The sequence below is a fragment of the Heteronotia binoei genome, chromosome 15, assembly GCF_032191835.1.
Source record: "Heteronotia binoei isolate CCM8104 ecotype False Entrance Well chromosome 15, APGP_CSIRO_Hbin_v1, whole genome shotgun sequence".
NCBI classification, from domain to species: Eukaryota; Metazoa; Chordata; class Lepidosauria; order Squamata; family Gekkonidae; genus Heteronotia; species Heteronotia binoei.
Window position 1 is genome coordinate 64,305,056 of NC_083237.1, and position 71,667 is coordinate 64,376,722.

The 71,667-nt window shown below is 49.0% G+C and overlaps 1 protein-coding gene across 1 annotated transcript; it reads right to left on the minus strand.

Moving 5' to 3' along the window:
• Positions 1-4,121: 4,121 nt before the first annotated feature.
• ACBD4 (acyl-CoA binding domain containing 4) lies at positions 4,122-42,617 on the minus strand. Its single transcript, XM_060255905.1, is given in 11 exon segments — positions 4,122-4,236; positions 8,455-8,476; positions 9,259-9,261; positions 12,692-12,899; positions 20,301-20,433; positions 25,034-25,134; positions 38,875-38,907; positions 38,910-38,994; positions 39,927-40,011; positions 41,111-41,234; positions 42,531-42,617. Coding segments are annotated over 11 exon segments (990 nt in total). The 5' UTR covers positions 42,613-42,617; the 3' UTR covers position 4,122.
• Between the last annotated feature and the right edge of the window lie 29,050 nt (positions 42,618-71,667).

Consider the following 71,667-nt stretch of genomic DNA (forward strand, 5'->3'; position numbering starts at 1 on the left):
CCTTATGCTGTTGTTGCAGTTGCTGCCAAAGCGGGTTTTTTTAAAAAAACAACAACTGCACAACCAATCAGAAGCCTTGTTCAGCAAAAGTACTACCCGGTTCCACTCACTTTCTAAAAACACTAAAAGGTGTTTCTAAAAGGTACCAGCCAGCACCCATGGGTACCACATTCTGCAGAGCTACATATTTCCAGGTTTCTGTGCAAGAACATGTCAGCTGCAGTATCATAAGAACATAAGAGAACATAGAGAAGCCATGTTGGATCAGGCCAATGGCCCATCCAGTCTAACACTCTGTGTCACATAAGAACATAAGAGAAGCCATGTTGGATCAGGCCAGTGGCCCCTCCAGTCCAACACTCTGTGTCACATAAGAACATAAGAGAAGCCATGTTGGATCAGGCCAGTGGCCCCTCCAGTCCAACACTCTGTGTCACATAAGAACATAAGAGAAGCCATGTTGGATCAGGCCATTGGCCCATTCATTCCAACACTCTGTGCCACAGAAGAACATAAGAGAAGCCATGTTGGATCAGGCCAATGGCCCATCCAGTCCAACACTCTGTATCACATAAGAACATAAGAGAAGTCATGTTGGATCAGGCCAGTGGCCCCTCCAGTCCAACACTCTGTGTCACATAAGAACATAAGAGAAGCCATGTTGGATCAGGCCATTGGCCCATTCATTCCAACACTCTGTGTCACATAAGAACATAAGAGAAGCCATGTTGGATCAGGCCATTGGCCCATTCATTCCAACACTCTGTGTCACAGAAGAACATAAGAGAAGCCATGTTGGATCAGGCCAATGGCCCATCCAGTCCAACACCCTGTGTCACATAAGAACATAAGAGAAGCCATGTTGGATCAGGCCAATGGCCCATCCAGTCTAACACGCTGTGTCACACAGTGGCCAAGAAAGCCAAATGCCATTAGGAGGTCCACCAGAGGGGCCAGGACACTAGAAGCCCTCCAACTGTTGCCCCTCCCAAACACCAAGAAGACAGCATCACTGCCCCAGACAGAGTTCCAGGCAATATGCTGTGGCTAATAGCCACTGATGGACCTCTGCTAAATATGCTTGTCCAATCCCCTTTTGAAGCTGTCTGTGCTTGCAGCCATCGCCACCACCTATGGCAGTGAATTCCACGTGTTAACCACCCTTTGGGCGAAGTACTTCCTTTAATCAGTTCTAACCCGACTGCTCAGCAATTTCATGGAGTGCCCATGAGTTCTTGTATTGAGAGAGAGAAAACTTCTTCTTTCTCCACCTTCTCCATCCCATGCATAATCTTGTAAACCTCTATCATGTCACCGCACACTCAACGTTTCTCCAAGTTAAAGAGCCAATGGACTGGGATTGCTCAGACTCCCCATGAGGCCTGGTTCACACATGACAAGGTGCAGGCATTTACAAGCCACACCCAGAAACTCACGGGGAGGAGATGTTAGCACAAACCTGACACAGCCAACAGTGGTCAAGTAGAGCAGAAATATTTAATCAGTAGATTAACCGACGATTTCGTTGGTTTTTTCAAGGCCATTTTTAATCTGAGTACGAAGAGCACATTTCTTTTATGAATCTACTTTGGTTCTGTATTTCAGGGTAATAGTGAAGAGAAAACATTTCAAAAAACCCAAACTGTCTATCCAGGACCATACCTGATAGTTTTCCTTCAGTAATAATAATTAATAATGTTTTGCTGTTTGTGTCTTTTTGACCAACAGTCTTTATAATTACAGCTATATATACACACTTAGTAAAGTGCACATGTAGTTAGATTTCATTGATTGATTAGCTGGCCACAAACAATCGGACATAGCTATCTGCTATGCTTTGATTGTGGGCTTCCAGAGGGCATCTGGCTGACCAGTCTCAGAAACAGAATACTGGGTCCTGTAGTTTGACCCAGCAAAGCAGAACACCCCACCCGTTGTGCTAAGAGCAGAGATTTGAGGCGACGGAGGGAGGGAGGCCTCTGCTCTTGCACAGACTCCTCCCTCTACCAAATTATGTGCAGAGGAATGCACAATATGGGTGACTCCTGAGAACTGAGGGTCAAACTCCAGCTTCAAGGACGGGCTGTGAGGGAGCGAGAGGGTGGTCACCTCAATGGTCATGTTATGTGGATCATCTTGTGGACACAGGCTCTGAACTCTGCCAAATTTCCATTCTGAGTTTGTAGCCGGTTGTGAAGGGGTGGCTAGACAAATGGCATACGAGGGCACAACAGTGCCAGGCCAGAAGTCTCTTTGCCACCTTTCACAATCCCAGGAAGGCCTTGAGGAACAAGCCAAACTTAGGAGAAGTAGAAGCTGTCATTTTCTTTATAAGCATTTTGCCATTTCCCCTGGGCAGACTGGCAGATTCACCTGAGACCAACAGAACCAGTCAGCGACCCTCTTCGAGAGGGCTGGGAAACAGGAGGAAAGACAACTTCCTCCCGGCTTCGTTCCTGCTTGGTTTCCCCCCGTTGGTTCTGGCCCCGTACCACTTCAGTTTATCCTCTGATTTGTAACTCGTTTTTGTGCCTTTAGTTTTTCTGGTTCTTTTGAAACCACTTTTCCCCTAGTCTTTTTTCTGGCAGCCAATTCTGAGTTGTTTTGCCTCACGTGTAATGTCCCTGCTGGTTTTCCCACCAACCACCAGCTCATTTGTCAAGATTTGTACCATCGTCATCGCCAGACCACTCCCCTCTCCTCCCCCTGCTCTGAAAAATCAGTGGTTTCAGTTTTCGTGTTTTTAAAAAATGGCCCTAAAATATCGATAAATCATTATAGTGTTGTAATGACAAGTTTAAGTAGGTTGCCTGAATCCCCAAATTGCATTGTTTACAATAAGGGGCTAGTTCCTTCCCTTACAGCGATAAGCCTTTTCCCTTATATTGCTTCAAGGGAGAGAGCTAGAGACTTAACTTCTCTTTTAATACGAACGCTGGAAATGCAGAGAACATGTTTAAACTATCCTTACCGTTTTGTACTGATGTATCACTATTTCAGGGTTTTAAAAAAAAGATCGAGGAGGCGGTGTGCTGTGACGCCACCAATTACAAGAGCCCTCTTCCTTGAAAATCCATTGTGGGAGAAAATAAACTGACTCCACGATAGGGTTGCCAATTCCCAGTTGGGGGCAGGAGATCCCCCAGTTTGGAGGCCCTCTCCCTGCTTCAGGGTCATCAGAATGTGGTGGTGGTGGGGGGGAATGTCTGCTGGGGATTCCATTACTTTCTACGGAGACCAAGTTCCATAGGATATAATGGAAAATTGATCTGTGGATATCTGGGGCTCTGGGGAGCTGTCTTTTGAGGTAAAGGCACCAGATTTTCAGCATAGCATCTAGTGCCTCTCCCCAAAATACGCTCCATGTTTCAAGAAGATTGGACCAGGGGGTCCGATTCCATGCGCCCCCAAAGAAGGTGCCCCTGTCCATTATTCCAAAAGGAGGGAAGGCATTTAAAAGGAGTTTAAATGTGATGGCCAGAACTTCCTTTGGAGTTCAACTCTACTTGTCACAACCTTTCTCATGGTTCCACCTCCAATGTCTCCTGGCTCCACCCCCAAAGACCCCAGATACCGTATTTCTTGAATTGGACTTGGCAACCTTGCTCCATGACTGTAAAAATCCATAAGAAGGGCAGAGGCGGAGCAATTGTGCCCAAACCCATTTCAATTATGCTTGCCAGATTCTCCCCATCACTGCTGGGGGAGCGGGGGGTTGCTTGTAGCTCAATTGCCAAGAAAATAAGAAGTCAAGCGTAGGAAGAAGGTCCAGGAGAGGCGTGCCTGCCCTGTTGCGAAGGTAAGTGCTACATTTTGCCATGCACTTCCGTCCTGAGACTGTCAGGATGACCCGCACCCCTTGAGCCTGGATTGCCCCCCTCCCCATTAATTCTGATGGCAACTGCTCCTCCCCAAGCAGTCTTTGGGAAGTCTCTCCCCCACTCGAGCATTGCAGCCGTGAGGCCCGGCCCAGAGTAACGCCTGCCATCCTTGGCAGGTAGCAGCCCTGGCAAGAGTCCTGTGTTGACGCTTCCAAACCGTCCGGTCTTTGCTGCCAAGGCTGTGGTTTTTTAAAGGCAGCATCAGGAAAAAACAAAACAAAAAACGAGGACGGGCAGCCGTTCACCTCTTCCAGCTCTGCAGACGCCAGAGGAGCCACTGGACGACAAGAGGCCAGGCCAGCAGGAAAAACAAGATAGGAGGAGTCGGGGGCGCGGGCGAGCGGCGGGGCGGTTCCTGCGGGGAGCAAAAGACACAAATCGGGGAGGTGAGAAAATAAACAGGCCGCGAAGGATGAGGAGGTGCTGGAAGACGCAGAAGGGCGCCCCCTGCTGACCCCTGCCAAACCAGCCAGCTGCTGCAACCGGCGCACATCGATTTGCTTTATTCGTTACCGACATTTCCCTGCCAGTCCTTTTCCCTCCAAGCTTCCCTGCCGATCAAACCGGGGAGAGGACGAGTTGATAGAGATCAAAGACTAGTCGCGCGGACTTTCAACAAATGCTTTTTGACAGATGCTCAGGGATGCCCTTGTTTGTTTGGTCTTTTGCTACGGCTTCTTCTGTTTTGGGGACTGAAGCCTAGCATTCAAAGTCAGGTCCAAAGCCAAGCTCTGGCTTAAATTAAGACGGTCCTGCATCAACCCATGTTAGCACCTGCAGCCCACCTCTCACCTGTTCAGGTGCCAGGCTGCACCGCTGTAGGGGCTGCGTTTGGAGCGCCAGCCACGGCATTTTCCTGTGAACGCATGGAGCTGCCTTGTACTGAATCGGGCCCTCGGTCCATCAAAGTCAGCACTGTCTACTCGGACCGACCGGCAGCTGCTCTCCAAGGTTTCAGGCAGAGGTTCTCCACATCACCTTCTGCCGAGCCCTTTTAAACTGGAGATGCAGGGGATTGAACCTGGTACCTTCTGAAGGTGTTATCTTACCTATCCTACCTTGACCATTCCAGAGAGCATTTCTGTTTAGCATCAGCATTTGAATATGATAAAGATTTTTCTTAAAAGCTCGTAGAAGAGTGTGAAACGTCAGATAGAGTACTGCCAAGTCGCGTCTTTACTTCTTATGCCTTGCTGTACCAAGGGAACAACTGTTGGAGCGCAGGTCTCCATGGAAGACTTCAAATACTGGATTACAAACTTTTAGGAGCTTGGTTCTCCATACAAAAATTTTCTATTGGAACTTCTGCCTGCACCTTGCATCTGAGAAATATTGGACATTTATTTGTTTGTGAGTGGTTTGGGGTGAAGGTGTATGTTCCTTCTGTATTTGTATTGTATATATATTATACAACAAATCTTTTGAATTTCTGGAATATTTATGAATGAATATTATTTGTACATAAGTCTGAGGCTGGTTTTCACAGAGGTACTATACCTTTTCCCCTGCCCCACCTGGGGATTGGCAACCATACATGGCACCCGCGGGCATCACAATGGGTAGTGGCCAGTTTGGTGTAGTGGTTACGTGTGTGGACTCTTATCTGGGAGAACCGGGTTTGATTCCCCACTCCTCCACTTGCACCCGCTAGCATGGCCTTGGGTCAGCCCATAGCTCTGGCAGAGGTTGTCCTTGAAAGGGGCAGCTGCTGTGAGAGCCCTCTCCAGCCCCACCCACCTCACAGGGTATCTGTTGTGGGGAGGAAGGTAAAGGAGATTGTGAGCCGCTCTGAGACTCTTCGGAGTGGAGGGCGGGATATAAATCCTATATCTTCATCTACCTCACAGGGTGTCTGTTGTGGGGGAGGAAGGGAAAGGAGATTGTGAGCCGCTCTGAGACTCTTCGGAATGGAGGGCGGGATATAAATCCAATATCTCCATCTACCTCACAGGGTGTCTGTTGTGGGGGAGGAGGGGAAAGGAGATTGTGAGCCGCTCTGAGACTCTTCGAGTGGAGGGCGGGATATAAATCCAATATCTTCATCTACCTCACAGGGTGTCTGTTGTGGGGGAGGAAGGAAAGGAGATTGTGAGCCGCTCTGAGACTCTTCGAGTGGAGGGCGGGATATACATCCAATATCTTCATCTACCTCACAGGGTGTCTGTTATGAGGGAGGAAGGTAAAGGAGATTGTGAGCCGCTCTCAGACTCTTCGAAGTGGAGGGCGGGATATAAATCCAATATCTTCATCTACCTCACAGGGTGTCTGTTGTGGGGGAGGAAGGGAAAGGAGATTGTGAGCCGCTCTGAGACTCTTTGGAGTGGAGGGGCGGGATATTAATCCAATGTCTTCATCTACCTCACAGGGTGTCTGTTGTGGGGGAGAAGGTAAAGGAGATTGTGAGCCGCTCTGAGACTCTTCGGAGTGGAGGGCGGGATATAAATCCAATATCTTCATCTACCTCACAGGGTGTCTGTTGTGGGGGAGGAAGGGAAAGGAGATTGTGAGCCGCTCTGAGACTCTTCGGAGTGGAGGGCGGGATATAAATCCAATATCCTCCTCCTTCTTCTTCTAATTTTGGAATTTGCAATCTTGGGGGAGAGAAAGGCTGTAAGTAGTCAGACATATAGGTTTGACTTCAGGAAAGCAAAATTTTGATAAAGTTACGCTGGGTAGAATCCCATGGCTAGAAATGCCTAAGGAGAAGGGAGTTCAAGAAGGGTGGGAGTTTCTTAAAAGCAAAATGTTGAAGGTGCAACCACAAACTATTTCTATAAGAAGGAAAATGGGAGAAGTCTAAAGAAGCCAACGTTACTCTATAAGCAGCTTTCTAAAGACTTGAGAAATTAAAAAAAAAAGACTCATTTAGGAAATGGAAGGAGGGCCTTATAACCAAGGATGAATATAAACAAATAACCAGAGTCTGTAGAGAAGGCGTTATGAATGCTAAAACTCAGTATGAGCTTAGGCTGGCCAAAGATGCTAAACAACAACAAAAAAGGGTTTTTTTCTTATGTTCAAAATAAGAAAAGGATATGATAGCCCAACGTGGGGACAGAAAAGTGAAATTGTAACAGGCATTGAAGAGAGGGTAGAATTGTGCAATCCCTACTTTTCCCCATCTTCTCTTGTGAGGAAAATGGTACTCAACTTGTCAAAAACACATGATGAAGGGAGTTGCAGCCTAGGATTGGCACTGAGGTAGTACATAAAACACCTAGTTTCTTTAAATGAAACTAACTCCTCAGGGCCAGATGAACTGCATCCACGGGTACTAAAAGAACTTGTGGACGAAATTTCTGAGCCTCTGTCCATTATTTTTGAGAATTCTTTGAGAACAGGAGAGGTGCCGGAAGATTGGAGCTAAGCAAATGTTGTCCCCATCTTCAAGAAGGGAGAAAAGGAGGATCTGGGTAACTATGGACCTGTCAGCTTGATGCCTATACCTGAAAAAGTTTTAGAACAAATAATCAAGCAGTCAGCCCTAGCATTTAGAAAGGATGACTCTGATTATTAAGAGAGCCAGCATGGGTTTCTCAAGAACAAGTCATATCAGACTAACCCTATCTCTTTTTTTTTTGAGAAAGTTACTACCTTACTGGATCAGGGGAATTCTGTGGATTTCAGTAAGTCTTTTGATGAGGTTTCACATAATATTTTTGTTGACATGTTGGTAAAATCTGGTTTGGATCCTGTTACTGGGCACAAAAAATATTAAGAATAAGGTTTCAACATACTCCAGAACTATATTTGTTGAATGTGTGTAAAGGGAATCTATCCAGACAAGAGAAAAAACTGTTGCTGTATATAATAACTGTCGCGAGAATTCTGTACGCGAAATACTGGAAAGTCTCTAAACTGCCAGCCAGGGAAGAGTTTTTACAAAAGCTATCTGACGCAGCTGAGATGGATATATTAACTGTAAGATTAAGAGGAGGTAATATACAAGATTGTAGGAAGACATGGGATTATCTATATGTATGGATAAAAAGGATGGGACTTACTATGAGGAAATCGGAATTGTGCTATGGTGAAGCCTTTTAAGCTCCTTGGTGGTGGGGTGGGTGGCGGTATGTTTGTGTTCATGTATAATATAGTAGTGTATATGTACCGTAATCGTTAAATAAAGGATTTGTTTAAAGTGAAGGAAAAAAAAAAAAGCATTTGGAACTTGGACCCCGAGAGATGCCATTAGAATGAGGGATTCATTTCCATTCCACACTGAACCATCTTGGCAGTCATAATCCCTTTTGGACGAAAGATGATTTAGTCTGGACCAGGTCATCTCTTCGTCATGGATGTTCAGAGCCATTACTGGGTGCTGGACGGAGGTGGTGGTGGACAGGGCTTTGTTTTGTAGAAAAAGCCCAGCAGGCCTCATTTGCATATTAGGCCACACCCCCTGACACCAAGCCAGCCGGAACTGCATTCCTGCTCAAAAAAAGCCCTGGTTATAGATATGGCTGGTAAAAGCTGTCTCTGACATCAGAGATGGGAATTCAAGACAGCCCCTGCTGCATTTATTCCTGCTTCTGGGTGTCCCTGGGTCTTCGCTGTGTTTTTGGCAACGTACGTGCATCTTTGCGAATCGAACGCTGACTGAGTCATCCGTCTCACCCCTCTGTCAGGCACATTTTTCATTGCCAAGTACTACATGTACATTTAAGCAATCCAGTGTTAATCTATGCCTTATGGGAGGAGATTTTAAAAACGCTGCAGAAGAGCTCTTGCAGGGGCTGGCTGCAGGTATTTTCCTGGTACCCCTCAACTCACAGGCCTGGGGGCCAGGTCCAGTCGAAGAGGTGATGCTAATGCTGGGAGAAACCTGAGCCCTTCCTTTGCAGCAGCCCCCTCCTCCTCTAAGAACATAAGAACATAAGAGAAGCCATGTTAGATCAGGCCAATGGCCCATCCAGTCCAACATTCTGTGTCACACAGCGGCCAAATATATATATATATATACACACACACACACACACACACACACACACTGTGGCTAATAGCCACTGATGGACCTCTGCTCCATATTTTTATCTAACCCCTTCTTGAAGGTGACTATGCTTGTGGACGCCACCACCTCCTGTGGCAGTGAATTCCACATGTTAATCACCCTTTGGGTGAAGAAGTACTTCCTTTTATCCGTTTTAACCTGTCTGCTCAGCAATTTCATCGAATGCCCACGAGTTCTTGTATTGTGAGAAAGGGAGAAAAGTACTTCTTTCTCTACTTTCTCCATCCATGCATTATCTTGTAAACTTCTATCATGTCACCCCTCAGTCGACGTTTCTCCAACTTAAAGAGCCCCTAAGCGTTTCAACCTTTCTTCATAGGGAAGGTGTTCCAGCCCTTTAATCATTTTAGTTGCCCTTTTCTGAACTTTCTCCAATGCTATAATATCCTTTTTGAGGTGCGGCGACCAGAACTGCACACAGTACTCCAAATGAGACCGCACCATCGATTTATACAGAGGCATTATGATACTGGCTGATTTGTTTTCAATTCCCTTCCTAATAATTCCCAGCATGGCGTTGGCCTTTTTTATTGCAAACGCACACTGTCTTGACATTTTCAGTGAATTATCTACCATGACCCCAAGATCTCTCTCTTGGTCTGTCTCTGCCAGTTCACACCCCATCAACTTGTATTTGTAGCTGGATTCTTGGCCCCAATGTGCATTACTTTGCACTTGGCCACATTGAACCGCATCTGCCACGTTGACGCCCACTCACCCAGCCTCAACAGATCCCTTTGGAGTTCCTCACAATCCTCTCTGGTTCTCACCACCCTGAACAATTTAGTGTCTGCTGCCCCAGGCCGGCCGGCCGGCCGTCACTAGCCAGCCTGATGAGGAGGCAGGAGCCAATCTGGGCTACGATCAGGCCTCTTTCGCAGCACACTATCAGAGCCCGTTTTCCTCCACATCCACCTGGAAGAGCAAGGGACGTGCAGTAAGGGCACAACAGCTGTCCACCAGTGGGAGGTGCGGGGGGAAGAGTTGATAGTTCCAAGTTGGGGAACTGCCAGTGATTTGGGGGCAGAGCCAGGGGAAGACAGGACCTCAGTGGGGTACAATGCCAGAGAGCCCACGTTCCAAAGCAGCCATTTTCTCCAAGGAAACTGATGCCTACAGTTTGGAGATAAGCTGTAATTCTGGGGGATCGCCAGGGCCCACCTGGAGTTGGTCTCCTGTTCATTGGGACTCCTTTGATGGAACTGTGAAACTTTTGGGGAACTGTTATTGCTATTTAGTCTTCTATTGAACATGGATATATATATGGATATATGAAGCTGCCTTATACTGAATCAGACCCTCGGTCCATCAAAGTCAGTATTGTCTTCTCAGACTGGCAGCGGCTCTCCAGGGTCTCAAGCGGAGGTTTTTCACACCTATTTGCCTGGACCCTTTTTGGAGATGCCGGGGATTGATCCTGGGACCTTCTGCTTACCAAGCAGATGCTCTACCACTGAGCCACCGTCCCTTCCCTGACCAGCAGTGGCTTTCCAGGGTCTCCAGCTGAGGTTTTTCACACTTACTTGCCTGGACCCTTTTTAGTTGGCAATGCCAGAGATTGAACCTGGGACCTTCTGCTTCCCAAGCAGATGCTCTACCCACTGAGCCACTGTCCCTTCCCTGACAGCAGTGGCTCTCCAGGGTCTCCAGCTGAGGTTTTTCACACCTACTTGCCTGGACCCTTTTAGTTGGAGATGCCGGGATTGAACCTGGGACCTTCTGCTTCCCAAGTAGATGCTCCACCACTGAGCCACAGCCCATTCATGGCTCTCCAGCTGAGGTTTTTCACGCCTACTTGCCTGGACCCTTTTAGTTGGAGATGCCAGGGATTGAACCTGGGACCTTCTGCTTACCAAGCAGATGCTTACCACTGAGCCACCGTCCCTCCCTCCCCTCATATTGGTATGATTTTGTTTCAATACATTCTTTGTTATTTGGTCACTATAACTTCGGTCGTGCTGTCTTTACCCACCCAGAGGCTGGCATCACTAGATGTCTACATAACTTTTAGACAATGCACACACATATAATACATAATTTTAAATAAAATACATGCATAGGCCACACATCAGGGCAGCCTTGCGGAGCAAGTGGTGCAAATAGAGAGCAAGTAAAGTAATAATCAGACTGTTTGCTGCCACTGTAGTCTCGCTCTTCTTAGGAGTCTTTCACCTCTTCCACGTAATAGAATCCAGCCCTATGTTAGCAAATACAACCAAAATGGTGGCGTTTGAGTTTATGGGAGGGACGGTGGCTCAGCGGTAGAACGCCTGCTTGGTAAGCAGAAGGTCCCAGGTTCAATCCCCGGCATCTCCAACTAAAAAGGTCCAGGCAAGTAGGCGTGAAAAACCTCACCTTGAGACCCTGGAGAGCTGCTACCAGTCTGAATAGACAATACTGACTTTGATGGACCAAGAGAAGGCAGCTTCAGATGTTCAGTAGAAAGCAGTTTCAGATGTTCATATGTAAAGTTCATATTTCTGGTACCTTGTCTTACATTTTAGAGGGAGGGACGGTGGCTCAGTGATAGAGCATCTGCTTGGTAAGCAGAAGGTCCCAGGTTCAATCCCCGGCATCTCCAACTAAAAAGGGTCCTGGCAAGTAGGCGTGAAAAACCTCAGCTGGAGACCCTGGAGAGCCGCTGCCAGTCTGAGTAGACAAGACTGACTTTGATGGACCGAGGGTCTGATTCAATATAAGGCAACTTCAGATATTCATATGTGCTCCGTCCTCCCTGGGTTACTCTTCGCCTCAGAGAGAAAACGAGAAACTTGAGGTCCGATCAAGGGAGAAACTGGTGGTTGTATGAATGGAACATGAAGCATCTTCATGATTTGATCCCTAGAGCCACAATGTTTTCTGGTTCTGCTTTTGATAATGCAGAACTTTCCCACAAGTTAAAAGATTCCTGTATTTAGAGAGCTGTCCATGCTTCCACTACAGGGGTATTTTTGCTTTCCCAAATCTGCAATCCCATTGCCAGAGAATCTTAAGATGTTTATGCCGAAGAAGCAAACATCGAAGAGGAACTAACGATTGCCAGTTTTATTGATCAGTTCCTTTTGCCATTCGCTTTCTACAATCCTGTAGGGGCAGCATCTCCCATTACACTCTCCATTAATCTGGTGTTTTCCTTTTTCAACTGTCACTTGGAGAGCTTTTATAGTTGAAAAGTGATAAACAGATGTGTAGAACAAATAAGAACAAGAAGACTGCAGATTTATACTCCGCCCTTCTTTCTGAATCAGAGAGGCTTACAATCTTCTCCCCCACAACAGACACCCTGTGAGGTGGGTGGGGCTGAGAGAGCGCCGACAGAAGCGGCCCTTTCAAGGACAACCTCTGCCAGAGCTATGGCTGACCCAAGGCCATTCCAGCAGCTGCAAGTGGAGGAGTGGGGAATCCAACCCGGTTCTCCCAGATAAGAGAGCTCTGGCTGACTCAAGGCCATTCCAGCAGCTGCAAGTGGAGGAGCGGGGAATCAAACCAGGTTCTCCCAGATAAGAGAGCTCTGGCTGACTCAAGGCCATTCCAGCAGCTGCAAGTGGAGGAGCGGGGAATCAAACCAGGTTCTCCCAGATAAGAGAGCTATGGCTGACTCAAGGCCATTCCAGCAGGTGCAAGTGGAGGAGCGGGGAATCAAACCAGGTTCTCCCAGATAAGAGAGCTCTGGCTGACTCAAGGCCATTCCAGCAGGTGCAAGTGGAGTAGTGGGGAATCAAACCTGGTTCTCCCAGATAAGAGGCCACACGCTTAACCACTACCCCCAAACTGGCTCTCCCGCCTCCCCCAGCCTGGCTTCAGCAGTGAAGGACATACTTGCAAAGCAGCCAAGGATTCCAGGCGGCTGAGTCTCCTCATCACTTCCTTCATGTCCTCCTGCAGGGCTCGGATGGTGCCCCTCAGCTGCGCATCCACTTCCTGCTGGACTGAGGGCCTGGCTGTGGTCTCTTCAGTGGCCGGGGGGCTACGGGCCAAATCCCTCTCAACAGGGGCAGTCCGCAGATCTATGACACAACAAAAAGCCAGCATAATGTGGCGGTCGAAATGTTGGACTCGGATCTAGGAAATGCAGGTTCGTATTCCCACTAGTGTAATAGAAGCTGGCTGGATGACCTTGGGCCACCAGCCACACACTCTCAGCCCACAAGGTTGTTGAGGTAAAATGGGAGGAGAGGAGAAGAATGGAGGCCAGGAGTGGCCAAACTGTGGCATGGGAGCCGCATGTGGCTCTTTCACACATATTGTGTGGCTCTTGAAGCTCCCACCACCCCGTCAGCCAATTTGGAGAAGGTATTTCTCTCTTTAAATCACTTCTCCAAGCCAAACCAGTTTGGAGAATGCTTTTAAAGTTAAAGGTGCTTTTTTTCCACCTCTCCCTCCTTCCCCCATCTATTTTCCTTCCTTCCGCTCTCAAACATCTGATGTTCATGTCTTGCAACTCTCAAACATCTGACATTTATTCTATGCAGCTCTTACGTTAAGCAAGTTTGGCCAGAGTTCCATGAAGAGGTGAACTGGGGGTGCTTCAGTGCCAGAGCCCCATGCCCATAGGGAGACCAACTTGAGACAACTCAGGTGTCACCTGGGTGGCAACCTTTGTCTCATGATAACTCTCTGCTTCTATGTGTTTGGAAGCGGTGCTCAGATTCACAATCTGGATCACCATTATTCCCTGATCATTCCCAAAGGAAACATCATAAGAACATAAGAGAAGCCCTGTTGGATCAGGCCAGTAGTCCATCCAGTCCAACACTCTGTGTCACATAAGAACATAAGAGAAGCCATGTTGGATCAGGCCAGTGGCCCATCCAGTCCAACACTCTGTGTCACATAAGAACATAAGAGAAGCCATGTTGGATCAGGCCAGTGGCCCCATCCAGTCCAACACTCTGTGTCACAGAAGAACATAAGAGAAGCCATGTTGGATCAGGCCAGTGGCCCATCCAGTCCAACACTCTGTGTCACATAAGAACATAAGAGAAGCCATGTTGGATCAGGCCAGTGGCCCATCCAGTCCAACACTCTGTGTCACAGAAGAACATAAGAGAAGCCCTGTTGGATCAGGCCAATGGCCCATCCAGTCCAACACTCTGTGTCACATAAGAACATAAGAGAAGCCATGTTGGATCAGGCCAGTGGCCCATCCAGTCCAACACTCTGTGTCACATAAGAACATAAGAGAAGCCACGTTGGATCAGGCCAGTGGCCCATCAGTCCAACACTCTGTGTCACATAAGAACATAAGAGGAGCCATGTTGGATCAGGCCAATGGCCCATCCAGTCCAACACTCTGTGTCACAGAAGAACATAAGAGAAGCCATGTTGGATCAGGCCAGTGGCCCACCCAGTCCAACACTCTGTGTCACATAAGAGAAGCCATGTTGGATCAGGCCAGTGGCCCATCCAGTCCAACACTCTGTATCACACAGTGGCCAAAAATTTATACATATATATACACACTGTGGCTAATAGCCACTGATGGATCTCTGCTCCATATTTTTATCTAACCCCCTCTTGAAGCTGGCTATGCTTGTAGCCGCCACCACCTCGTGTGGCAGTGAATTCCACATGTTAATCACCCTTTGGGTGAAGAATTACCTCCTTTTATCCATTCTAACCCGACTGCTCAGCAATTTCATTGAATGCCCACGAGTTCTTGTATTGTGAGAAAGGGAGAAAAGTGCTTCTTTCTCTACCTTCTCCATCCCATGCATTATCTTGTAAACCTCTATCATGTCACCCCGCAGTCGACGTTTCTCCAAGCTAAAGAGCCTCAAGTGTTTTAACCTTTCTTCATAGGGAAAGTGTTCCAAACCTGTAATCATTCTAGTTGCCCTTTCTGCATTTTTTCCAGCGCTATAATATCCTTTTTGAGGTGCGGCGACCAGAATTGCACACAGTATTCCAAATGAGACCGCACCATCGATTTATACAGGGGCATTATGATACTGGCTGAGTTGTTTTCAATTCCCTTCAACTAGGGTCCCTGCCCAGGCGAAAGCACTACGACAACGAACAAGAAAGTGGTGGTGGTGGTGGTAGGAGCAGCTGAGAGACTGGGAGACAGATGGATGGTAGGAGAGAGGAAGAGCCTAAAACCGGCAGCATCAGCTTCACCAAGTTAGTTATTCATTAACCTCTCTCAAGGCCAGGAAGTTCTGAATAGATCAGAAGATGATTCCAACACAAAAGAGCATTCCTGCTGATTGTATGTGTGTGTGTGGGGGGGAGAGGAGGACAGAGAACTCACAGTCATTCACCCTGTGCCTTCTCAGCCAAAGTGTGTCCCTCAGTGCTAGCCCAGCTCCATGATGGGTCTGACCACCCTGCAGTTTTCCTCAGGCAGAGATGCTGCAGACAGCAAAGCCACCAGACTCTTGACCTTTTTGGCTGCTACAGACAGACTAACACGGCTACCCGTTCTCAGCAAGTTAGACAGTGTTGTTTGGGTCTGGGTGGCTTTGAGCAGCCTCAGGGGGGTCTTGCAGCTTCGGTGGGGGAGGGAGGTGACATGTGCCAAGAAGAAATTGGATTTATACCCCACCCTATACTCTGAATCTCAGCGTCTCAAAGCAGTCACAATCTCCCCCCCACAACAGACACCCAGTGAAGTGGGTGGTGCTGAGAGGGCTGTCACAGCAGCTGCCCTTTCAAGGACAATCTCTGCCAGAGCTATGGCTGACCCAAGGCCATGTTAGCAGCTGCAAGTGGAGAAATGGGGAATCAAACCCGGTTCTCCCCAGAGAAGAGTCCACACACTTAACCACTACACCAGACTGGCTCTGTATTAGAGCTATGGCTGACTCAAGGCCATTCCAGCAGCTGCAAGTGGAGAAGTGGGGAATCAAACCCGGTTCTCCCAGATAAGAGTCCGCACACTTAACCACTACACCAGACTGGCTCTCTATTAGAGCTATGGCTGACCCAAGGCCATTCCAGCAGCTGCAAGTGGAGGAGGGGGAATCAAACCTGGCTCTCCCAGAGAAGAGTCCAAGCCCTTAACCACTACACCAGACTGGCTCTCTATTAGAGCTATGGCTGACCCAAGGCCATTCCAGAAGCTGCAAGTGGAGGAGTGGGGAACCAAACCCGGTTCTCCCAGAGAAGAGTCCGCACACTTAACCACTACACCAGACTGGCTCTCTATTAGAGATATGGCTGACCCAAGGCCATTCCAGCAGCTGCAAGTGGAGGAGTAGGGAATCAAACCCGGTTCTCCCAGAGAAGAGTCTGCATACTTAACCACTACACCAGACTGGCTCTCTATTAGAGCTATGGCTGACCCAAGGCCATTCCAGCAGCTGCAAGGGGAGGAGTGGGGAAACAAACCCTGTTCTCCCAGGTAAGAGAGCTCTGGCTGACCCAAGGCCATTCCAGCAGCTGCAAGTGGAGGAGTAGGGAATCAAACCCGGTTCTCCCAGATAAGAGAGCTCTGGCTGACCCAAGGCCTTTCCAGCAGCTGCAAGGGGAGGAGTGGGGAATCAAACCTGGTTCTCCCAGATAAGAGAGCTCTGGCTGACCCAAGGCCATTCCAGCAGCTGCAAGGGGAGGAGTGGGGAATCAAACCTGGTTCTCCCAGATAAGAGAGCTCTGGCTGACCCAAGGCCATTCCAGAAGCTGCAAGTGGAGGAGTGGGGAACCAAACCCGGTTCTCCCAGAGAAGAGTCCGCACACTTAACCACTACACCAGACTGGCTCTCTCATGAATGCAATGTACACAAAAGCTTATACCTTGCATAAACTTCGTTGGCCCCTCAGGTGCCAATGGACTCAAACTTTCTTCAGCTCATCTCCAGACTACAGATATCAATTTATCTGAAGAAAAGGGATGCTTTGGATGAGGGATTCTGTGGCATATTCCATTGAGGCCTATTTTCGCCCCAGGCTCCATCTTCTAATCTCCAGAAATTTCCCAACCTGGATGTGGCCAGGGGGCACCTGACACCCTAGATGCCTGAGGTGAAACATTCTGGTTAGAATGAGGTGGTAGAATCCTGTACAACTTCAGGCTGTCCTAGATAAAAAAATCCCCCCCACCCACGGAAAAAAACTAGCTCCTCAGGAATATTTCAGTCCGGCCTGTTCCCTGTCATGCTTGTTTTCCTCCTGAAGGGATATTTAATACAAGAGGGAGAAAGGGAGGGAGAGGGATGGCAGGGTGGAATAACAGCCCAGATCTCATCAGCACTGTACCACCTCATTCTGCTCTGTGCGCGAAACAACCTCATTACACAGTCTGAGGCGATATATTTTGGATTATACCATTTCAGACAATGAGAGGAATTATACTTTTGAATGATCCCACAGGACGGTAGATATTCCTCGGATGTGTAAAATTATCACACCAAGGAGAGGGCTACGCTGAACCATTTTTCTCCGGCGCGTTAGTTTTATACGACATGCAGGGACAATTGTTTTTAAGACGAGATTCTTTTCTAAAAAAAGAAGTCCCCCCACCCTAGTCTGAAGTGGTTCCATCTCATGCTGTGGAGACCGATTCTGAGCCTAGCCCAGTGCTCCAGTTCCAGTCCTCTGTCAGCCTTTTCCTCAAGTGCCCACGATGCAAAACCAAACAAATCACAAACCAAAGAAAGGAAGGAAGGACGAAATCAATGAACTGCGGCTTCTGCAAGTCCCACCAGCCAGCTCCTGGAGCCACTGAAATGAACAGGCTTTCCAGAACTCCAAAACCTCCCTCATCCCCCCCCCCCCGGTGGCTTCCAGAGATCTCCCACCATTACAATTGATCTCCAGGCAACCAAGATCAACTTATCAATTAATGGTTGCTTCAGAGGGCGTTCTATCCTGCTGAGGTCTCTCCTTCCCCAAACCTTACCTTCTCCAAGTTCCACCCCCAAATCTCTTGGAGGGCGTTCTATCCCACTGAGGTCTCTCCTTCCCCAAACCTTACCTTCTCCAAGTTCCACCCCCAAATCTCTTGGAGGGCGTTCTATCCTGCTGAGGTCTCTCCTTCCCCAAACCTTACCTTCTCCAAGTTCCACCCCCAAATCTCTTGGAGGGCGTTCTATCCCACTGAGGTCTCTCCTTCCCCAAACCTTACCTTCTCCAAGTTCCACCCCCAAATCTCTTGGAGGGCGTTCTATCCCACTGAGGTCTCTCCTTCCCCAAACCTTACCTTCTCCAAGTTCCACCCCCAAATCTCTTGGAGGGCGTTCTATCCTGCTGAGGTCTCTCCTTCCCCAAACCTTACCTTCTCCAAGTTCCACCCCCAAATCTCTTGGAGGGCGTTCTATCCCACTGAGGTCTCTCCTTCCCCAAACCTTACCTTCTCCAAGTTCCACCCCCAAATCTCTTGGAGGGCGTTCTATCCCGCTGAGGTCTCTCCTTCCCCAAACCTTACCTTCTCCAAGTTCCACCCCCAAATCTCTAGGTATTTCCCAACCCACACCCGCACCCCCCTGATGTAGCCGATCCTCCAAGAGCTTACAGGGCTCTTAGTACAGGGTCCAGAGATAGAATTCTAGCAGGGGTTCCTTTGCATATTAGGCCACACACCCCTGATGTAGCCAATCCTCCAAGAGCTCACAGGGCTCTTAGTACAGGGTCCAGAGATAGAATTCTAGCAGGGGTTCCTTTGCATATTAGGCCACACACCCCTGATGGAGCCAATCCTCCAAGAGCTTACAGGGCTCTTCGTACAGGGTCCAGAGATAGAATTCTAGCAGGGGTTCCTTTGCATATTAGGCCACACACCCCTGATGGAGCCAATCCTCCAAGAGCTTACAGGGCTCTTCGTACAGGGTCCAGAGATAGAATTCTAGCAGGGGTTCCTTTGCATATTAGGCCACACACCCCTGATGTAGCCAATCCCCCAAGAGCTTACAAGGCTCTTAGTACAGGGTCCAGAGATAGAATTCTAGCAGGGGCTCCTTTGCATATTAGGCCACACACCCCTGATGGAGCCAATCCCCCAAGAGCTTACAGGGCTCTTAGTACAGAGTCCAGAGAGAGAATTCTAGCAGGGGTTCCTTTGCATATTAGGCCACACACCCCTGATGTAGCCAATCCCCCAAGAGCTTACAGGGCTCTTAGTACAGAGTCCAGAGAGAGAATTCTAGCAGGGGTTCCTTTGCATATTAGGCCACACACCCCTGATGTAGCCAATCCCCCAAGAGCTTACAGGGCTCTTAGTACAGGGTCCAGAGATAGAATTCTAGCAGGGGTTCCTTCGCATATTAGGCCACACACCCCCTGATGTAGCCAATCCTCCAAGAGCTTACAGGGTCCAGAGATAGAATTCTAGCAGGGGTTCCTTTGGATATTAGGCCACACACCCCTGATGTAGCCAATCCCCCAAGAGCTTACAGGGCTCTTAGTACAGGGTCCAGAGATAGAATTCTAGCAGGGGTTCCTTCGCATATTAGGCCACACACCCCCTGATGTAGCCAATCCCCCAAGAGCTTACAGGGCTCTTAGTACAGGGTCCAGAGATAGAATTCTAGCAGGGGTTCCTTTGCATATTAGGCCACACACCCCTGATGTAGCCAATCCTCCAGGAGCTTACAGGGCTCTTAGTACAGGGTCCAGAGATAGAATTCTAGCAGGGGTTCCTTTGCATATTAGGCCACACACCCCTGATGTAGCCAATCCTCCAAGAGCTTACAGGGCTCTTAGTACAGGGTCCAGAGATAGAATTCTAGCAGGGGTTCCTTTGCATATTAGGCCACACCTCCCTGATGTAGCCAATCCCCCAAGAGCTTACAGGGCTCTTAGTACAGGGTCCAGAGATAGAATTCTAGCAGGGGTTCCTTCGCATATTAGGCCACACACCCCCTGATGTAGCCAATCCCCCAAGAGCTTACAAGGCTCTTAGTACAGGGTCCAGAGATAGAATTCTAGCAGGGGTTCCTTTGCATATTAGGCCACACACCCCTGATGTAGCCAATCCTCCAGGAGCTTACAGGGCTCTTAGTACAGGGTCCAGAGATAGAATTCTAGCAGGGGTTCCTTTGCATATTAGGCCACACACCCCTGATGTAGCCAATCCTCCAAGAGCTTACAGGGCTCTTAGTACAGGGTCCAGAGATAGAATTCTAGCAGGGGTTCCTTTGCATCTTAGGCCACCCACCCCTGATGTAGCCAATCCTCCAAGAGCTCACAGGGCTCTTAGTACAGAGTCTACTGGAAGCTCCAGGAGGATTAGCTACATCAGGGGTGTGTGGCCTAATATGCAAAGGAGTTCCTGCTACAAAAAAAGCCCTTCTTGTCACACTGTTATTCCAAAAACCAATGGAATTAACTGCACCCAGACTAACTTCCCCCTGAAAATGGAACGTGCCCTTTCCTTGCCAATCCTGTGTGTTCCAGAGCTGAACACCTGTCTCTCCCCCTGCGGGGCTCCTTTTTGGAGAGAAGGCTAATTCAGATCTGGGTTACATGCCCACCACTTCTGCTCAGCTCATCTTCTCTGCTTGAGACTGGCCCGTGCATGGGAGGTTGGTGCTCACTTGTCTCTCCCGCTCGAATCTTGTGAAGACTGTTCATGGGGGAGCTTTCCTCTGTCGACAGACTCCTGACCTGTGAAAAAAGAGAGGGCGCTACTCAACAACTGGCGTACATCAGCTTCATTCCACCTTTAACACTTGGGGCTTCCCCAAAAGTGTCCTGGGAATTTTAATTCAGGAGATTTTAATGCAGGAGATGTATTGAGCATATGAACATGTGAAGCTGCCTTCTCCTGAATCAGACCCTGGGTCCATCAAAGTCAGTATTGTCTTCTCAGACCGGCAGCGGCTCTCCAGGGTCTCAAGCTGAGGTTTTTCACACCTATTTGCCTGGACCCTTTTTTTGGAGATGCCAGGGATTGAACCTGGGACCTTCTGCTTCCCAAGCAGATGCTCTACCACTGAGCCACCGTCCCTCCCCTTGATTGATGGTTGTGTGACAGATTCCTTGCTTCCCCTTCAGGGAACTATAGCATGGAGCATATGGAGCAGAGGTCCATCAGTGGCTATTAGCTACAGCATATAGTTGGAATTCTCTGTCTGGGGCAGTGATGCTCTGTATTCATGGTGCTTGAGGGGGGGACACAGCGGAAGGTCTTCTAGTGTCCTGGCCCCACTGGTGGACCTCCTGATGGCACTTGGTTTTTTTGCCACTGTATGACACAGAGTGTTGGACTGGCTGGGCCATTGGCATGATCCAACACGGCTTCTCTTATGTCCTTACGTTCCCAGGAATCTCTAGAAAGAGGACATCTTTTGGGAACAGTTTAAGGGTCACACAGCTGTATCTCGCTATTAGCACATATGCAGGTTTCTCCTTTCCAGGTTTTCCCCAGCTTTGCTACCCTCTTTTCTGAAAGCAGGGAGTGTTCCGTCACGATGACAAGGTGCTTATTTCTGAACCTCTCTCACCCATCTGGGCACTGTTTTACTGCTGTCTGCCCTTGCGCCTGATATCCCCCCCCACCCCCACTCGGAAGCTTCTTGCCACTTAAGAAGACGACGACTGGAGATTTATACCCCACCCTTCTCTCTGAATCAGAGACTCAGAGTGGCTTGCAATCTCCTATATCTTCTCCCCTCCCAACAGACACCCTGTGAGGTGGTTGGGGATGAGAGAACTGTCTTTTTCAACTGTCACTTGGAGAGCTTTTATAGTTGAAAAGTGATGAACAGATGTGTAGAACAAATAAGAAGAACAAGAAGACTGCAGATTTATACTCCGCCCTTCTTTCTGCATCAGAGAGGCTTACAATCTTCACCCCCCCACAACAGACACCCTGTGAGGTGGGTGGGGCTGAGAGAGCTCTCCCAGAAGCTGCCCTTTCAAGGACAACTCCTGCAAGAGCTATGGCTGACCTAAGGCCATTCCAGCAGCTGCAAGTGGAGAAGTGGGGAATCAAACCCGGTTCTCCCAGATAAGAGTCCACACACTTAACCACAACATCAAACTGGCTCTTAGAAAACACATTAGTTGCTTCAATGTTAGGGTAGTATAGAAACTACCTTTTTTTTTTCCAAAGCTAGCAAAAAGCTCCCCAGGGATGGAGAATGGCTTGAGGGGCAGGGAGGAGATGACCACAGAAGCTATGGAGAAAACCTCCCTGGGACTACTCCATTGCCACAGTGAGTGACTGCTCAGTGAGGGAATTGTTATCATGTGTGGAGGCGGACTCCATTTGTATAGATAGGAGTGAGTGTGGATCCCCAGTGGGTTCCTAGTATCTTTGCATTACTGGCGCGCGCGCGCGTGTGTAGAGATGCACCTGGAGAGAGTGCAAGTGTGATGAGGGCCAGTTCAAGGTATCATCGCCCTAAACAAAGGATGTCCTGACCAGGACAGTCCGATCTTGGAAGCAGTGCAGGGTCGACTCTGGTTAGTATTTGCATGTGGAGAGCCAGTTTGGTGTAGTGGTTAAGTGCATGAACTCTAATCTGGAAGAACCGGGTTTGATTCCCCACTCCTCCACTTGCACCTGCTGGAATGGCCTTGGGTCAGCCATAGCTCTGGCAGAGGTTGTCCTTTAAAGGGCAGCTGCTGTGAGAGCCCTCTCCAGCCCCACCCACCTCACAGGGTGTCTGTTGTGGGGGAGGAAGGGAAAGGAGATTGTGAGCCGCTCTGAGACTCTTCGAAGTGGAGGGCGGGATAGAAATCCAATATCTTCATCTACCTCACAGGGTGTCTGTTGTGGGGGAGGAAGGGAAAGGAGATTGTGAGCCGCTCTGAGACTCTTCTGAGTGGAGGGCAGGATATAAATCCAGTATCTTCATCTACCTCACAGGGTGTCTGTTGTGGGGGAAGAAGGGAAAGGAGATTGTGAGCCGCTCTGAGACTCTTCAGAGTGGAGGGCGGGATATAAATCCAATATCTTCTTCTTCTTCTCCTTGGAATACCAGCAGCTGGGAGGTGGAGGCACGCAACAGCAAGCCATCTCTGAATGTCTCTTCCCTTAAAAAAAACCTACTGTGTGCCCACCAATCAGCTGTCAATCGCCAGGTTCTTTTTTTGTGTCTTTGCAATTTGTGTGTGCATGTGAGTGTGAGTGTGCACCTAGACGTCACGGTGACCTCTAGTGAGTGACCGCTACTGGCGGCCTGGAGGATATTCAGGGAGGTGGTTGAATGAAGCCTGCCCCTGCCTTCCAGCTCCTGATATTGTGAGGTCTCTCATCCAAGTACTTGCCAGAATCAACCCTGTGTAGCTTCTGGATTGGGCTTGCCTGGGCTATCCCTCCAGACCATAGCAGAAGAAGAAGAAGATATTGGATTTATATCCCGCCCTCCGCTCCGAAGAGTCTCAGAGCGGCTCACAATCTCCTTTCCCTTCCTCCCCCACAACAGACACCCTGTGAGGTAGATGAAGATATTGGATTTATATCCCGCCCTCCACTCCGAAGAGTCTCAGAGCGGCTCACAATCTCCTTTCCCTTCCTCCCCCACAACAGACACCCTGTGAGGTAGATGAAGATACTGGATTTATATCCTGCCCTCCACTCCGAAGAGTCTCAGAGCGGCTCACAATCTCCTTTCCCTTCCTCCCCCACAACAGACACCTGTGAGGTGGGTGGGGCTGGAGAGGGCTCTCCCAGCAGCTGCCCTTTCAAGGACAACTCCTGCCAGAGCTATGGCTGACCCAAGGCCATTCCAGCAGGTGCAAGTGGAGGAGTGGGGAATCAAACCCGGTTCTCCCAGATAAGAGTCCGCACACTTAACCACTACACCAAACTGGCTCTCCAGTTGCAGCACTTTCCATCACCAAAGAAAGGACCACCATCCCCTTCTGGGCCCCTCCCTGATGTGGAGGGCTTGACTTGGTCCTAGCTGGAAGTGGCACAAGCTGAGAAGCCAGTTGCTTCCTGTGCCATTGCTAGCTGGCAATAAATACAGCCACTGCAGAGCATCAATGCGCTCAGCTGGCAAATCACCCCTGAACATTATACTTCTACAATCTGAAGTGTTCACATGGTCTTTGAATTCTGCAGTCTTGGTCTTATTGCATTATTCATTTGATGTCTTATGCAGTATGACTGCATTTAAAAAAAAAAAATCTGTAATTCTCCTGGAGTCTTAGCAAGATAAGTGAGTTATGAATAAACTAGAATAATAGAATCATAGAGTTGGAAAGGACCCCCCAGGGTCATCTAGTCCAACCCTTGCACAATGCAGGAAACTCACAAACACCTCCCCCTAAATTCACAGGATAGATGGCCATCTAGCCTCTGTTTAAAAACCTCCAAAGAAGGAGAGCCCACCACCTCCCGAGGAGGAAGCCTGTTCCACTGAGGAACTGCTCTAAATTCATAGATGCCTCCCCCTAAATTCACAGGATCTTCAATGCTGTCAGATGGCCATCTAGCCTCTGTTTAAAAACCTCCACGGAAGGAGAGCCCACCACCTCCCAAGGAAGCTTGTTCCACTGAGGAACCACTCTAACAGTCAGGAAGTTCTTTCTAGTGTTGAGCCAGAAACTCTTCTGATTTAATTTCAATCCGTTGGTTCTGGTCCTACCATCTGGGGCCACAGATATCATTTGAGGGTTGTCAAAAGGGCCACCAGGAACGGTTTTCTTGCTTCTTGGCAGGGCCAACAATGACCCCTCAGTCCACATGCTCCAAAAGCATGCTAAAAGCCTTTCCCTGCGCGTTCCCCAGACAATACTACAGTCAGGATTTCAAAACCTACTTTTGATCCCCGGCCTTAAGGAGGCCAGGATGAAGACAACCAGAACCAGGGCCTTCTCTGCTGCAGCCCCATGCTGGTGGAATGAGCTTCCTGAGAAGGTTAGGGTCCTGCAGGACCTTTCTCAATTCTGCAGGGCCTGCAAGTTTCCCTTATTAAGCCCAGGGCTTTTTTTTGTAGCAGGAACTCTTTTGCCTATTAGGCCACACCCCCTGATGTAGCCAATCCTCCAAGAGCTTACAGGGCTTTTCGTACAGGGCCTACTGCAAGCTCCAGGAGGACTGGCTACATCAGGAGTATGGGGCCTAATATGCAAAGGAGTTCCTGCTACAAAAATAAAGCCCTGATTAACGCCTAACGACTCTACTCATTGGGGGGGACGGCAGGGTTTCATTCAGCTCCCTTCTTCCCAAGAGGTGCGCTGGCCCTTTTGGTAGGTGAGTTTTGAAGCCTGCAGGATCTCTTGCTCCAGCCCCGTCTCACAAGATCCTCACCTGATCTGGCTCCACTTGTTCCAGGCTGTCACAGAACACCTCGCTCTCTGAATCGCTGGCCCCCTGAGTGCTCTTGAGGCTTTCCTCCACACGGTCTGGGCCTGCAACAGAAGCAGCTTCAGCTCAGAAACGGAGAACGAGAGAAGGCTGAGGAGATTCAAATGGCTATGTGGGCATAAACCATCGTTATCTAGTAACATCTGAAAACCAAAACACGGGAAACTTTAGCCTCGCCCTTCTGCTGCAGGAGTCTCTGCTCCTTATTCCTAATAATTTGCTCCAGGATGAAAAGCGAGGCCCAGAAAGCCAAGCTGTGTAGAATGATATCTGTGGTTAAGAATGACATCTTAATCCAATACGCGTTAAAGCAGAACAAAAGAGAAGTGCTTCATTCCATACTTATTGAACCACATCTCCAGATACCTTTTCATGTGACACATACTTTTGCTTCAGGGGCTTTCTCTTATGACTGTCAATAAGGGCTTTTTCCATGGTGGGTCCAGTCCTCTGGAACAGCCTACTGGAGTGGGTGTGGAAGGTGCAATCCCGCAGTCATGGATTGCAGATTTAAGTTTGGCTTTCCACAATTCTGGGCTGCAAACATAGAGTTGGAAGGGACCTCCAGAGTCATCTAGTCCAACCCCCTTGCACAATGCAGGAACTTCACAAATACCTCCCCCTAAATTCACAGGATCTTCATTGCTGTCCAATGGCCGTCTAGCCTCTGTTTAAAAACCTCCATAGAAGGAAAGCCCAACACCTCCCAAGGAAGCCTGTTCCACTGAGGAACTGCTCTGTCAGAAAGTTCTTCCTGATGTTGAGCTGGAAACTCTTTTAATTTCAACCCGTTGGTTCTGGTCCAACCTTCTAGGGCAACAGAAAACAATTCTGCACCATCCTGTATACAGTGCCGGCCCTAGGGAGAGTGGTGCACCGGGCAGGCTCCCAGCATGGGGGGTTGGGCTGTCAATTCGGATAAAGGTTTACCAAATATTTACCGAATAGAGCCATTTCAGTAAATATTCGGAAATAGGTATTCCGGATAGGCATCAGCCTATTTTTGAATTCCAAATACCTGATTTCCGAATATTTACGGTACTATTCGGTAAAGCTATTCCTTCCCTTTAAAACAATAAGGAAAGGCAAAAGGCAGTCTGCGATTGCCTTTCCCTGGCCTTTTCCCGCCTCTGGCTGAGGTGAGGGGGAGGGGGGAGGGAGGCCTCTGACCAATCAGAGGCATGCATTTCTGCAAAGTGCAACTTTGTGGCTTTGCAGGACCCTGCAGGTATTTATTTACCATCTCTTGCCCCCTGGACTCCATTGCTGTTCCTGTTGCCACAGAGAGTAAGAACATAAGAGAAGCCATGTTGGATCAGGCCAATGGCCCATCCAGTCCAACACTCAAGGTGTCACACAGTGGCAAAAATTTTTATACATAAACACACACTGTGGCTAATAGCCACTGATGGACCTCTGCTCCATATTTTTATCTAAACCCCTCTTGAAGGTGGCCATGCTTGTGGCCGCCACCACCTCCTGTGGCAGTGAATTCCACACGTTAATCACCCTTTGGGTGAAGAAGTACTTCCTTTTATCCGTTTTAACCTGTCTGCTCAGCAATTTCATCGAATGCCCACGAGTTCTTGTATTGCGAGAAAGGGAGAAAAGTACTTCTTTCTCTACTTTCTCCATCCCATGCATTATCTTGTAAACCTCTATCATGTCACCCCGCAGTCGACGTTTCTCCAAGCTAAAGAGTCCCAAGCGTTTCAACCTTTCTTCATAGGGAAGGTGTTCCAGCCCTTTAATCATTCTAGTTGCCCTTTTCTGGACTTTCTCCAATGCTATAATATCCTTTTTGAGGTGCGGCGACCAGAACTGCACACAGTACTCCAAACGAGAGTGTGTGAGCCGGTGTTGAGCCTCTGCTGCTTTGGCAAAGTGCTCCGCTGCTCTGCTCTCTGTGGCCTGTTGTGGTTATCCTGATCTTGAATCCTGGACCTGGACTTCAGCATCTGACTGGGCGAGATCCTTCCTTTTTTCCCTTATTGTGGGGAAGGGGATTGGGGAATTTTTATAAGCAGGTTTCTGTTTTCCTTGGGTAGGTGTCTGGGTGGTTTTGTGCTGGGGGGGGGTTGCTGGGGGGGGAAGGGGGTGGCTCTGTCCTGGCCGGGGTTGTTTGTTTTAATCACTTTATAATTTTATTACATTGCTGGCACTGGGCAGGGGTCTGCTGCTCAGGCACTCGCTACTCCAGCTGTTGTTGCTTGGCCTCAGCAGCAGGAATCGGGGGAGCAAGAGCGATTGCGGCTGGGGATGAGTGACAGTCTTCTATCTCGCAGCGTCACCCCAAGGACGCGGAGGGTTATGGCGGAGCTGGAGAAGATGGTGGCCACCAACCCACCCGCCCACTTCTTCGGTTCCTCTGGACTCCAGCCGGCCTTCTGGGGATTGACAAGAGATGCCACCGAAGGAGGTGGAGGAGGGAGAGGCACCCCTAGGTGCCACCATCTCCACCCCCTCCTCCCTGACGGCCATCTCCTCCTGCCACCCCAAGGCACGATGTGCCTTCCCCGAGCTCCTTCAGTGACCCCACCTTCCCATAAGCATGGGCACCCATTCTCCTCCGATGTCTGGAAGCACTTTCGGATCATGGAGGATCCCCGGTTTGCGCAGTGCGAGCCCTGTAGGGACCGCATCAGTCGTGAGAGGGATCTTGCCCATCTCTCGACTGCGGGGACGCGGAACCGCTTGAAGAAGCATCGAGGGGAGAGACAGGCTGCTGGTGGCCTCCTGCTGCATCCATCTTCAAAGCTCTCCCAGGAAGTTCCATGGTAAGGAGGGAGCGCTAGGCAACTGTGACCGAGATGCTTGGTGAGGGTGGCTTTAGCATGCCAACAAGGGCGGTGAGGAATATATGAACATATGAAGCTGCCTTATACTGAATCATACCTTTGGTCTATCAAAGTCAGTATTGTCTTCTCAGACTGGCAGCGGCTCTCCAGGTCTCAAGCTGAGGTTTTTCACACCTATTTGCCTGGACCCTTTTTAGTTGGTGATGCCGGGGATTGAACCTGGGACCTTCTGCTTCCCAAGCAGATGCTCAGCCACTGAGCCACCGTCCCTCCCCTGACCGGCAGTGGCTCTCCAGGGTCTCAAGCTGAGGTTTTTCACACCTATTTGCCTGGACCCTTTTTAGTTGGAGATGCCAGGGACTGAAACTGGGACCTTCTGCTTACCAAGCAGATGCTCTACCCCTGAGCCACCGTCCCTCCCCTGACCGGCAGTGGCTCTTCAGGGTCTCAAGCTGAGGTTTTTCACACCTATTTGCCTGGACCTTTTTTAGTTGGAGATGCCGGGGATTGAACCTGGGACCTTCTGCTTACCAAGCAGATGCTCTATCCCTGAGCCACCGCCCCTCCCCTGACCGGCAGTGGCTCTCCAGGGTCTCAAGCTGAGGTTTTTCACACCTACTTGCCTGGACCTTTTTTTAGTTGGATATGCCGGGGATTGAACCTGGGACCTTCTGCTTACATATGGACATATGAAGCTGCCTTATACTGAATCAGACCTTTGGTCCATCAAAGTCAGTATTGTCTTCTCAGACTGGCAGCGGCTCTCCAGGGTCTCAAGCTGATACACATATTTGCCTGGACCCTTTTTTGCAGATGCCAGGGATTGAACCTGGGACCTTCTGCTTCCCAAGCAGATGCTCTACCACTGAGCCACCGTCCCTCCCCTAAGGAAGCGCCTTAGTGCGGAGATCACTTGGCACATTGCCGAGATGATCGCCGAGGGACGTCCCTTCTCCTTAGTGGATAGTAATGGCTTGCGGGGGATGCTCCATAAACTTGCTCCCTGGTGCAAGGTTCCCTGCCACACCATGATGAGCGGGAGCATTTGTCCCATGCTGCCAGGACAACTGTTCACTCACCTCAGATTTGTGGACTCCCCACAATTCGCATAAAGGGTATCTGTCCCTAACCGTGCACTGGTGGCAAGCCAAGGAGGTGGGTGGGGTGGTGGAAGCCACCGGCAGGATCAGGGCCCCCAGGCTGGCTATCGCAGGGCCTTGCTGTATGCTGAACTGATCGACAGGCCGCACACAGGGGACAACATCAGTGCCATCATCACTAGGCCGATAGAGGATTGGATAGGCAGCGGGGTCATCGCGGGCTTCATGGCACGAACATGATCGTGATGACCGAGCGTGTGGGCATTACATGCATTCCCTGCGCAGCCCACCTGATCCGCAACGTGGTGACGGACGCCTTGGGTCAGTCATCCCGAAGGGATAATGGTTACATCGCGGTGACTCACGGGTGTCGGCTTCTGCTCACTTCTTCCACAGCGATACAGACACTCGTTTGCTGGAGGAGAAACAGGCACTGATCGGTTTGCCAGATCACCACCGGATGGGGGATGTAAGCACTCGCTGGAACTCCACCTGTGCCATGCTGGAGCGCTTGGTGGAGCTGAGAGCAGCCCTGATCGATGAGAGCAGGGTCGTTTCAGAGGAGAGCTGGCTCAACCAGGAGGACTGTGGAAGTTCTGGAGCCCTTCAAGGCCTTCACGGAGATGCTCTCGTCTGGCACAGCGAAGAAGAAGACATTGGATTTATATTCCACCCTCCACTCAAGAGTCTCAGAGCGGTTGAAAGGGCAGCTGCTGTGAGAGCCCTCTCCAGCCCCACCCACCTCACAGGGTGTCTGTTGTGGTGAAGGAAGATAAAGGAGATTGTGAGCTGCTCTGAGATTCGGGGTGGTGGGCGGAATATAAATCAAATGTCGTCTTCTTTTTCCTTTGCATGCAGAGAGTCCCGGGCCCAGGCCCCAGCCTCTCTAGTTAAAAGGATCAGTTAACTGGTGATGTGAACGATCTCTGCCATAGATCCGCTGCCAGATCAAAGTAGACACAAGACTTACCTTGATGGACCAAAGAGAGGGTTGAGTCAGGATAAGGTAGCTTCGTGTGTTCAAGAAGATCTATGAGCCACATGGCATACCGAATCAATGAACTTGCACAGGATTAAAGGGGAGTTGCAAATATTTTTTGTCACAATTTAATAACCTTGTTAATTGAGCAAGCAAACAACCCGCAGCCCAGTTTAGCAAGCAGGGAAAACCGGTTGGAATAAAAAATTAATGCCGGGCATAAAATTTTAGGAGGCGCCCATCGAAATGTCAGGTGTTTGCTTGTTGTAATTGGTGAATGTTATAAATCTAAACTGACTGTAAAATTGGCTTAACTGTCGAGCCAAGAAAACTTGGGCAATCTTGTAGCAATCCCAATTTAGAGATCCCTAATAAACCCTGTGGAGCCCCGTGGCGCAGAGTGGTAAAGCTGTAGTATTGCAGCCCAAAGCTCTGCTCACAATCTGAGTTTGAACCCGGCAGAAGCTGGATTCAGGTAGCCGGCTCGAGGTTGACTCAGCCTTCCATCCTTCCAAGGTCAGTAAAATGAGTACCCAGTTTGCTGGGGGGAAAGCGTAGATGACTGGGGAAAGCAATGGCAAACCACCCCGTAAAAAGTCTGCTGTGAAAACGTCATGAGGCAACATCACCCCAGAGTCGGAAACGACTCCTTTACCTTTTTTTAAAAAATAAATCCTGTCCTGACCTGGTTGGCCCAGGTAAGCCTGATCTCGTCAGATCTCAGAAGTTAAGCAGACTTTGGCCAGTTTGGTGTAGTGGTGAAGTGTGCGGACTCTTATCCGGGAGAACAAGGTTTGATTCCCCACTCCTCCACTTGCACCTGCTAGCATGGCCTTGGGTCAGCCAGAGCTCTCTTGCCTGGGAGAACCGGGTTGGATTCCCCCCTCCTCCACTTGCACCTGCTGGAATGGCCTTGGGTTAGCCAGAGCTCTGGCAGAGGTTGTCCTTGAAAGGGCAGCTGCTGTAAGAGCTCTCTTAGCCCCACCCACCTCACAGGGTGTCTGTTGTGGGGGAGGAAGGGAAAGGAGATTGTGAGCCGCTCTGAGACTCTTTGGAGTGGAGGGCGGGATATAAATCCAATATCTTCATCTACCTCACAGGGTGTCTGTTGTGGGGGGGGGGGAGGTAAAGGAGATTGTGAGCCGCTCTGAGACTCTTCGGAGTGGAGGGCAGGATATAAATCCAATATCTTCATCTACCTCACAGGGTGTCTGTTGTGGGGGAGGAAGGGAAAGGAGATTGTGAGCCGCTCTGAGACTCTTCAGAGTGGAGGGCGGGATATAACTCCAATATCTTCATCTACCTCACAGGGTGTCTGTTGTGGGGGAGGAAGGGAAAGGAGATTGTGAGCCGCTCTGAGACTCTTCGGAGTGGAGGGCGGGATATAAATCCAATATCTTCATCTACCTCACAGGGTGTCTGTTGTGGGGGAGGAAGGTAAAGGAGATTGTGAGCCGCTCTGAGACTCTTTGGAGTGGAGGGCGGGATATAAATCCAATATCTTCATCGATCTCACAGGGTGTCTGTTGTGGGGGAGGAAGGGAAAAGAGATTGTGAGCTGCTCTGAGACTCTTCAGAGTGGAGGGCGGGATATAAATCCAATATCTTCATCTACCTCACAGGGTGTCTGTTGTGGGGGAGGAAGGGAAAGGAGATTGTGAGCCGCTCTGAGACTCTTTGGAGTGGAGGGTGGGATATAAATCCAATATCTTCATCTTCCTCACAGGGTGTCTGTTGTGGGGGAGGAAGGTAAAGGAGATTGTGAGCTGCTCTGAGACTCTTGGGAGTGGAGGGTGGGATATAAATCCAATATCTTCATCTACCTCACAGGGTGTCTGTTGTGGGGGAGGAAGGGAAAGGAGATTGTGAGCTGCTCTGAGACTCTTCGGAGTGGAGGGCGGGATATAAATCCAATATCTTCATCGATCTCACAGGGTGTCTGTTGTGGGGGAGGAAGGGAAAAGAGATTGTGAGCCGCTCTGAGACTCTTCGGAGTGGAGGGCGGGATATAAATCCAATATCTTCATCTACCTCACAGGGTGTCTGTTGTGGGGGAGGAAGGGAAAGGAGATTGTGAGCCGCTCTGAGACTCTTCGGAGTGGAGGGCGGGATATAAATCCAATATCTTCATCTACCTCACAGGGTGTCTGTTGTGGGGGAGGAAGGGAAAGGAGATTGTGAGCCGCTCTGAGACTCTTCGGAGTGGAGGGCGGGATATAAATCCAATATCTTCATCTACCTCACAGGGTGTCTGTTGTGGGGGAGGAAGGGAAAGGAGATTGTGAGCTTCTCTGAGACTCTTCGGAGTGGAGGGCGGGATATAAATCCAATATCTTCTTCTTCTGGTTAGTACTTGGAAGAGAGACCATCAAGGAAGTCCAGGGTCACTATCAGGGGCAGAATTCTAGCAGGAGCTCCTTTGCATATTAGGCCACACAACCCAAGTGTCACCAATCCTCCAAGAGCTTACAAGGTTCTTTTTTTGTAAGCTCTTGGAGGATTGGCTACATCAGGAGTGTGTGGCCTAATAAGCAAAGGAGCTCCTGCTAGAATTCCACCCCTGGTCACTACACAGAAGCAGGCAGTAGTGCAACCATTTCTGAATGCCTCTTGCTTTGAAAACCCTACGGAGGTCGCCGTAAGTCAATTGCAACTTGAAAGCAAATAAAATTAAGTATTTACCGTAGTGGCAGCACAGATTATGTACAAATATAGCCACTATGAAAAACAAAAATCTATCTCGGTCAGGATGCCGTTATGTGGGCTGGAGCAGACTTTCCCCCCGCCAAATATTTTATTATTATTCAATATTAACAGCAAACCTTTTATAAAACTAACATTAAAATATGAATTTAAAAGAGAAACAAAATCACAATCATTAGGGTTTGTAGAATCTTTCGGGCTCAAGTGCCATGTTCTACCGGAGAAAGTTTTTCTTCCAGACGTTTCGTTCTCGGCTACGGAGAACATCCTCAGTGGCGTTGCAGCCGGAGCAGGCGCTCTGACCTTCTTGGCTGCTGTGCATTGAGTGGAGCCAGGGCTGCTGGAGAGCTGCTATTTCTAGGCTGGAGGATGTGTGATGAAAGGGCAATAGGTTTGTGGATGTGCCCATTGTTTGGTGGTCAGAGGTCAGAGCGCCTGCTCCGGCTGCAACGCCACTGAGGATGTTCTCCGTAGCCGAGAACGAAACGTCTGGAAGAAAAACTTTCTCCAGTAGAACACGGCACTTGAGCCCGAAAGATTCTACAAACCCTAATGATGTTACCAGCCTTGAAAACCTGAAATCTTTGATAAAATCACAATCAGCTGAATGTGTAACAATTTCCAATATCATACCGATTCTTGAAAAAAATGAGTTTGTGATATAAAGGGTTAATTGGAATTATATCATTATTTGCCATAAACATTAAAAAAAGAAACCAAATAGCAACAAATTTAAATTCATATAACTCAGGGTCATTGTTTGTTACATTACATGAAATTTTCCTAAAAATGGATCAATCCCAAATTCGATTAAACTATTGGTCAATGGTGGATAAATGTTTATCTGTCCACTGAGCTGCAATTGTTATGCGAGCTGTGAAATATAAAATCAGGGAATTCAGGTTTTCACAGCTGGTAACATCATTAGGGTTTGTAGAATCTTTCGGGAGCAAGTGCCGTGTTCTACTGGAGAAAGTTTTCCTTCCAGACGTTTCGTTCTCAGCTGCGGAGAACATCTGCAACGCCACTGAGGATGTTCTCTGCAGCTGAGAACGAAACGTCTGGAAGGAAAACTTTCTCCAGTAGAACACGGCACTTGATCCTGAAAGATTCTACAAACCCTAATATAAAATCAGGATTAATTATGTGGTGTGTTTGTTCAGCTTTAAATATTGCACTTTATTCAACAGTAAAATAATAGCAGAAAAAAGAACATCAATATTCAGGATCCGTTTTATTTGCTGGACAACCAAGGACCAGAATTCTTGAATAAATTTGCAGGACCACTAACAGTGGAAAGAACTAGCTTTTTCTCCAGTTTTTTTCTACACTTGGCATCAATACCTTTATTATATTTGTTCATAGTCAAGGACAGCAGATACCACCTTAAAAAGGTAAAGGTAAAGGCAAGCACTGAGTTGTTGCCAACCCATGGGGTGATGTCACATCATGACATTTTCTTGGCAGACTTTTTTGTTACGGGGTGGTTTGCCATTGCCTTCCCCAGTCATCTAATTCTACACTTCCCCCCCCAGCAAACTGGGTACTCATTTTACTGACCTTGGAAGGATGGCTATCTTAGTAATGTTTTAATTGATTGAAATCTATGGTTAAATTCTGGAGAGATGTAGCAAGGGAAGTTCCAAATTTCATCCCAATCTTTTCTTCCTATGGCTTGTTGACAATCCTTATTCCATAGCTTCTGATAATTTAAAGTTTTTTTCTTCCCTGGTTTTAAGTAATATTTTATAAATTAAAGATAACATTCCCCTTGTTTGACTGGGTTTTTTTTTTTTTAATGGATGAGTTGTTCAAACTCAGTCGGAGGGTGTGTGATCGTGTTTTGACGTCGGGCAGAATTTATCATATGGGACTGGAGCAAACTTGGTTCTCTTGACCGCGGCAAGTAAAGTCCCCATTCCGGCAAAGACCTTGCCATCAGAACCATTCCAGGAACCCCATTCCATGGGGAGGGAGGGTGGCTCAGTGGTACAGCATCTGCTTGGTAAGCAGAAGGTCCCAGGTTCAATCCCCGGCATCTCCAATTAAAAAGGGTCCAGGAGAGTAGGCGTGAAAAAACCTCCGCTTGAGACCCTGGAGAACCGCTGCCAGTCTGAGCAGACAAAACTGACTTGGATGGACCCAGGGTCTGATTCAGTATAAGGCAGCTTCAAATTTTCATATATGTTCAGAAAAGCCCTTCTCAACACCTGCAACCTAAGACTTTTTAGTGAACCAGTGCGCTTTCTGCACATCAAGTGCATGCCTTACCCACTGAACTCTAGCAGAAAGGCATTGCTACAGCCCTCTTCTTCCATGGAAGAAGAAATTCCCAAGACAGGGAGAGCCGGTTTGGTGTAGTGGTTAAGTGTGCGGACTCTTATCTGGAAGAACCGGGTTTGATTCCCCACTCCTCCACTTGCACCTGCTAGCATGGCCTTGGGTCAGCCATAGCTCTGGCAGAGGTTGTCCTTGAAAGGGCAGCTGCTGGGAGAGCCCTCTCCAGCCCCACCCACCTCACAGGGTGACTGTTGTGGGGGAGGAAGGGAAAGGAGATTGTGAGCCGCTCTGAGACTCTTCGGAGTGGAGGGCGGGATATAAATCCAATATCTTCTTCTTCTTCTTAACACTTGAGGGCTAGTCACGTAGCACCAAGACCAGAGCAGAGAGAACGTTTGTGTGTTTCCCATACTTTGGGAAGCCAAGGAACACCCTTCCAGGATGAGCAGGTGAAGCTGCCTCACACTGAATGAAACCCCTTAGTCCACTGAAGTCAGTATTGCTCGCTCAGACTGGTAGCAGTTCTCCAGGGTCTCAGGCAGAGGTCTTTCACCTCCTACCTGGTCATTTTAACTGGAGATGCCGGGGATTGAACCTGGGACCTTCTCCGTGCTCTGCCTCTGAGCCACGGCAGATCCCCAAGGAAGGGAAGGGATGCTTTACTCTTTTATGGCTGTATGAGAAGAATGCCTCTTGCCTGTCCCCGCCCCCCAGTAGACCACCTTTGAGTGAATGCATGAGTCACTGTCCCTGTTATGCCTCCTTGACTCCCTCACCACAGATAAGACTGCAGTGCCTTTGCGTTGGTAATGATTGACTGGCCTAATAACCTGATGCAACGGAACTGCCTCTCCTCAGTAGAGACCAACAGGGAAGCAGGAAAGGTCTGAGCTGCAAATCCCTCAGAGACACAGCAGGCAGCCTCCCATGTGAGTGAGCCCGCTGGGTATACTCTGGGCACTTTTAATTTTCTTTCTCAGGGCACCAGAAGCAGTGACACCCCCTTTGGAGAAGCGCTGCTTTGTCCTTTGAATGGCACCGCAAGACCTCGCCTGCCTTTTACAGACTTGTCTCCACAAACCGGAGCTAACCATGGTTCAGGCACACGAATGGGACAGCTTTGCTGGGCGCCTGTGGTGCTCCCATGGGGTGAGCTCGTGTGCAATTCCTAAAGGCTGGCGATGTCATCACCTCAAGCCCGAGGCAAAGTTGCAGTTACGTAAAACAGCAACGCCCTCCTCCCGATATCTTATCTTAATCGTTCGGTGCAGCAATTGCAACGGACTTTGCAACATAATCAGCTTTCCACCGGGGGGAAAAGAACCGAAGATCAAGGGGAAGAAAAACTGGATCAGCAATCGTGGGAGGCTGCTTGACCAAAGCTGTCCCAAGGAATGGGGTACGTTTGGAAAGAGGAGATTGGAGGTACACCCTGCCCTTTGCTCAGAATCTCAAAATGGCTAACAATCTCCTTTCCCTTCCTCTCCCCGCAAGACATACTCCGTGAGGCAGGTGGAGCCGAGAGAGCTCTGAGAGAACTGCTCTTGACAGAACAGTTCTGAAAGAATTCCGATACTGACCCAAGGGTGGAGTGCAATCCACCCCCTCCCACAGTTCTCCAAAAGAAGGGGAACTGTGTTCAAGCACAGCAGGGTGACCAAACTTGTTTAATGTAAGAACCGCATAGAATAAGCATCAGATGTTTGAGAGCCACAAGACATGAACATCAGATGTCTGAGAGCCGCAACACAGGAAGGAAGAAAGGAAGGAGGCAAATAGATGAAAGCGAGGAGGAGGGCGAGGTGGAAAGAAAGCAATTTTAAATGTATTCAAGCTGCCTGCTGGCTTGTGGAAGTGACTTAAAGAGAGAAATGCCTTCTCCAAGCTGGTTGACAAGGCAGTGGGGGCTTCAAGAGCCACATAATATATGTGAAAGAGCCACATGTGGCTCCCAAGCCACAGTTTGGCCACCCCTGGTCCAAATCATTTGCACCTGAACACCAAAAAGAAGATGAAGAAAACAGTAAAATCTCCTTCTTGTGAATCGATTTCAAGATACTCTGGTAGAAAACAGTGCACTGAGATTCTGGAATGAAGCAGAGAGGGCAAAGCTATGGCTTGCTCTTCAGGCCATTCAGCCTGCTGTCCTCTCCCAGGGACAGCAAGGAACAAGCCAGGGAAGGTATTCAGAGACACAAATGCAGCATATATTGAACGACAGATCTTGTCTTTGCTTCTGCCTTTCCCTGCCGATAAAAACCGGGAGTCGGAGAGCAGCTGCCTCCTTGGCCAAAATCCCAAACCAAGTAGGTCAGACGACTCCACTCCCAGCTACAGAGAGCAAGTTGCCACCTGGGCAACTTCAGGAAGCGCTCTGGGATGATTATGGAGCTGGGGATGGGAGTGACACATCTGTCACCCACTGCTTACCTTGAGAACAGATGTGCCCTACGCTGGCAAGACTGAGTGGAAGCTCCTACAAAGCTCACAACATGTTTAATGGGTCGAAGAAAGGGGTTACTATCCCACCACTGTCCAGCCAAGGCAGAGGACACATCCATGGGAGGAAGTCTCCTCGGACTCTTCAGATAAAGGAGTCAGACTCAGGCCCGTAGCTACAGGGGGCCTGGGGGGACCAGGCCACTCCACCTAGCCTCCCCCTTCCCCCTGTATGATCCCTCCTTTTACTGCCTCACTGCTGCTCTCACCGCCCTGCTCTCCCCACCACTCTTGCAGCCCTGCTCTCTCAACTACTCTCGCTGCTGCCACCGCTCTCCTTTTTTATTTATTTATTCAACTCTGGTTGGGGAGAACAGCAGCGAGAGAGAGAGAGTGAAAAAGAGCTGGGGCCGGGTGGGCTGGCCACTGGAGGGAAGGAGCAGCCAAGCCCCGTGGCCCCCCCTCACCAATTTTTTTTCTCCAGGGCCCCCACACCCAAAATTTTCTGGCTACGAGGCTGGTCAGATTTGGCTGAGCAGACTGGTAGGAGACAACACAGAAGGTTGGATCCAGACTATGGGCTGACAAGCTTTGGGAATATTTCCTTTTGGATAAAATTTTGGAAATAAGATGGCTTCCCCAAAATTCAGTTCACCAACGTTCTCGAAGAGAAAAACGGTTACCTTTTTTTGAGACAGAAACTCAGTCTTCCACATACTCCTGCCACAATAGGTCAAATTGATATTTTTTATTGTTATCTTTCCACTAACTGTTTGGATAATTATATGCTTTGTCAATATAGCAGCAGCCACAACTTCTGTTTGACAGCAAAACCTGATTTACTGCAGGGGTGTCTTTCTATTTCTTTTCTTTTTTTGCGGGGGTGGGGGGGAAATGATATCAAGATAGTCTCGTTAATTTGATTGAGCCTATTCATATCCGAGTCCTTTCTCTTGTGTTTGTATCCGTATTCTAGAATTCTGGTTTCTGTATTCTTTGGTCTTTAATAAAGTTTTGAAAAGGTTTTTTTTTTTAAAAAAATATAAACTAGGCTAAACCGGCGATTTCCTGTTTCCCTGTTCCTGCAGCAAACCCACCCCCAAGTCATTTCTCAGGGTCCCTTCTCCCCCAGGAGCAATATTTCACGGAGGTCCAGGGGCTTCAGGGGGAAGGGGAGGCATGAAAGTGGAGGGAAAATACAGTCCAGATCCAACCCAGTAGGGGCAGTGGGGAGGAGGAAGGGCTGCAGGCCACATGGCCAAATAGACGTCTTGACTCAAAACCAGATCAAATTTTGGAGTACAACTTTTGTCTAAGCAAGTATCACAAACCTCGGCACAATATTTTGAGGCAATCAGAGTGGATGCTGGTGAGAGAGCTAGTTAAGTGAAACCCACGGAGCCCCGTCCACTTCACCGCAACAGCTGGAGAACTTTTCAACCAAACCCTCCCCAATCCCCTTCCGTTCACTGCAAAGAGGCATACCTAATTTCTTCTTGAAGAAGGACTCAGGGGGCGGGGCATGTCATCGATCAGCTCATAGAGGGGTACGAAGTATTCAAACATGTCCTCCGACTTCTCATCCAATGGCACAGTGTCAATGATCTGCCAGAAAGCCCCAGAAGGGATTTCAGTGGGCACAAGGCCATGCAAGGAGGCCTGGAGGGCAGACTCTATGGCATTATCCCATCCTGAGATCCCTTTCCTCCCCAAATGCCACCCTCCCCAGACTCTACCCCCCCAAAATCTCCAGGTATCGCCCCACTCAGGGCTGGCAACTCCATGCAAGAGTCAGACGTTTCAGTTCTTCCTCAGTTGGAACTTGGAAGTCTCATCTTTTGAGAGCCAGCCTTTAAAGCCCTATACCTACCCCAGAGAGCGCTCCGTTCAGGGTCTCAAAATCTCCTTAAGATCCCTGGACCGAAAGAAGCTCGACTGTCCAGCACTAGAGCCAGAGCCTTCTCGGTAACAGCCCCCACTCTGTGGAATGCCCTCCCCGAAAACATCAGGGACCTGTGGGACCTGCCACAGCTCCGCAGGGCCTGTAAGACCGAATTGTTCAAACTCGCCTTCAATGGTTAGGGGGAGGTGTTTAGTACCATACAGCACTGACAATCTCACTGAACTAATATAATGGAAATTAGAAAATGCCATCTTGGACTTTTAATATGTATGAAAATGTTTTGTTATATATTTTGTTTTTAATATGATAGGTTTGCTAATTGCTAATGTTTTTAAACTGTTGTTAGCCGCCCTGAGCCTGTCAGGGGCGGGCGGGATATAAATCTGCTAAATGAATAAATAAGTCCCTCAGTCCCTGGCTTCAGTCTCTTCCTCCAGCTCTACTCTTGAGTTTCCCCTCTTTGACACCACGGCTTCCTACTTCTCCAAGTCCTGTCACGCGCTCTCCTCAGAAGCATCAGGGCTCCGTCTTGCGCTGCGGCCTACCTGTAGCCGCACTTCCGGTTTCCGTGGCAACCCAGCCAGGCAGCCCCACCAACCAGAGCTTCTTAAGAAGGTCGGTTGCCATCTCCTACCTTCTGAGCTGACTTTTTCATCTCCTGGATGTACGCCACCATCGCTTCCTTTTTGGTCATCTTCCCCAGTCTGTTCCACGCGTCCCTGCCAAAACCCCAAACAGCAGCAGTGACTTAGGTAAAAGGTGAAGGCAGTCACCTGTGCGAACGCCCAGCGGTTACCAGCTCAAGGGGTGATGTCACAACCCAATGTTTTCTTGGCAGACTTTTTAATGGGGTAGTTGTCAAGCACTGCATGTTCTTCACCGATCACACTCCTAAAGGCGTTTACCGAATAAGTAAAAGACAAGGTAGGCAAGCAAGTCTTGCTGAAACTAAAGCCATTCGTTCCAACCCACATAGATATACCTTGGGCCCATCTGTTACATACTTTGAAAGCTAAAGCGCCACAATCTACCAATCATCTTTCCCCCCGTAAGTAATTCAGGCCCTCCTAATCCAGCAGAAACGAAACCATGGAAGTCTCTGTGAACCAGATAACACCTGTGACCTTGGAGGAACCCAGCGTTAGTTCTGTTCTCAGGGTGGAAGTGGATACATGATATGTTGCAGACATAACAGACCAGCGAGAGAGTAAAGAGATAGCAGCCGAGCAGGACCCCAAAGGTTACAACAGGTTGCATACAAGCATAATTCTCTTCCACACAGAACTGTGGCAAGAGGCACTCTTGACACTGGCTTTCTATTGCCTTCCTCAGTCATCTACACTTTCCCCCCAGAAAGCTGGGTACTCATTTTACTGACCGTGGAAGGTTGGAAGGCTGAGTCAACCTTGAGCCGGCTACCTGAACCCAGCTTCCACCAGGATCGAACTCTCCCACACTGATCTTTCACTTGTGTACCATTCAGTGGTGAAAGAACAGAAGCGGGGGCATATTTATTTATTAATTTAACATACTTAACGGGCCACTTTTCCAAATATTCAACAATGCAGTAGGACAAACACCATAACAAAGAAAACAGGACACAGATGCCTGCTTTTTAAAGGGGGTACTCCTTGAAGGAAGACAGCTGGACACAGAATCCTCCTTGCATTTCAAAGCCAGTCACTCCAAAGGACCGGCATTCTGCACCTGAACTGTCATTCCTGAATAAATGACTAAGGACTGAGGCCTAGTTCAAGAGCCACACTGGAGGCAAAGCTTCCATTAGGACACTGAGAAGTCCACACCGGCCTTCCTTACCATTTATACCTGCCGATGGGATCCCAAAACCCCGGCCGAGAGATCTGGCACTGACCCAGAGTCGCTTGCTTGTAGTAACTATAGAAACGCAGCATTTCCTCATAGGATGGACGGTACGATGCACCTGCAAGAAGTGGAACAAGCAGTTAGATGCACAATAAGCTGGGGGAAAATGGTTTAAAATGCCTAGCTGCCAACATCAAATGACTTTAAATGCCTGGGCAATTAGGTGCCACGTATTTTTTCCCCAATCTTGGTAGAATTTGGGAGGCAAAAGGAAATCCTAGTCTGCTGGGCAGATCCTCTGAGTCACGTTATCAGTTGCTTTAGAGAAATTCTACAAGGAAGAGGCTAGCTGGCAAAGAATGAATGCCGGATAAAGTGTCCTTCAGTCTAGAGAGGCAAGAAAAGGCACTCTGTCCTCCTGTTAGTGGTTCAGTTCTCTGCATTTAAACTACTACAACCAGCCACAGCATTTTTACTACAGACTCCCCTGGCTGTGTAGGGATTTCCTTGCTGAATTTATAGCCTGCTTTTTGTCCCAACGATGATCCAAAATGGCTGACGTCGTTCTCCTCTGTTTTGCTTGCAACAAACCCTTGGGATAAGATAGGCTGAGACTATGTCCCCAAGTCACCACCACACACACACATGATGGCATTGTGTAAATTTAGGACTAGCGCAGGGGTGGCCAAACTTGCTAACGTAAGAGCCATATAGAATAAATATCAGATGTCTGAAAGCTGCAAGGAAGGAAGGAAAAAAGGAAGGAAGGTGGGGAGGGAGAAGGGATGGAAAGAAAGCAACTTTAACTTTAAATGCATTCTCCAAGCCGCCGGCTAGCTTGGCTTGGCGAAGTGATTTAAAGAGACAAATGCCTTTTCCAAGCCAGCCAACAGGGCACTGGGAGCTTCGGAAGCCACACAATATGTGCGAAAAAACCACATGTGGCTCCCAAGCTGCAGTTTGGCCACCTCAGGATTAGAATATTTAGGGCTGCCAGGTCTTCCCTGACCTGACCACCAGCAGGGGTTAGGTTGCTAGTTTGGGATTGCTAGGTTGCTAGTTTGGGAATCCTTGGTGATTTGGGGTGACTCCTGGGGAGAACAAGGACCTCAGTGGGGTACAATGCAATAAAGCCCACCCTCCAGGCCATCCATTTTCTCCAGGGGAACAGGTCTGGAGATGATGAGCTTGAATTCCTGGAGATCCCCAAGTCCCACCTGGAGGCTGGCATCCCTAGAGGGTTCAACTGCTTAGAGTCAGTTTTTTGTTGTTTTGTTCTAACAAAACAAGTTTCTGGTCCTTATGGGTTGTGTCTGAGGAGTTTGGATTGGACTTGATCTCAGCCCTTGGATGCTCCAGGAGTGAGTAAGGCGAGTGCTGGGGGGGGGGGGGCAATCTCTGCATGGACTCTCACCATTTTTGGGAAGGCCTTGGATGACACGGACAGCTGCTTCAAACTGCTTCTGGTAATCTGGCTCCTCCATCTTCATCCCCATGATGCCAAGGCCTGGAAGGGAAGAGAAGAAGAAGGATATTGGATTTATATCCCGCCCTCCACTCCGAAGAGTCTCAGAGCGGCTCACAATCTCCTTTCCCTTCCTCCCCCACAACAGACACCCTGTGAGGTAGATGAAGATATTAGATTTATATCCCGCCCTCCACTCCGAAGAGTCTCAGAGCGGCTCACAATCTCCTTTCCCTTCCTCCCCCACAACAGACACCCTGTGAGGTAGATGAAGATATTGGATTTATATCCCGCCCTCCACTCCGAAGAGTCTCAGAGCGGCTCACAATCTCCTTTCCCTTCCTCCCCTGCAACAGACACCCTGTGAGGTAGATGAAGATATTGGATTTATATCCCGCCCTCCACTCCGAAGAGTCTCAGAGCAGCTCACAATCTCCTTTCCCTTCCTCCCCTGCAACAGACACCCTGTGAGGTAGATGAAGATACTGGATTTATATCCCGCCCTCCACTCCGAACAGTCTCAGAGCTGCTCACAATCTCCTTTCCCTTTCTCCCCCACAACAGACACCCTGTGAGGTAGATGAAGATATTGGATTTATATCTCGCCCTCCACTCCGAAGAGTCTCAGAGCGGCTCACAATCTCCTTTATCTCCCTCCCCCACAACAGACAGCCTGTGAGGTAGATGAAGATATTGGATTTATATCCCGCCCTCCACTCCGAAGAGTCTCAGAGCGGCTCACAATCTCCTTTCCCTTCCTCCCCCACAACAGACACCCTGTGAGGTAGATGAAGATATTGGATTTATATCCCGCCCTCCACTCCGAAGAGTCTCAGAGCGGCTCACAATCTCCTTTCCCTTTCTCCCCCACAACAGACACCCTGTGAGGTAGATGAAGATATTGGATTTATATCTCGCCCTCCACTCCGAAGAGTCTCAGAGCGGCTCACAATCTCCTTTATCTCCCTCCCCCACAACAGACAGCCTGTGAGGTAGATGAAGATATTGGATTTATATCCCCGCCCTCCACTCCGAAGAGTCTCAGAGCGGCTCACAATCTCCTTTCCCTTCCTCCGCCACAACAGGCACCCTGTGAGGTAGATGAAGATATTGGATTTATATCCCGCCCTCCACTCTGAAGAGTCTCAGAGCGGCTCACAATCTCCTTTCCCTTCCTCCCCCACAACAGACACCCTGTGAGGTAGATGAAGATATTGGATTTATATCCCGCCCTCCACTCCGAAGAGTCTCAGAGCGGCTCACAATCTCCTTTCCCTTCCTCCCCCACAACAGACACCCTGTGAGGTAGATGAAGATATTGGATTTATATCCCGCCCTCCACTCCGAAGAGTCTCAGAGCGGCTCACAATCTCCTTTCCCTTCCTCCCCCACAACAGACACCCTGTGAGGTAGATGAAGATATTGGATTTATATCCCGCCCTCCACTCCGAAGAGTCTCAGAGCGGCTCACAATCTCCTTTCCCTTCCCCCCCCCCACAACAGACACCCTGTGAGGTAGATGAAGATATTGGATTTATATCCCGCCCTCCACTCCGAAGAGTCTCAGAGCGGCTCACAATCTCCTTTCCCTTCCCCCCCCCCCCCACAACAGACACCCTGTGAGGTAGATGAAGATATTGGATTTATATCCCGCCCTCCACTCCGAAGAGTCTCAGAGCGGCTCACAATCTCCTTTCCCTTCCCCCCCCCCCCCACAACAGACACCCTGTGAGGTAGATGAAGATATTGGATTTATATCCCGCCCTCCACTCCGAAGAGTCTCAGAGCGGCTCACAATCTCCTTTCCCTTCCCCCCCCCCCCACAACAGACACCCTGTGAGGTAGATGAAGATATTGGATTTATATCCCGCCCTCCACTCCGAAGAGTCTCAGAGCGGCTCACAATCTCCTTTACCTCCCTCCCCCACAACAAACACCCTGTGAGGTGGGTGGGGCTGGAGAGGGCTCTCCCAGCAGCTGCCCTTTCAAGGACAACCTCTGCCAGAGCTATGGCTGACCCAAGGCCATTCCAGCAGGTGCAAGTGGAGGAGTGGGGAATCAAACCTGGTTCTCCCAGATAAGAGTCCGCACACTTCACCACTACACCAAACTGGAAGGAGAACGGCTGTTGCGAAGCACAGATCCTGGTAGGAGACGGCTGCGGGAGCAGGTTGGATTCCAGCTTTTTGTGAGATTCCAGAGTGCTGGGGAGAAAGGAGAGAGGCCTTCTGAACGGTTCTGCCAGTAGTTCCCTTTCCTCCCCACAGCACTTCAAGCCAGGGTGACTCCCTGCCCCACAGGAATGCTCTCTATGACCCTCTTTTGCTCTAAACTGGCAACGCTGGTAGAGTTACAACTGCTTTTCAAAATATCCGATCAAGATTCCCGTTGCCAGACGGGGACTGACTGAAGTTAGCAAACTTCCCAGGTCCATGGAGAACTACAGCCGGAACCCAGATCTCTTGTGTCCCCACACCAGCCTGCAATGGCACACAACTGCTGTGCTGTCTCCCACGGCCAAGGACCCTCATTCGAAACACAAGGCTGAAGCAGGTCCCTTATTCTCAGCTCCCAGCCAGCAATACTGAGGGTACTCAAAAAGCTCTACACCCCAGGTGGAACTTGGGCAGGCCCGTTGCTACTGTGGGGTCCGGGGGCAGGCCAGGCCCCGCCAATCAACCCCCTGCTCAACCTTTAGGGCCCCTTCAAACAGCTCTGAGGGGCTCTCCTGGACACTGGGGCTCTCCTTTGGCTGGATGCCTGTTGGACTCAGGAAGAAACAGGCCCCTCTCCCTGGGGCAAACTCCCAGAAGGCTGGATGGCGTGTCCTTCACCTCGTTCTTCCCTCCCATCCCGCAGAACAGGAGCGCCACCATATCCCGATCCCCAAAACATGCAAGGTTTTGATTTATCTTGTAGCCAGCTGCCCAGGTTTTCAAAAAATAAATAAATAAAATGTGACATCATTTGTGGTGTCGTTTTGTGCCCTGTGGGTCCCCTACCTACAATTTTATGCCCTGGCCCCCCCTCCAACTATTTTTTTCTGGCTACAGGCCTAAACGTGGAGCTACCCAAATGTAGACAGCACGCACCCCAAGTTCTGGGGACTCAGCCCTGCATGGGGTATCTCAAGGCCTCTGCTCCAAAGCCCAGGTTTAGTGGTTTCAGTGATCCACATGTGGGCTGCCTCCAACCAGTGACAGCGTGGTGGGCCACTCCTTATTTTGGGAGGAGAGGGGGATGCCCCTTGTCTTCTGTGCCAACAGTTGTTGGGAGTCAACCAAGTGCAGATGTTCTCTTCATGGCACCCACCCAGCGCTCACCTCTCCTATGGAGACACGGAGCCAAAACAAGTCCCAGTGAGCTCACGGAGCCACCTACCTTGTGGCTTTCCCCACACTGCTGCCACGGACTCCTCGGAGAAAAGGAGGATAAAAGAAAAAAAGAAAAGCCAAATAACTTTTTCCTTGAAGGAAGAAGGCCAAGATGGGTGTCAGTCTCTCTCTGGAGCAACGGAAAGGTACAAGAAGAGTCCAGGATTCGCTTTGTTGGTCTTTAAGGTGCTACAAGACTCAAACTCAGTCCCGTGGCGCAGAGTGGTAAAGCTACAGTATTGCAGTCTGAACTCTCTGCTCACGACCTGAGTTCGATTCTGGCAGAAGCTGGGTTCAGGTAGCCGGCTCAGGTTGACTCACCCTTCCATCCTTCCAAGGTCGGTAAAATGAGTCCCCAGCTTGCTGGGGGGGAAACGTAGATGACCGGGGAAGGCAATGGCAAACCATCCTGTAAAAAGTCTGCCGTGAAAACGATGTGAAAGCAGAGTCATCTCAGAGTCAGAAATGACTGGTGCTTGCGCAGGGGACTACCTTTACCTTTTTAGATTCAAACTTTGGGGAGGGACGGTGGCTCAGTGGTAGAGCATCTGCTTGGGAAGCAGAAGGTCCCAGGTTCAATCCCTGGCATCTCCAACTAAAAAAGGGTCCAGGCAAGTAGGTGTGAAAAACCTCAGCTTGAGAACCTGGAGAGCCGCTGCCAGTCTGAGTAGACAATACTGACTTTGATGGACCAAGGGTCTGATTCAGTATAAGGCAGCTTCATATGTTCATATGTTCATGCTAACAAAATTTGTGGCACTTATCTGAAGTGACCGCAGTGACTCATGGGAGGGAGGGAAGGAAGAAGACCGCAGATTTATACCCTGCCCTTCTCTCTGAATCAGTCTCAGAGCGGCTTCCAATCTCCTTTATCTCCTTCCCCCACAACAGGTACCCTGTGAGGTAGGTGGGGCTGAGAGGGCTCTCACAGAAGCTGCCCCCCTTTCAAGGACAACTCCTGCAAGAGCTATGGCAAACCCAAGGCCATTCCAGCAGCTGCAAGTGGAGGAGTGAGGAATCAAACCCGGTTCTCCCAGGTAAGAGACTGTGCACTTAACCAGGAAGAAAGGAAGGAAGGCGAAGAAAGGAAGGGAAGGGAGAGGAGAGGAGAGGAGAAAGAAAGAAACTTTAACTTCAAATGCATCCTCCAAGCCTCATGAAAGCTCATCTCCTGCCTCAAATTTCGTGAAACTGGACCCATGCTCTTTTCTGCCGTGAAGGAAGTGACTGCACAGTGCACGCTTTCCCTGCCCCATATATACCCAGAACAATTTCTTGAAGTGCACGCCTGCCTGTGGGAATGGGATCCCCGCCCACGCGAATTAACCAAGAACACATCTCCATTTTCTAGCACTTCTGGCTTAACCCGCCTTGCTGCCCTCTTCGTGTTCGGGCACAGCCAACCCTGTGTGTCCCGTGCCCTTTGTCCCCCTCCACCCCTCTGCCAGCAGGGCACTGCTCTGCCTGTTTGGCCCTTACTGAATGCTTTTTTATCCCACCCTTGCTGCAAGGAGCTCAGAGCGGCAGATCTGGTTCTCCTTTCCTAATTTTAGCCTCGCAGCCAACCTAGGAGGCACCTCTAGGAGAGGAGAGGAAGGGCCCCTCGTTAGAGACTAACAACGTGTCTCCCAGTAGGAGCTTTGGGAGCCAAAAGTCCCTTCATTATCAGATGAGAGCCAGTTGTGGAGCAGGATCTGGGAGGCCTGGGTTCAAATCCCGACTGCGATGGAAGCTCGCTTGGGTGCCCTTGGGCCAGTCACATTCTCTCAGCCTAACCTGCCTCACAGGGTCGTTGTGAGGATCCAATGGAAGAGAGTGGAAGGGGGAGAAGGGCAGGATCCAAAGGAATAAGGCAAGTCCACCAGGGTGGATCTATGAGGAGCGGACTGACTACTGGTTAAATTGGATCTTGTTTTCTTCATAACCCCTCCCTATTTTTCCGCTGTCCATATTCAGTGCACCTCATGAAGCAAGCAACGACTCACAAGCACTTATGCTGGAACAACAGTGGCTAGTCTTTCAGGTGGGGTCGCTAAACGCCTGTTTTATTCTACAGCAGGGGTGGCCAAACTGTGGCTCTTTCCCACATATCGTGCGGCTCTCAAAGCCCTCGCCACTCCATCAGCCAGCTTAGAAAAGGCATTTAAAGTTGCTTTCTTCCCATCTCCCCCCTCCCAATCTATTTGCCTTCCTGCCTGCTTGCCTTGCGACTCCCAAACGTCCGATGTTCATGGTCTTGTCTCTCTCAAACATCTGCCGTTTAGTCTACGTGGCTGCTATGCAAGTTCTACGAGGGCAGGTGAGGCTAAGAGGAAGGAGCTGACCCAGAGTCATCCAGCAAGCTCCGCGGCGGAGGATTTGAACCCAGATCTCGGCCAGGCACCCTAACCGCTGCACCAGCGCGATCCCCGCCAGGGTCCTCCTCCTCGCTGCCCGACCGCACACAGCAGGTGGAAAGGTGTCCCCCTCCAGACCGAGGCCGCCTCCTGCCAACCGAGCACGCCTCCACGACCCTGTTAAGCCGCTGCCCCTCTTTGCACGATGCCCTCCGCGCCTCCCCCGCCCCACAACCCGTCCTTCTGCAAGGAGTCGCCCCCTCCCTCTCTCCAGAGTCCCTTCCTCCCGGGCCCGCCGGCTCTTCCTCCCTGCCTGGCGCTCCGCAAGCCTTCCAGCGGGCTCCCTCCACCGCCAGGCGTCTGCGACCCTTCCTCCCAGCTGGTGCCCTCCGCTCCCAGGTTCCTCTTGACTTGAGTGCTGCAAGGAAGCGCAATTTCCACGGAGCCAGCAGAAGAGCAAAGCACTTTCCCGGGGACCCTTTGCACAAAAGGCCTCCCGGCACGCGCCCCCTTCCCAACCACCGCGCGCGAGCTCCGACCCTGTTGCAGCTCCGCCAAGGCGTAACTCGACTCACCCGCCGAGCTCCTCTTTCTTTCTCGCTCCCGGCAGCGCTTTTGCTTTTGACCTTTCAAAGCCGGCCCACACGGTCCCGGGCAGGGTGAAGCGCGTCTCGGCCAATCACCGACTGCTTCGCGCGGCTCGCCCCGCGTGTCACCCAATCGGCGCCCAGCGGCCAACTTTATGCAAATTAGCATTTTTTTGTTCCTTTGCTTTAAAGCGTCACGTTTGTGCGCCAGCGCCATCTGCAGGAAAAGGAATGGAGTGCGGGTACATAAGAGAAGCCATGTTAGATCAGGCCAATGGCCCATCCAGTCCAACACTCTGTGTCACACAGTGACCAAAAAAAATACACACACACACATATACACACTGTGGCTAATAGCCACTGATGGACCTCTGCTCCATATTTTTATCTAACCCCCTCTTGAAGGTGGCTATGCTTGTGGCCGCCACCACCTCCTGTGGCAGTGAATTCCACATGTTAATAACCCTTTGGGTAGATATTATAGCATTGGAGAAAGTCCAGAAAAGGGCAACTAGAATGATTAAAGGGCTGGAGCACTTTCCCTATGAAGAAAGGTTGAAACGCTTGGGGCTCTTTAGCTTGGAGAAACGTCGACTGCGGGGTGACATGATAGAGGTTTACAAGATAATGCATGGGATGGAGAAAGTAGAGAAAGAAGTACTTTTCTCCCTTTCTCACAATACAAGAACTCATGGGCATTCGATGAAATTGCTGAGCAGACAGGTTAAAACGTATAAAAGGAAGTACTTCTTCACCCAAAGGGTGATTAACATGTGGAATTCACTGCCACAGGAGGTGGTGGCGGCCACAAGTATAGCCACCTTCAAGAGGGGTTTAGATAAAACTATGGAGCACAGGTCCATCAGTGGCTATTAGCCACAGTGTGTGTGTATATATACATTTTTTTGCCACTGTGTGACACAGAGTGTTGGACTGGATGGGCCGTTGGCCTGATCCAACATGGCTTCTCTTATGTTCTTATGTGAGACAGAGTGTTGGACTGGATGGCCCATTGGCCTGATCTAATATGGCTTCTCTCATGTTCTTATGTGACACAGAGTGTTGGACTGGATGGCCCATTGGCCTGATCCAATATGGCTTCTCTTATGTTCTTATGTGACACAGAGTGTTGGACTGGATGGGCCATTGGCCTGATCCAACATGGCTTCTCTTATGTGATACAGAGTGTTGGACTGGATGGGCCATTGGCCTGATTCAACAGGGCTACTCTTATGTTCTTATGTGACACAGAGTGTTTGACTGGAGGGGCCATTGGCTTGATCCAACATGGCTTCTCTTCTGTTCTTATGTGACACGGACTGGATGGGCCGTTGGCCTGATCCAACATGGCTTCTCTTATGTTCTTATGTTCTTAGATTCAGGTGGGCACTGGGCAGTCGTGTTGGTCTGAAGCAGAAGAACAGCGGGTTTTTAAATTAAATTTTATTGAAATGTAACCTTATAATAACAACAAACACAAACATTTGTCAGCGACAGTGATACCAATGTAAGTGAAAAACATAATAATAACCGTGAGATCCAATACTTTTTGGATTACAAAATGAAATTATTTAAGTGTATGAATGATCGTCAAAATAACATACCTTACATAAAATTATCAGCATCGTATAGTTGGGATGGTATATGGGATCTAGCAGCAGCTGTTTGAGAAAAAAATGACTTAAGGAAAGGTAGCCATTTGAGCAATAAGTTCTCAGGAGTATTAGATCTATCGAGGTCATAGAGTCTAGGATTTTGTCCATTGAATAAAATTCCCATATTGTTGAGTACCAAAATTTAATATATAACGGACCAGAGGTCTTCCAATTCTTAGCTATGACCATTTCGGCAGCCATAAGTAAAGTTGAAATTAAAGATTTGCTTAACTGTGAAATTATTGTCAGGCCACAGGTCTATTAATATCACTTCAGGAGTAAATGAGAGAGTGTAACCAGTGATAGCTTTGATATGTGATACAACTGAAGTCCAGAATGCTTTAACAAATTTACAGTGCCACAATGTAAGAAGTCTGCCTCCCTCCCACAACCTTTCCAACAATAGGGACGATGTTCAGCAGCAGAACAAAGTTTGACCAATTTTGCAACAAACCTTTAATCCTGGTTTAGCCCTGTCCCCGAATTGACATTCGGCACTAGAATCAGAGAGTCAGAGAAACCAACTCTGTGGCTCTATGATTCGTAGAACAGGGGTGGCCAAACTTGTTTAGCATAACAGCCACATAAAATCAACAGTCTGTATAATTTGTGTGGTGTGCAGGAAGGAGTACAAGAACATAAGAGAAGCCATATTGGATCCGGCCAATGGCCCATCTGACACAGTGGTCAAAAAAACCCCAAGGGTCAGATCTGGCTATGATCCCTTGAGCCAGATCTATATACCCAGGGCCAGTGCGTGAGAGTCGGCGACCTAGATAATTCCCTAGGCTACCAGCTCCCAGCAGGTACGGGGGGGGGGGTGCCCTCTCCTCACTCGCACCATCCCTGAGCCTCCAAATGGACGCTGAGGGCAAAGCCAGATTAACAATTGGGCCAAGTAGCCACTGGCCTATGGGCCCCCATGCCTTTAGGGGCCCCGGGCAGCTTCCCCCCCCCCAGTTTCCCGCCCTCCGAAGAGTCTCAGAGCGGCTCACAATCTCCTTTCCCTTCCTCCCCCACAACAGACACCCTGTGAGGTAGATGAAGATATTGGATTTATATCCCGCCCTCCACTCCGAAGAGTCTCAGAGCGGCTCACAATCTCCTTTCCCTTCCTCCCCCACAACAGACACCCTGTGAGGTAGATGAAGATATTGGATTTATATCCCGCCCTCCACTCCGAAGAGTCTCAGAGCGGCTCACAATCTCCTTTCCCTTCCTCCCCCACAACAGACACCCTGTGAGGTAGATGAAGATATTGGATTTATATCCCGCCCTCCACTCCGAAGAGTCTCAGAGCGGCTCACAATCTCCTTTCCCTTCCTCCCCCACAACAGACACCCTGTGAGGTAGATGAAGATATTGGATTTATATCCCGCCCTCCACTCCGAAGAGTCTCAGAGTGGCCTACAATCTCCTTTCCCTTCCTCCCCCACAACAGACACCCTGTGAGGTGGGTGGGGCTGGAGAGGGCTCTCACAGCAGCTGCCCTTTCAAGGACAACCTCTGCCAGAGCTATGGCTGACCCAAGGCCATGCTAGCAGGTGCAAGTGGAGGAGTGGGGAATCAAACCCGGTTCTCCCAGATAAGCGTCCGCACACTTAACCACTACACTAAAGGAACCGCACACTTTTAAACACCTTCCTTACATTAGAAATAATGAAGGATAGGGGCACCTTCTTTTGTGGCTTGTAGATTTGGACCTAGGGTTGCCAAGTCTCCTGTGTACCTATTGTACCATAGAGTTTTTCCTCCCAAATGGCTAGAGCATCTGGGAAAACCATAGAGTTTCCTCCAGAAACGCCTAGAGTGGCTGCTGCACATCGCTGGCATGATGATATCACTTCTGGGTGACGTCATTGTGCCAGCGACGTAGGGAGAGGTTCTCCCTGCTGGCTCAATGTGAGCCGGCAGGTTGGGAACCTCCCAACCAGGGCAACCCCTGCACGGACTGGGGGCTTTGCAGTCCTATTTGGACCCCATGGCCCAATATTTTTGAAACTTAGAGGGTATTTTGGGGAGAGGCACTGGATGCTATGCTGAAAATTTGGTGCCTTTACCTCAAAAAACACCCCTCAGAGCCCCAGATACCTGCGGATCAATTCTGTATTATTATACCCTATAGGATTTGGTCTCCATAGGGAATAATGGAGTGCCCAGCAGACTTTTCCTTCCCCTCCCCCACCTTCTGATGACCCTGAAGTGGGGGGAGAGTTCTAGCTCCTATATGAAAAATATACACACTTAAGTGTCTTGGAGTGGTAAGTTTTTTACTGAAATAAAAACTTTAGAATTTTAGTTCCATTCAGCTTTGTGCTATCTCCTGCTGTTATTATCTTGCTTTATTCCAGAATGAGAGAAAAGATGTGGCAGAAGAATATTAACGGTTGGTGTCAAGCACAGGTAGTTGACTGTTTCCAGTCAAGGTTAGGTCTTTATTAAAACTCCATGTTGCCGATAGGACTTAGTCTTTGAGAAGACTACAAAAGATACGATTGATTGCATTCAACTATATAGATACCAACAGACACGTTTGGAATTCAGAGTTCAAAGGGCAAAGCAGTAATTTTCCTCTACCTAGCCATACCTCCTAACGCCAGCCCGGAACCAAGATAAGACCCAATGAAGCCTGAGATACTTAGGGGGAGCGTTAGTATTAAAACAAGGCGAGACATCAAGTAAACATCACTCGCCAGATGGCTCCAAGAACGTGAGAAGAGGGGAGTTGTAAATGAAAGATACCCATGGCCATTATTTGACCAAACTGCAACCATTTCCCCCTAATTAAACCAGAATGCTTGACAGTTGGTACTCGTGGCTGTTAAACCTGGAAGAAACATAGAAAGGCATTACTCCCGAGGAAGTCTACTGATGAAATGGGCCTATATCCGTGTGCTCATAGACTTTTATTGCAATATGAGAATGTTACAATTAGACCTCTATTACAACATGGAAGTATGCAAAATTGATAATATGTAGTATTAAAATATATGAACGGATATTTAAATTTGACCTTTGTTACAATATGAAGTATGCAAAATTGAAAATGTGGAGTAATAACATATATAAAGGTTTTTAATGGTTTTTAATAAACTTTGTTAATCAGCGTATCACAGTAGTTGTTTAACTTCCATTGCCTGTCCACCTGCCTCACCTTTTCTCGCTTCTTGAATAGGAGTCCTCCTGACTTGCTTTGACCTCTAGATGGCACTCTTCTCCTGGACTGGGAAATCCTTCTGCAATAATGTGCACATTAAATTCTCAGCCATTGTTGTTTAGTTGTTATTTCTTTGGTTGTTTATTGTTGTTGTCTTCTTTTTGTTGTTGTGCAATGTTATAATAAAAAAAAAATGTTAAAAAAAAAATTCTCAGCCATGGAGTTTAGTTTGAGCTGGGGTTCTCAGGGGGGTCACAGCCTAGGGGTGTAGGGTTGCCAATCCCCAGGTGGGGGCAGGGGATCCCCCGGTTTGGAGGCCCTCCCCCCGCTTCAGGGTTGTCAGAAAACGGGGGGAGGGGAGGGAAATGTCTACTGGGAACTCTGTTATTCCCTAGGGAGATTTATTCCCCTAGAAAATCATGGAGAATTGATCCGTGGGTATCTGGGGCTCTGGGGGGGTCTGTTTTTTGAGGTAGAGGCACCACATTTTCAGTACAGCATCTAGTGCCTCCCCCCAAAATATCCCCCAAGTTTCAAAACGATTGGACCAGGGGGTCCAATTCTATGAGCCCCCAAAGAAGGTGCCCCTATCCTTCATTATTTCCTATGGAAGGAAGGCATTGAAAAGGTGTGCTGTCCCTTTCGATGTGATGGCCGGAACTCCCTTTGGAGTTCAATGATGCTTGTCACAGCCTTGATCTTGGCTCCACTCCTAATGTCTCCTGGCTCCACCCCCAAAGTCTCCTGGCTCCACCCCCAAAGTCCCCAGATATTTCTTAAATTGGACTTGGCAACCCTATAGGGGTGCCAGCTCTGGGTTGGGAAATACCTGGAGATTTGGCGGTGGAGCCTACAGAGGGAGAGGAGAGCCTACAGAGTTTGGGAAGAGGAGGGGCCTCGGCAGGCTCCAATTCCTCCCGCCTTGCTGAGCCAATGCCGGAACAGGAAGCCTCAAGGACAACTCCTACAAGAGCTATGGCTGACCCAAGGCCATTCCAGCAGCTGCAAGTGGAGGAGTGGGGGGATTCAAACCCAGTTCTCCCAGATAAGAGTCCACGCACTTAACCACTACACCAAACTGGCATATGCCCTGGGATCTGAGAGAACTCCCCACTGCACGCAGACCCTGGGTGGAGGTTCAGGAGCTGTGAGCTCCTGCTGAATTCAAGCCCTGGGGAAAACTTTTTTACAGTAATTAAGAGTTGCTCAACAGTGGAATCAGCTCCCTAGGGAGGTGGTGAGCTCCCCTTCACTGGCAGTCTTTAGGCAGAGGCTGGATGAGCACTTATCAGGGATGCTCTAGACTGATCCTGCCTTGAGCGGGGGGTTGGGCTAGATAGCCCATAGGGCCCCTTCCAACTCTGTGATTCTATGAGTCTGTGGTTTCATTCCATTGGGAAAATGGTCCATATCTGCTGCTTCTTGTTCTTAGCTAGTTACCAATTATCTTATCCCATGAGAGGCTGCTAATGATAGGATGTGAACCAGCTGTTGTTTGATGAGGGACTGTGGCAAAAGTTTTTGAAGGTGCGGGTTGCCAGCCTCCAGGTAGTGGCTGGAGAACCCTTGGGTTATAACTGATCTCCAAGCATTAAAGATCAGTTCCCCTGGAGAAAACGGCCAGTTTGGAAGGTGATATTATACCCTGCAGAGGTAGGGTTGCCAATCCCCAGGTGGGGGCAGGGGACCCCCCGGTTTGGAGGACCTCCCCCCACTTCAGGGTCGTCAGAAAGCGGGGGGAGGGGAGGGAAATGTCTGCTGGGAACTCTATTATTCCCTATGGAGATTTATTCCCATAGAAAATCATGGAGAATTGATCCGCGGGTATCTGGGGCTCTGGGGGGGCTGTTTTTTGGGGTAGAGACACCAAATTTTCAGTATAGCATCTAGTGCCTCTCCCCAAAATACCCCCCAAGTTTCAAAAATATTGGACCAGGGGGTCCAATTCTATGAGCCCCAAAAGAAGGTGCCCCTATCCTTCATTATTTCCTATGAAGGAAGGCATTGAAAAGGTGTGCCGTCCCTTTAAATGTGATGGCCAGAACTCCCTTTGGAGTTCAATGATGCTTGTCACAGCCTTGATCTTGGCTCCACCCCTAATGTCTCCTGGCTCCACCCCCAAAGTCTCCTGGCTCCACCCCCAAAGTCCCCAGATATTTCTTGAATTGGACTTGGCAACCCTATGCAGAGGTCCCTCCCCTCCCCAAACCCTCCCCTCCTCAGGCTTCACTCCCAAAATGTCTAGGTATTTCCCAGCCTAGAGATGGCAACCCAGCGCCTATATATTCACCTGTCTTCATCTTTTGTTTTCACTGCAAAAAATTCTAAAAGATTGTTGGGGCAGGACTTCCCTTTGCAGAAACAATTCTGATTATTTTCCAGCAAGGTATATTCTTCTAGGTACCTAATAAGTGTTGACTTTGACACTGCTTTCCATTCTACCTGGGATAGAATTTAGTACAAAAGGTCAAGAATTCCCTGGATCCTCCCCACCCCTATTTAAAAGAGGTATGCTTTCCTGCTGCTCAATCTATAACATGTCACAAGGAAAGCTGGATTAGATTTAGATAAAGGTAGAGTGAAAATTGGTGGAAGGAAAGTAACAATTTGAAATAGGCAGATTACCTGCAGAAAACAGTGAAGATTTCATTGAATCATGGAATCACAGAGTTGGAAGAGACCTCCAGGGTCATCTAGTCCAACCTCCTACACAATGCAGGAAACTCACAAATACTTACCCCAAATTCACAGGATCTTCATCGCTGTCAGATGGCCATCTAGCCTCTGGTTAAAAACCTCCAAGGAAGGAGAGCCCACCACCTCCTGAGGAAGCCCGTTCCACTGAGGAATTGCTCTAACGGTCAGGAAGTTCTTCCTAATGTTGAGCCGGAAACACTTTTGGTTTAATTTCAACCCATTGGTTCTGATCCTACCTTCTGGGGCCACAGAAAACAATTCCACACCATCCTCTTTATGACAGCCCTTTGAGTACTTGAAGATGGTGATCCTATCCCCTCGCAGTCACATCCTCTCCAGGCTAAACATGCTCAGCTCCTTCAACCTTTCCTCATAGGACTTGGTCTCCAGACCCCTCACCATCTTCGTTGCCCTCCTCTGGACCCATTTCAGCTTGTCTACATCCTTTTTAAAACGTGGTGCCCAAAACTGAACACAAGACTCCAGGTGAAGTATTTAAAACAACTATCAATGGTAGTTAAAGCAAAGAGTGCCAAAGCAGGGTTACAGCTGAACATCAAGACACAACTTCATCAGTTACACAACTTTAAGGATGACACTGAAATTTTAATTGATACATTTTAAAACTTTGCTTCTTTAGCTATCTATTTTTTAAATAGATCGTTTATATTGTTTTAACAGTTTTAATTTCATGTTTAACTTGCTTTATTGAGACTTTGCTGTCTATTGTGAGCCGCCCTGAGCCTGAGGGTGAGGTACAAATCAAATAAACTAAACTAAAACTATCTAGTCACAGACTGATTTCCTGTTTGGAATATGAGTTTCCCTTACTATTTTTAGCAAGGCGCTTCTCATGTTTGTCAAATAGTCAGTTTACATCCATGCAGCTATGATTCAGTGGTCCTTTTCTCTTGTTCCCGGTATTCACTTTTTAAACCAAGCGGCCTTCTCTTGGATTGCGTCCTTAATTTTGCTCACTGACTCTTCCGGTGTTCTTGTGGACTTCTTTTTCCATTTCTTAAACTGTAGCAAACATTCTACCTCATCTTTGACTATAGCTGCTTGACCCTCTCCATTCTCCTTTCCTGTTTGCCCTTTTGCTTTATTACAACTCCTTGTGCTTTTGAGAAAATTCCTTTTTAAAAACATTGTAAGCATGCTGAACTTTGGGGGCAACTTTGCATTTTCAGCAGATGCAGAACTGAAGAGCAAGGGGTGCTCAGTGCCACTCACCCTGACCTGGGCACAGAATTAAACCAAGAATAATCTCTGCTCTAGTCACCACCATGAGGGAAGTTCTTTGACTTTTACTGCCTTTTCATCGAATCATAGACTTGGAAGGGACCTCCAGGGTCATCTAGTCCAACTCCCTGCACAATGCAGGAAACTCAGAGAAGGCCGAGTGCAGAAGAAGAGATGCTTTTGAGCTGTGGGGCTGGAGAAGAATCTTGAGAGTCCCTTGGACTGCAAGAAAATCAAATCAGTCAGTCCTAAGAGAAATCAATCCTGACTTGGTACTTGGGGGAGCACAGTGGGAGGGCTTTTAGTGTCCTGGCTCTGCTGATGGACCTCCTGATGGCACCTGGAATTTTTTGGCCACTGTGTGACACTGTGTGTTGGACTGGAGGGGCCATTGGCCTGATCCAACATGGCTTCTCTTATGTTCTTAAGCACCAACATCTGTATTTAACATTTGGAGCAGAGGTCCATCAATGGCTATTAGCCACAGCGTATTGTTGGAACTCTCTGTCTGGGGCAGTGATGCTCTGTATTTTGGGTGCTTGGGGAGTGCTTCTAGTGTCACAGTAGGAGGGCTTCGAGTGTCCTGACCCCACTGGTGGACCTCCTAATGGCACTTGGTTTTTTTAGCCACTGTGTGACATCCTAATGGCACTTGTTTTTTTTTAGCCACTGTGTGACACAGAATGTTGGACTGGAGGGGCCATTGGCCTGATCCAACATGGCTTCTCTTATGTTCTTATGTGACACAGAGTGTTGGACTGGATGGGCCATTGGCCTGATCCAACATGGCTTCTCTTATGTTCTTATGTGACACAGAGTGTTGGACTGGATGGGTCATTGATCTGATCCAACATGGCTTCTCTTATGTGACACAGAGTGTTGGACTGGATGGGCCACTGGCCTGATCCAACAGGGCTTCGCTTATGTTCTTTTGTGACACAGAGTGTTGGACTGGATGGGCCACTGGCCTGATCCAACATGGCTTCTCTTATGTTCTTCTGTGACACAGAGTGTTGGACTGGATGGGCCACTGGCCTGATCCAACATGGCTTCTCTTATATTCTTCTGTGACATAGAGTGTTGGACTGGATGGGCCACTGGCCTGATCCAACATGGCTTCTCTTATGTTCTTCTGTGACACAGAGCGTTGGCCTGGATGGGCCACTGGCCTGATCCAACATGGCTTCTCTTATGTTCTTCTGTGACACAGAGTGTTGGACTGGATGGGCCATTGGCCTGATCCAACATGGCTTCTCTTATGTTCTTCTGTGACACAGAGTGTTGGACTGGATGGGCCATTGGCCTGATCCAACATGGCTTCTCTTATGTTCTTACTCGGTGGCCCCAACTAGTGCAGCCAGGCCCCCCTCCTTCCTCCTGTTTTTTTTGGAGGGGGAGGCTGGCTGCAAAGTTGGAGTCCAGGGACCCCTTGGAGACCAACAAGCGTAATGCTGGGGATAAGTTTTCGTGTGCAGCACACTGCACACTGCAGATACATCAACTCCATGTATTTGCAGAAGTGTGCAGGCACGCGAAAGCTGATAATAAAACTTGGTCGGTCTTCAAGGTGCCCCCCCCATGGACTCCAACTCCCTGGACTCTCAGCCCCACCCACTTCACAAGGTGTCTGTTGTGTGTGTGTGTGTGGGGGGGAAGATAAAGGAGATTGTGAGCCACTCTGAGATTCAGAGTGAAAGGGCAGGATATAAAAAGACTGCAGATTTATACCCCACCCTTCTCTCTGAATTATTATTAATCACTAATATACCAGTGTCTACACTATCAACAACATATTAAAGGCAACGGGGCGGGGCCATGCCCTTGCTTATATGTATGCAAAAAAGACCACCCCAAGTTTCCATATCAAATCACGGCAGTTCCGCTGCTTCAGACCAACCACAGCTGCCCCCCTGAATCTGTCTTGCTGGCTGGGAGTGAGACGACCCCAGTGTTTCCAGGCAGGGGCTGGAGATCTCCTGGAATTATCTCCAGGCCACAGGGATAGCCTTTTTAAAATCTCTTTGTTTAAAACATTTATTCCACTTGCCCTAGAGAAAACGGCTGCTTTGGAAGGCGGAGTGTATAGCATTATACCCTAAAGCCTGCCCACTCCCAGGCTCCCCTCTCAAATCTCCAGGCATTTCCCCTCCTGGAGTTGGCAACTGTAGCTGACGTGGCAGTGCTCACTGCACCACCCTCCTCTTTTTATCTGATTTTCATGTTCCAAGGTATTTAAAGGCTTAGCCAGCTGTGCAAGTGGCCCTCTTGAAGCTTGTAGCCGCCGCCACCTCCTGTGGCAGCGAATTCCATGCGATGAACACCCTTTGGGTGAAGGACTTCCTTTGATCCATTCTAACGGGACTGCTCAGCGATTTCATTGAGAGTCCCCGAGTTCTCATCTTTTGAGAAAGGGAGAAAAGTTTTCTAAGATCTTGGGATATGAATTTAACAAATTTGCAGAGACTTTTCTGTTGGGATTACAAATGGAAAAATTTCCAAAAGAAGATAGAACTTTGATCTGGTATTTGCTCTCAGCTGCTAGGACATTGTATGCGCAGTTGTGGAAGCAAGAAAAAATACCAGAGAAATGGAATTGGATTGTTAAAGTTATGACATGGAGTGGGGAGGGATGGTGGCTTAGTGGCACAGCATCTGCTTGGTAAGCAGAAGGTCCCAGGTTCAATCCCTGGCATCTCCAACTAAAAAGGGTCAAGGCAAGTAGGCATGAAAAACCTCAGCTTGAGACCCTGGAGAGCCGCTGCCAGTCTGAGTAGACAATACTGACTTTGATGGACCAAGGGTCTGATTCAGTATAAGGCAGCTTCATATGTTCATATGAAATGGATAAGTTAAAAAGAACTGTAAGAGACTATGATTTAGGAGTATTTAAGATGGAGTGGAAGAAGTTCAGCAGATATGTCGAAAAAGAATGGAAAATAAAAGGACATTGGACAATTTTTGACAATGATTATGCATAAGCGGGAGGAGGATATGAACTTTGGTTCTTATTAATTAGGGGTACCTTTTATAATGATGTTTTGAATATAGTACACCGGCGGGGGTCAAGTAATGGGGAGAGGTAGAAAGTAATATGTGGGATAGAGGGGAAAAAAAGCAGTTATTCATGATATAAGAAACTGAATATATTGCCATATGTTACTAATAAAATTGTTTGAACAAAAAAAAAAAAAAGGGAAAGGGAGAAAAGTCTCCAACCCGCTCCTGGAAGCGCTTCTCCGGGCCAGGCCACCCCCTCCTGCCTGGGCTCCAAAAGCAGCCGGGCGCCTGGGGGTCGGGGAGCTGCGGCCCAGATTGCCTGTCGCTTTGCCCCAGCCCCCTCCCGAGGCCGCCACAAAGGAGGTCACTCTGCTAGGGCTGCCAAGTCGAATTTAAGAAATATCTGGGGACTTTAGGGGTGGAGCCAGGAGACATTGGGGGTGGAGCCAGGAGACATTGGGGTGGAGCCAAGATCGCGACAAGCATCATTGAACTCCAAAGGGAGTTCTGGCCCTCACATTTAAAGGGACGGCACACCTTTTCAATGCCTTCCTTCAACAGGAAATAATGAAGGATAGGGGTGCCTTCTTTTGGGGCTCATAGAATTGGACCCCCTGGTCCAATCGTTTTGAAACCTGGGGGATATTTTGGGGAGAGGCATTAGATGCTGTACTGAAATGTTGGTGCCCCTACCCCCAAAAACAGCCCCACCAGAGCCCCAGATACCCGCGGATCAATTCTCCATGATTTTTTTTATGGGAATAAATCTCCATAGAGAATAATAAGAGTTCCCAGCAGACCTTTCCCTCCCCTCTCCCCCCTTTCTGACGACCCTGAAGCGGGGAGAGAGAGCCTCCAAACCGGGGTATCCCCTGCCCCCACCTGGGGATTGGCAACCCTCAAGGAGGCCGCTCTACACGTGCTCTGGGTCGCCGCCGGCCTCCTCCTCCTCCTTCTCCTCCTCCTGCGGGGCGAGGGCGGGGAAGGACTCCGAGCCAGGAGCGGCTCCGGCCTGCGTCGCTGAAATGTGAGCGCCTCTCCAATCTGGGCACTGCCGCTGCGCCCGGGCGCGCCACACTGGCGGAGGAGGCCGGGGAGAGAGAGCGCGAGAGAGAGCGGGGAGCCGCAGGGCTTGGGCTCCAGCAGCCATGATTTGCGGCAAGAAGAAGAAGAAGTCCCGCCTGGAAAGCCCCCCGGCCGCCCACCAGCCCCACCAGCAGCAGCAGCAGCAGCACCAGCCCCGGCCGCTGGGCGCGCACCCGGGCGCGGGGAGCTCCAAACTCTCGCCGCACCGCGCCTTCAAGAAGCTGGGTGAGTGCCCCCTGCCTTGCGCCTCTCCTGCCAGACGGGGCGCCCCGGCGGCGGGTGGCGCTCTCCGGGCTCGTCTGTTTTATTCGCGCGTGCAGGGAAAAGCAGGCTAGGGACATGCAGAAGGGGAAGGGCAAGAAAGCGCAATGCTCTGCGCCGCTGGATCGCGGCTGCTATCCTTTGGCTTTATCCACATTTCGAACCTCTCGCTGAGAACGAAGGATTTGCTAGTCTCGTTTTGCGGGGTCCAAACCGAGGACCGTCCGGAAAAGGGCCCCCAAGATCACCTACGGAATCGTATTTAGGCACGAAGTCGAGCAGAGGAGAAAGTTGCCAAGGCTTTCGAAAAGTTGCCAGCCCTTCGAAAGGCTGGGGCTGGAGGGTTGCCAAGTCCAATGCAAGAAATAGCTGGGGACTTTGGGGATGGAGCCGGGAGACTTTGGGGGTGGAGCCGGGAGACTTTGGGGGTGGAGCCAAGATCAAGGCTGGGACGAGCATCATTGAACCCCAAAGGGAGTTCTGGCCATCACCTTGAAAGGGACGGCGCGCCTTTTCAATGCCTTCCTTCCATCGGAAATACATGAAGGATAGGGGCGCCTTCTGTTGGGGCTCATAGAATTGGACCCGCTGGTCCAATCTTTTTGACACTTGGGGGGTATTTTGGGGAGAGGCACTAGAGGCTATGCTGAAAATGTGGCGCCTCTACCTCAAATAACAGCCCCCCCCCAGAGCCCCAGATACCCGTGGATCAATTCTCCATGATTTTCTAGGGGAATAAATCTCTATAGGGAATAACAGAGTTCCCAGCAGACATTTCCCTCCCCTCCCCCCGCTTTCTGACGACCCTGAAGCAGGGGGAGGGCCTCCAAACCGGGGGGTCCCCTGCCCCCACCTGGGGATTGGCAACCCTAGCTGGAGCCGCTGGGTGCCAAAAGCGAGGCTCCGTTCCAGGAGCTGCCCGGGGACTTCCCGCTGGAGGGGTTTCTTACAGACTGAAATAATCGCAGCCTTGCCTTTCATTATCCTCTCTTTGGGAAGGGCGCTCCCAGCCTAGCTCAGGAAATCGTAGGAAAAAGGAACAGAGGTTAGAGTTTCCTCGCTCAGGCTTCGGGTGGCTGGCGTTTCTGTGCAGGAGGGATCCAGCGCCTGGGATTAGGCTGTGCAGCAAGAATGCAAAGTTTTCTGGAAAACTTTCTAGCTTTCTGCAGACAGGTCTGGAGCCCCAGGTAGAGAGGGGAGCATGAGCAAGTACAAGGAGCTGGCTACTGGCAGGAACTTGAGCAGGAAAATCGCCGTGGCTGTGAGCGAGCCTTTCCCAAAACCACTTGTTTTTGCTTTGGACCCGATCCCCCTAGTAGCACGCTGCAGTTGTGGCATGCATGTTGGAGTGAAACTGCCCCTTCCTTTAGAGAAGGGGCACGACCCAGGAGAGCTGTGATGTTGTGGCGCTGTGAGCCTGCAGAGACTCAGCCGGCATGAGACTTTTATCAACTTGCACCAGGAAAAATAAATCAGAAGAGTTTCCTTCTATCAGCACCGGAAGGCCAGTGCACGCTAAGGGGGTGGACTGGAGAGGGCATCCAGCCGCAGGAGAATTCGTGCTTGGCCAGTCACGATGCACAACCTCGGGAAAGTGAGGGGTGACAACACACAATTCTGAAAAACCTGCCCTAGCTCAAAACGTGTTTTAATGTATTGATCTGCTGAGACAACGTTTACCCAAACAGTTGCAACTTTATAAATCTTCTCTCTCGTTAGACATTACAAAATATACCTGTTTTAATATTCAGAATCAGTTTTGCATACTGTCGTGTTTGATAATATCAGGCCTTGAATTCAGCAGGAGCTCACAGGAACACAGCTCCTGAACCTTTCTGACGCCCCCCTCCTCGTCCATTGAATAGTAGGTGCAGCTGCATAACAATCCCCGGATTAGGAGAGCGGGCAGCCAGCCAGCCAGCCAGCCACCAGGGACTTTGCCATACTCCCAGCAGCCCTCATTAACCCCTGGAGAAACCCGCACCACCCTTTCTCCGCTTCTTATGTGATTCTGGGTGGCAGGTAGCTTGTTGGCCTTTTGACTGTGGTGGGGGCGGCCAAGGAGAGCCCCAGGTGAGCGAGGCCTGCTTTGGCCTGACTGAATCTCTAGCCAGCCCAAGCAGACTTCACTTGCCCAGGGCTCTCCTGTCATGCGTTGGGTTGCTTTTGGCTGGTGGGGGGTGGTGGCATAGGCTAATAAATTATGCTAATGAGCTCCACCACCTATTTTTCTACAAAACGACTCCTGGATAATATTTTACTGGTACTTGAAAGTTGTGCACTGGCTCCTGAGACGGTTCAAAGAGCTGGTATTAAACGTCAAAGCTCTCAGCAGCTCTGGGAACAAAGTAGGGATGCCACCTTCCAGGTGGGACCTGGGGATCCCCTGTAATGGCAGGAGGTCTCCAGACTACAGAGATTGGGTCCCCTGGAGAAAAGGGATGCTTTGAATGGTGGTCTGTATGGCTTTGAACTCCACCAAGGTCCCTCAAATCTCCAGGAGTTTCTCAACATGGACCCAACAACTCTCCCCATATCCCCTGCTTGTGGCCGGGAGACCTGGTGACAACCTTAGGCTAGACTATTTTAAAGAGCTACTTTGGATCTTGTGAAAATCTTTAACATGCAAAGATGGGCAGCTGTGTTGGTCTGAACTTGAAGCAGCAGAACAAAGCAAGAGTCAAGTTTCTCCTTTAAGACCAACCGAGTTTTATTCAGAATGTCAGCTTTCCTGTACTAGAAGCACACTTCATCAGACAATAGGATGGAATGGTGAGCAGTCCTAAATACAGAGAAAGTGGGCAGTGAGTTAGTATGCAGAGTCATGGAAAGGTGGAGAGCCAGTTTGGTGTAGTGGTTAAGTGTGCGGACTCTTATCTGGGAGAACCGGGTTTGATTCCCCACTCCTCCACTTGCACCTGCTAGCATAGCCTTGGGTCAGCCATAGCTCTGGCAGAGGTTGTCCTTGAAAGGGCAGCTTGCTGTGAGAGCCCTCTCCAGCCCCACCCACCTCACAGGGTGTCTGTTGTGGGGGAAGAAGGTGAAGGAGATTGTGAGCCGCTCTGAGACTCTTCGGAGTGGAGGGCGGGATATAAATCCAATATCTTCTTCTTCTTCTTCTTTGTTAGCAGATTAAAAGAATCACTGAGAAACCTCTGCCCTCATTTTAACCCAGAGACTGAACAACAAAAGCATTACAACAGACTCTCAATTTATTGCACGTCACACCCGGGATACTTAATGGGTTTAGTATATGGACATCAATCTGCTTTATATTACCCTTCGTTGTTTCAGCCCAGTTAACACTAACAAACACCAGACCCCGACTTGTGATTCTTTTAATCTGCTAAAAAACATTTCCATGATTCTACATTCCAACTCGCCGCCCACTTTCTCTATATTTAGGACTGCTTGCCATTCCGTACTGTTGTCTGATGAAGTGTGCTTAGAGCACACGAAAGCTTACATTCAGAATGATGCAAATAAAAGTGTGTGTGTTGGGGGGGATGATGGTGATCCCACCCAGCGGGGCCTTCTCTGTGACGGCACCCAGGCGTCAGATCTCCCCTGTTTCATTTGGCAGTGGCAGTCTTCTGATACCTGTTAAAAAGACATCTGTTCGTCCACATTTCAGTTGGTGTCAGGCTGATTGATTTATTTTTTTTGTTGGCTGCGATTTCTCTGTGTACGAATTAGTGCTGGTTTCCTGCCTTTCTGGTTTTTAATTTCCTTTCCTTATCGTAAGCTGCCTCGAAGAGCTGCTGTACTGGAAAGGAACTAGCGAGCGAAAGACAAATATTATCGTCCAGTTCTACACAGGTGCCTCTTTGGCAGAAATGTGAGATAATTTAGAGTTTCATAGCCCAAATCTGCCGCTCTTTGGTTAGAAGGAAAAGGACGTTCGTGATTTAAAACATTCCTTTCAAGTTCCTCTTTCAGGGGACTTTCAAGGAAACGAAGAGGCGTGATCTGCAACCTCAGTCATAGGTATTCAAAGGCAGCTGGAGGAACGGAGGCTGTGAGAGCCGCTCCCCACCTTGGGTGTGCCTTTGAAGGTCTGCTCTCTCTTGACCTCAACTCAGGGGCATCGTGGGAAAGTTCCTGGGTTGGTGGGGGCTGAGTCACATGAGGGCCACGGGTGGCCAGCAGCAAATTCCGCCAAGTAGCCCTAGTTCTTGGCTTATGCCCAGTCTGCCGAACCCACAAGGAGACTGCAAACGAAACAAGAAGAAACACCGTAATTACTGCGCAACTGAAAAAGAAATTTTAGCAAAAAAAAATTGCGGCGTATTTTTTATATAATGTCAGAGTGACTCTTAGAAACATAACTCACAATGTGACATAAAAAAACAACGTCTACGTAGAAGGGCTGAACATCTCACAAAGACTACTTAGATATTCAAATGGAGACCAAGCAAACCTTAAAAGAAAGAAAAAAGTCTCTTCGCAAGTGTCCGAAAAGCGTCCGGGCACAGCACTCTGGCGATGGTGCCGCTAACTGGATCAGCTGGATCAGAATCTGTCTTCCACAGGCTGCAGAACAGAGACCATGCATGTAGTTCCACAGTGTTTCTGAACAACCACATATGGGTCAAGCATTTCTGGAGACTTGTGAAAAGACCTTTTTCTGAAGGTTTGAGTGGTCTCTATTTGAATGTCTGAGTGGTCTTTGTGAGATGTTCAGCCCCTCTATGGAGGGGTTTGTTTTGGTTCCAGACACTCAGGGCTTTTTTGAGCAGGAATGCACAGGAAGGCTGGCTCAGCATCAGGGGGTGTGGCCTAACATGCAAATGAGTTCCCTCTGGCTTTTTCTATGTTACTTTACTTTATTTGATTTATATCCCGCCCTCCCCGCCGAAGCAGGCTCAGGGCGACTCGCAGCAATAAATTCACAACAATCAATTCAAATTTCAGAGCATTAATGCAACCGTTTAAAATTCAATAGTTAAAACAATCTGGTGCTAATATCGTATGTGGTCATATCATTGTTCTACAAAAAAAAAAAGCCCTGTGCGGAACAATGGTGATGTCAGGGAGTGTAGCATAATATGCAAAGGAGTTCCTGCTGGGTTTTTCCTACAAAGAAAGCCGGGCAGACATCGATTATTATGTCACACGAGTAATGTTTATGAGAGTCACTTTGATATTATATAAAAAAATACACATTTTTTTTTTTTTTTGCTAAAATTCCCTTTTCAGTTGTGTAGTAATTACAACCGCGGGCCATTTGGCGATTCTTGTCGTTCCATCCAGGCTGCAGCAACAAGGCCGACGGTTGTGTGGTTCTTGGGGTGGGCTGCCCCTCATTCTTGCTGCAGTCTCCTGCAGGGCTCCTTGATCAGCCCCGTCTGTTTCTGCTTTCAGTGCCTTTGCTTGCAGAGTTGCTGTAACGACTGCAGGAAGACAAAACGCTGGGAAGTTTTTGAACTCCTTTAGGAATCTTCGAAAGTGTCGTATACGTAAATCCTCAGTAAAAAAATGCAGCTGTTGTTCCGATTGCAGCTTTCGTTAATGTTTCTCTTTGTTAATGATTCAAGGTGAATGGGACATAAAATACAGTAATTTCAAGCTACCTCCCTTTTTTTTCTTTTAATAGTTATAGTTTATTTTTTACATAGCAAAAATAACAATAGACAAAAAGACAACACAAGAATAATAATAAACTAACACAACATATAACAAAAAAAAGGAGCTTAAGGTTTGCGTCAATATATAAATCATTTCCCATCATTTCAGTTATCATACACTTTTGCCCAATCATATAACGGTTTCCAAGTTTCTTTGCATTTCTCTATATTTCCTTATCTCAGTTTAGTCGTTAAAAAGTCCATTTCGGGCTACTTCATATAACTTTTGCAGAAATTCCTCTTTCCCTGGTACTTGCTGAATTTTCCAATATCAAGCTACCTTGGTGTAGTGGTTAAGTGTGCAGACTCTTATCTGGGAGAACCAGGTTTGATTCCCCCCTCCTCCACTTGCACCTGCTAGCATGGCCTTGGGTCAGCCATAGCTCTGGCAGAGGTTGTCCTTGAAAGGGCAGCTGCTGTGAGAGCCCTCTCAGCCCCACCTACCTCACAGGGTGTCTGTTGTGGGGGGAGAAGATATAGGAGATTGTAAGCCGCTCTGAGTCTCTGATTCAGAGAGAAGGGCAGGATATAAATCTGCAGTCTTCTTCTTCTTCTTCTACCTTCCTCTCTGTGTCCTCATTCAACCCCGCCAGCTGTTTTCCCAGAGAGGTTGGTCATAATTTTTTTTTCTAAATCCAATCAAGAAGAGAAGCGATGTTTTAGCAGTCAAAAAAAACCAAACAAACATTTGATGAGTTTTAGGGACTGGGATGGAATGTGAGGGAGAAGGAAGCTGTTGAATATTTGAAGGCTTGAGCCCTTTAATGCTGGTCAGATTAAAAAACACCATCTGGAATTGTGCCTGGGAGGCTACAAAAAGCTGATGCAAACGCTGGTCTCATCGGGTCCCATCCCTGGGCAGTTGTAAGGATTCTGAGGTGCTGCACAGAAGAACAGAATGGGGTGGCCACCTGCAAGGCGGGTGGACTCACGTGGTGGCCAGAGGAGATGGCAGTTGGCAGCCACTGCCGGCATTTCTTAGAGAGCCAGTTTGGTGTAGCGCAGGGGTGGCCAAATTGTGGCTCAGGAGCCGCATGTGGCTCTTTCACACATATTGTGTGGCTCTTTCTACCATCTCTCTCCCTTCCCTATGTATTTGCTTTCTTGCTGCCTTTCCTTCCTTCCCGTCTTGCGGCTCTTAAGCGCCTGACAGTCATATCTTGTGGCTCTCAAACATCTGACGTTTATTCTGTGTGGCTCTTAAGTTAAGCAAGTTTGGCCCCCTCTGGTGTAGTGGTGAAGTGCGCGGACTCTTATCTGAGAGAACCGGGTTTGATTCCCCACTCCTCCACTTGCAGCTGCTGGGATTGGCCTTGGGTCAGCCATAGCTCTGGCAGAGGTTGTCTTTGAAAGGGCAGCTGCTGTGAGAGCTTTCTCAGCCCCACCCACCTCGCAGGGTGTCTTTTGTGGGGGAGGAAGATATAGGAGATTGTAAACCGCTCTGAGTCTCTGATTCAGAGAGAAGGGCGGGGTATAAATCTGTAGTCATCTTCTTCTTCTACTTCCTCTCCTTTCCCCCACAGTTGGGGCCCTGGACTGTGGGTGGTTGAGCTTCCCCCCATCCCAAGGTCTGGGGCAGGTGCCTAGAATGCACCGCAACTAAGACCAACCCTGGCCCCTTCTGTTCCATAATGCAGACCTTGGTGTTCTGGGCAAGCTAAAGTTTAGGGACAGTTATCACAGGCAGTGTTCTGCAGTCGTTGCATTAAAGCTAGCCAGGTCTGCAGGTTATGAAAGCAAATTCTGTTCCCTAGGCCTGGTAGGCATGCAGTTTTGAACTTAACCTACAACCGTAATAAGCAGAACAAGCTAGAGACCTGCAAGGAATTGCGAGAGGAGGGGAATAAACAGTGGGGAAGGCCCTCCCCCCCACTCCTGTGTTGCTGTAGTGCTCAGGTTTGGGTCTGGGAAGGTGCTCTATCCCTGTGCTCTACCAGAGGGAGTTGAGGTGTGGGGGGCACGTGAGCATTTCCAGCCTCAATTCTTTCCATTGTAGATATTTCCCCCCATATAAATGCACGCATACTGTTTATTTTGGTTTGCATAGGTCCCCTGAGCTGTGAGGAAGGCACTCCTTTCTTTCTGGGTGGCCTAATGGAAGGTTGGGGGACCACCTACTTGGCTAACTGGAAGGAGCAGGTTGGGAGCTTTGGGGGGCATTATGGGGTTTAATCAGGTGGGAGATGCTCTCCCCACAACAGCAGAGATGGCTGAGCTTCAGGGCTTGATGGGGGGCACCCTATGGAGCTAGGGTTTTTGCCAGCCTCCAGGTGGGGCAAACAAAAGCCACGACAGAATAACTAGGAAACAACAATTACAGCCACAACATGTAATTTCAAGTGAATAATAACAAAGTTCATACAAATGGCTTTCTGTGATATATGAAGGAGAAGAAGAAGACTGCAGATTTATACCCCGCCCTTCTCCCTGAATCAGAGACTCAGAGCGGCTTACAATCTCCTATATCTTCTCCCCCCACAACAGACACCCTGTGAAGTGGGGGCAGATTTATACCCCGCCCTTCTCCTGAATCAGAGACTCAGAGCGGCTTACAATCTCCTATATCTTCTCCCCCCACAACAGACACCCTGTGAAGTGGGGGCAGATTTATACCTTGCCCTTCTCTCTGAATCAGAGACTCAGAGCGGCTCACAATCTCCTATATCTTCTCCCCCCTGTGAAGTGGGTGGGGCTGAGAGGGCTCTGACAGAACCTGCCCTTTCAAGGACAACCCTGTGGTAGCTATGGCTGACCCAAGGCCATTCCAGCAGCTGCGAGTGGAGGAGTGGGGAAATCAAACCCGGTTCTCCCAGATGAGAGTCCACACACTTCACTACTACACCAGATTGGCTCTCAGCCAAAGCTTTGAAGAAGTCTGTTTTCCGTGCTCTCAAATCTCGCGATGCTTTCCAGTAGAGTGCTTGTACCATCCCAATAGTCGATAGTTTATTCCAGTCTTGAGATGTAGTAGAATTCTTGGTAGCTTGCTTCTCAACAATAAGGCATAGACCTGGAGAATTAAGCCTCTGACCATTTCCCACCTTCTCTGTAACAGAAAGCCAGAAACCTGTGCCAATATATACCCTAACACATTTTAAAAAGACCATAAACTCACACCATATGCGGAGAATTCTCACCGTTCCAAAAGGACAGACACATCTCAAGCACTTCGGTGAAATCGCAAGGTACCGTATTTCCTAACCCAGAGCTGGTAGCCCTATGTGGAGACAATTCTGATCCTCAGGATCAAAACACGGTAGCCGTACTGCTTTGCCCAGGCAACTTTGGGCTCCAGGTTTGAGTGGGACAATTTAGGGTGTGTGTGTGTGGATTTTTGTCTCTCCTTCACTGTAACATATGGGAGTGGCCGGTGGAGGGATTAGGGTGGGAGGCATTCCTTAAACCTAATTTTAACCTCATGCCGGGATATTTTATAGCTGTTAGGAGGGACTCTGTCCCCTTCACAACTTAAAGAGTCTTTATAGGGGAGTCGTTGATTAGAATAAGATAAAGTGGTTTTACTGCCCCATTTCAGGCCCAGACACGGCGCTAGAAGTTCTGTGTGGAGGACACTCAGGAGTTTGCTTTAATTTGCCAACTGGTGCAAATCTTTTTTTTTTTTAATGAGAATGTGGCTAAGGGATTGGGGATTGCCCTCTTCCATTTCCTCAGCTTGCAACAGTCACACAGAGCTCTGTGGGGTGGCTTCAGATAGGGAAAGTGGTGCAGCTGAAGGTTTAAATCCACTTCTATCCCCACTCTGAATTAGAATTCAGTGCATCTGCTGTTTCAAGAAACACTGTAGGTTAATATATTGGGCAGCTCCAGGCAACCCATGACCGGAACTCATAGCGCTGGGTCAGTTTAGCTCTCGGGTTCAAGGGGATCAAGTTCTTAGAGATTTTTGGATTTATATCCCGCCCTCCACTCCGAAGAGTCTCAGAGCAGCTCACAATCTCCTTTACCTTCCTCCCCCACAATAGGCACCCTGTGAGGTAGATGAAGATATTGGATTTATATCCCGCCCTCCACTCCGAAGAGTCTCAGAGCGGCCTACAATTTCCTTT